Source organism: Equus caballus, chromosome 1 (assembly GCF_041296265.1).
Source record: "Equus caballus isolate H_3958 breed thoroughbred chromosome 1, TB-T2T, whole genome shotgun sequence".
Taxonomy (NCBI): domain Eukaryota; kingdom Metazoa; phylum Chordata; class Mammalia; order Perissodactyla; family Equidae; genus Equus; species Equus caballus.
In genome coordinates, this window is record NC_091684.1 from 178,053,436 (window position 1) to 178,125,524 (window position 72,089).

A 72,089-nucleotide genomic window follows, 5' to 3' on the forward strand; every position below is an offset into this window, starting at 1 on the left:
CATGAATGTCCAATGCTCTTATTTTAGTCTCCTAACAAATCATAGTGAAGACCTTCTTTGGTATTTTTCCTTTCACCATATTCCACTCATGATTGAAAGCAAGTAATTTATAATGAATGATGCCTTCAAGGTAGAGTGAGATTGTTACCTGCTTTTGTAGCTAGTAATGGAAAAACTGCAGACATGGTAGGTAATAACTTACCTCATTAATTTTCTCAGCCATGTTTTAAGCAATAAACACCTGATTTAAAAATCTGGGTGTACAGAAACACCCTGGCCTTCAGTGGAATATATCTGCTCCCATAATACCCCAACTTTTGACACGTCCTATTTCTTATCTAGTGAATTAGGACACTCTGAGTATGGCTTTACCTTCTATGGCATAATATATATGTGCCACTTTGCCTTGCTCTTATCATGGAATCACATTTAATGAGAAAAATGCATCTGTGTGGTTTGTGAATGGAACACAAAGGTAATTTCAGAACATTTGTCTGTAATTGGTGGGCCCCTGCCTATGAAGCTACAAAGACTGTGTGACCCTGCAGGCTCCTGTTTTGAGAAAGTAACTAAAGTGCTTGTATTCAGGCACTGTCAATATGTGAAAGTTTGCTCTGATGGGTGATTCAGAGAATAGCAATAATGATGATAATGACAATGATGATCATAATGAAAGTGGGAGTATTTTTGGAAAACAATGTTCTGCTTCATTCAAAGCCAACAAAACAGGGACACCAGGGGAGCCTGATGGGCATAGAAATTGTCTACAAAGAGTTGCCGTTCCTGCTGCCCTTTGCAGCTGACCCAGCTCCTGTGACCGAGCTCCCTCAAACACCTTTCCAATATCCATGGTGCCCGAAATATTTATTTTTATCAAAAACAAAGCAAAACAAAGGAATCAAGAACTTCTTGCTGTTATCACCATCTTGACTGAAGAGAAAACCCATTGTCAGGGCTGCCCTCACCCAGTCACCTTCTAAGTTGCTCTCCTAGGAGAACAGCAGCTTCAGAAGGTTCCTTTCCTGGTTTCTCAAGGTACCGCAATCTGTCCTCTATCCTGGGGGCTATAACCCTCAGGGGTCTATTTACTGTTGAGAAGGCAAGTCTATATTCACAGCAGGTAATGGGAGGTATTCAGACACAATTAAGGGAGCTTAAGTCGACACTGAACACCAGACTAGAGAAGCAGGAAATCATTTGTACCATCTCAGATTTAGGTGGCAAAGTGGCTTTATGCCTTACACAAAGAACCGCAAATTGTCAAGTTAATCTTTTTTGGCCTTCTACATCCCTTGTTTCACCTTCGTCTGAAAAATTGTACTCTTCACCTGGCTTATCCTGCTCTCTGCTCTGCTGGGGTTATGCTCTCATTCAGGTTCCCTAAGAAAATACACACAGAACAGTGGCATGGTTAATATAGCTATGTTGACAAGGATTCAAACTACAAGGCTGGAAAGTACCTTCAACAAAGGCCTAGAACATTCTCATTATGGCAGAATCAGCAGTCCTCTGCTTTTTCTTTTTTTTTTTTTTTTTTAACTTGTTCTATTAAAAAACTACAACATCAAAAACAAATAAATCTAAAAACTCTGATTATCTCCCACACAATCTGGAAACTTATTTCTACTCTATCAGTCATTTACTCCTACAACAGCTACTCCCCATGAGCTATCAAATTATCACTAGGTGCTATGAAAGTGGGAGGCTCATGTTTTTGTACTCTTGGGATTTATTATTTAGGTGGGGAGTCAGGAGGTAAAGGCATAGATAGTTGCATGACAAAGCAAGCCACCAGCAAAGGACATGCACATGATTCTAATTAAGGGTAAAATGGGTTGGATGACATGGTTTCAGGAGATTGAAGAAGGCGTATATGAGACCGGAGCATGACAGACATGACCAAGGTGGAGTAGGTAATTCCGGAAAGAGCAAAGAGAGAGTTAGGGACTATTATGTGAGAAACAATACAAGCAAGTTAGAGAAGTAGGAAGACTGCCCCGGTGTAATTAGACGGTGCACTCAAGTTAAAGTTGAAGGTTTATATAAAGAAGTAGCTAGCATTAAGTTGGAAAGATATATTTGGACTAGATTGTTTAAGGACTCAAATTCCAAGTCATGAGTCATCCTAAATTTCACTTCCAGTGCTACTGACGAGAGGGAATGAAGAAAAGAAGAAAGGAAGGGAAAGAAAAATAAACATAGATAGATAGATATACATATATACACATATACAGATACAGGTATGCTTCTCTGCCTTTTATTGTAATTAAAGTTTAGTTATATGTTATGATATAAGCACAAAAGTGGTACAACACAGTCTGAATGAAATTATCTATCCTCCAATTTATGAAGTAAGATTCCTCTGACCTTATTTATATGTTTATTTAAATTTAACTTAATATTGTAAATTAAAACTGCATACGCTTCTGAACTTTTATTTACTGAAATGCTTAAAAGTTTTAAGAAGCACAAACATGGATGGAACCTATAGTTGTAAGACTGCTGCGAAAACATACAAAGCAAAATTTTAGAATATGATTACATAGATTATAAAACCAAATGGAAACTTTGCTGTAAAATCAATAGAGAATATTGAAAAAAGAAACAAAATGAAAAAAAAAAAAGAGAGAGAGAAAAAGAGGAAGAGTGAAATAGAGCACTGTAAAAGTAATTGAATGGATCTAGTCAATGCAAATAATCACCAAGCTGGAATATATATATGTAGAACAAACTAAAAATATATGTTTTAGTTGTAGGCACTGCCATATACATGTTATAGACAGTTGGATCATTGAATTATTTGCCTCATCTGGAAAGAAAATGTTTGTTTTTATAATGAAAAATGCAAATATATAATTGAATTAGTATTATACTGATAACGATTAAGATCTGCTAGAATGGTAGATATTATGCAAGCTATAACTGTTCAAATTTTTAGAAAACTATAGTATAGATTGTTGTCAATAAACTTTTTATATCAAGAGATTTAAATATGGTCATCAATTCTTAATGTGTCTGATAACATGGTGGTGCTATCCTGCAACACTAGAGTGTGTAAGCAATGGGGAAGGACAGGGAATTTTAAGCAAAAAGTAATATGGAGAAAACTGGACTTTAGGAAGATTAGCCTGACAGCAGAGTGTTGTATAAGTTGGAAAAAAGATTTGCTAGATGCTCCTTGGATGGGAAGTACCCTCATTAGCCAACTCTTAGCATTTTCTTATCACGCCTATCAGCATTCCAGTGACATTCCAATTTTTTGTTTTGTTCTACCTAAATTCATATTTGCCCCAGTCCTGTGGGGGAGCAGCAATTTGTATAGCTAGTTTTAAAGAACTTCAGGGAGACACTGTGCTGATTTTTTTTTTCACTCCTGCCCCTGACTTTTCCAGAAGATATATGAATGTGAAGTTGAAAGCTGCTCTCCAGCTCTCTCCGGCAGTAACTGCATTCCCTATTACTGACACTATCTCGGCATCAGTGGAGAATATACGAGGCTGCCAGCTCTTTCTTCTCTTCTGTCTTTGATCACTGCTCCTCTAAATAATATAAGAGATTTTCAGGATTGGGCTTTAGTGTCAGTTTATCACAAAGGAAGCACTGTTGCTTGTTATTGGTTCAAGCTGCATTCCTGTGGAGCCCTATTTTTGTATCAAAATTATTACCAACCTGGTAAATGATTCAGGCTTCAGTGTATTCAAATCATGTCGCATCATCAAGAAAAATCCAATTCAAAGAATACATTTAGGTATCAAGCCTTTGAAAGTTCTCTAGACTAAGAAATCTCCAATTTCCCACCTCCAAATTGAATGAGAGAAAATTCTTTTAATTTAAGCTTTAAAGTTTCTATTCAGTTCCCTAAGCAGAAGGTAGGGAGGAAAGAAAAATAGAAGCTTTCAGGGAGATCTGTAACTCTTGCATAAAATGAACCAAACAGTGGTATCAGTTTAAATTGTAGTAGCTTTACAAACTAGTTGATTTAAGACATTTGAACCTAACCTCAAATGACACCAAACTGAGTTTCCTGAAACTTTTAAATAACAGCCATTAACATGAAAATGAAACTGACTAAATAATGGAGACATCCATATGTTAATGACACAAGGTAGCAGTCCTTTTCTACCCAGGAGATGCTAAGAAGCAAACTATTAGGGTTTTTGTTATTATTTTAATGATTCCCTCCCTCCCTTCCTCCCCACTCCCTTCCACTCTTCCTTCCTTCTGTTAAAAGATTAACTGAGGTATGCTAAATATTTTAAGAGTTTATTTGAGCAAAAATCTATTTGAATTGGGCAGCACCAAACCAGAAGTCCTTAGGAGTTCTCCCCCTACAGGAGCTCAGGGAGAGATTTTATGGAGAAAAGGCGGAAGCAAAGTAAGGAAATTATTGATTGTCTATAGCTTAAAGCCTGCTTGGCTGTTTGTGGTTGGTTGTCCTTGTCATTTAGATTATGTAACCCTGATGCATTTACAGGCTTAGATTTTGGTTTGCTTACTTACATAGGTTGCCATGGCATTAGAACCATCTCAGTCTAATGGCCTCCTTGTTTAATTAACACTTCCTTTCTTTCTTTCGTTCTTAACATTAAGAATTGCAGATTTCCTGAGAGGATTCTCAGCCCAGGAGTGGAGAAACAAGTCAGGACACAGACTGGGGGATGTGTCCTTACATACACAAAAAACAATTGCTCTGTTCATCATGCCACCTAAGGAAATGGACTCCTCACTCAGACTAAGCTCCATCTGGTCTAAAGAGCATCTCAGCTGGTGTTGCTTTCTGTCTAATGAGAAAGAAACTCAAGGTATATGACTATAGATTTCCCCATATTTCTGCCAGTTAATTAAAAGCTGAAAGTTTCCGACAATTCAATGAAAGAACTAAAGAGATTAACTCACCACTCTTCTATAGTCTTTATATTTCTAAAACTTTGTATTTACAAAATGCTTGAAAGCCATCTAATTTCTAATAACCCAACTACCATTTACTCATAATCACATTGTCTATAAAATGCATTTTAGATCTGGGCAGTCAGCAAGTGCATTATTTAAACCATCTAATGGTGTACTGTTTGTGAAAGGTCAAGGTTTATTAAAGCATTATTTTTCATTCACCACAAGGTTTGAGAGCTGCGAATTTGAAATATTCTTCTCAGCAAAAAAGAATGAAAAAAAAAAGGCTTTGTTTAAAAAAAAAGGACTTGGTGTTGGGTGGAATTTAAAACATAGTTTAAATTTGCTTGGTGACCTCAAGAAATAGAAAAAAATCTAGTGTTGGCTTCTAATCAGTAAGTAATTCACACTTCAGACACCTTCTTGGCTGATCCCTGGTGGACTGGACATCTTTGAACAAAGATTCCTAAGGGCTCATTAGAGCTTTATCTTCCTGAAAGTAAAATAGTTTCCAAGATATGAGAGAAGGCACAGAAGGAGCTCTGGGGAATATGTGGTTGGCAAGTAAGTCATCCAATTGATCAAAGACTTTAAATGGAGTTGATTGGTATATGGAAAAATGTACTACATTCATAAATAAATCTGAAACATTAGATACAATTGAAGTCAACACACGTGGTATAGAATACACTGGCATGATAGAGGTTTTCCAGTATATCCTCAGATAACAATACTAAGAAATCTAATAGGAAAAAGTAGATTTCTGATTGTCTTTGAATACATGCCAACCCATAGACTAGGTAGCAAAGTCAACTTGAAATTTTGAACAAGGAAGCAAATTTTATCTTCTATCCTCTGAAACTTGGTGACATGAAATTCATGTTTATAATGGGACATCATCTCTCCTAAAGATACAGTTTTGGTAGAGGCATGTTATTAAGAGTAGCAGAACCCAATACCTCTGCAGCCGTGGTCACATGAGAAACAAGCCATTTGGTCAAAGAATCTAAGAAGATTTTTTTGCCTACTGATATTTTCCATGGCCCTGATTAGGTAATATCCCATATCAATGCTGATGCAGAGAGAGGATTTCACAAAAATTTTATTACTATCTAAATGACAGTAAATTCCTGAGTCTCTTCTCATTGTTACTTCCATCAGTAGTACCTTTTCACTGTATATATACTAGGAGTCAAGGGAAAACCTCACTGTTTTCTTGAAAAATCACCTTTAATATTCTAAATAGTCCATGGCAAGTCTCTTTTGTTCTCCAAACTAAGTCTCAAAAATTCTAAATATATTTAGTGCGTGAGGCAAAAGGTACCTCTGTCTTTCTCTCCTGTAGCCTTGTTTACTGAGTGTGTGTGGGAGGAGGCAGTGGGGGCAATTGTGGGAAGTGGATTTGACAAGTCATGTTTTTAAGAAGAAGCATTCTAATTCAATCAAGTGAAAAGTAAAGGAAAAAGAACAGTCAGTTGAATTTAGTAATATCTTATGTTTTCTAAAAAAATGAAAGAGCTAATAAAAATCGAGAACTTAAGGATAGCATTTGCCATAGCAGACATTCAACGAATGATACCTTCCTATCTCCTTACTTTTCCTTTCCAAAGACAGGTTCCAAACTTGAACAGATGCAAGAAGTTTCAACTCTACTGGAAAAATACACCAAAAGAAATGGTGAAATTTATAAGTTTTGACAGTTATAATCTCACAGAAGACAAAAGAAATAAAGTAAAAAAACCACAAAACACCTATGTGGTATATTATTTTACATAATAAGGAAAATAAAATCAGGTTTTAATTTAAAGGTACAGGAACCTGGGTAAGAGTGACAAGGTTAACTAGGAGTTTATGGTAATGAGCAAAGATAACATTAGATGTGGTTGGACATGTAAATAGTTGACAAGTAAAGATGTCAAGCAATAGGATATATTGGAGTATATGAGGAAGACCTTTGGTGTAAACCTAATTTGCTCTGACTTTGTTTTTCCAAAAGGGCCTGACATAGCTGTTAAGCATGCATTCTATATCTGCTTTAAGCATTTCCTATGTCCCAAAGGCAAGAACAAATGCTCTTAAGATAAAGGTGCAACTTCCCCTACGTTGGCATTTCCTTAAGAATAAGCATCTTTCCCTAGGCTAGGAACTGACTGCTGTGCTCACCTGTGACCACCTAGCTCAAGACGATAGACCTGCCACTCTGCTGTGTCCACTGAAACTGCAGACCTGCTACCTGCTGTGTCCATCAGTTGCTGTGCTGATAGAGCAGTCTCGTGATTATTGTAAAAGGGACATTTCAATCATATGTGAAACACGCTCTTTGAGGGTATATAACCACTCTGTATACCCCACTTCTTTGGTGCCCTTTCTTCCTTGGGGAAGGAAGGCCCTGGGCTAGATGGTCCTCACATTTAGCTCAAAATAAACTCACGCGAAATTTTCATTTACAGATTGGTTATTGATTACTTTCATCAACTTAGTATAATAGAGTGAACATACATGACTTTGGAGTTAGAAAGACATAGATAGTTTACTTAATCTCTCTGAGTTTTAGTTTCTTCATCAATAAATAAGAATGTCAACTTTTAAGGTCACTATAGGGATTAAATGAGATACTGTTGGTAAAAGCTAAATAATATCTAGTAAATATGAACAATTCAATTCATTCAACATTCCCTTCAGGCTAGGAACATGCACTTCAAATAGTTTAAAGAAAAGATTAGTATGGTACTGTAAGGGAGGAAGACAATTCCTCTACCCTTTCTAGGTCCTTCTGACAGGCCTAAGAATTAAGTTGATATGAGACAGAATAACAGGAGAATATAAAACAAAGCTTTATAACATGTATATGTGGGAAAAACCCAGGAAAACTGATCACCTGCCAGAATGGCTGAGATTGCCACCTGAAATACCATTTTTAGCTTAAGACCAAGGTGGGTGTTGTGGGTAGTGGTTTGGAACTTGAAGGGGGAGGAAGGCAATTTACATGGAGATGGAAATGCAAATGGGCTGACTATAGACAATGTGACCTGGGAGACACATTTTACATTACATTACAAGTATCTTATGGTATTGGTTCCTTCCTGAACCAGGCCCTTCTATTTTAAATTCTTTTAGGCAGGTGAGGGGAGGTCAAATTTTTTTTCAGAGTCTTTTGTTTTTAAAAATAATCAAGCCAAAGAGACACACTTTTGGGTAGCCAATTCTGATCCCCCACAGCACCATGATAAGAGACTTTGGGAAAAAAATGTGGCTTATACAAGAGATTCTAGAAAATGGCATTGAGACTCCACAATTGCATATGATCCATGAGAAACAAAAAAGCGTTCAAAGAAATCTTGCAGTTGTTCAGAGGGCTATCTGATTAGTTGAAATGTTGTACTGACATGTGAATAATTTTGAAGAGGGATACAAAACCAAGAACACACACAAAAGTTTGGCATTAACCTAAGAATTATTTAAAAAGATGAACTCTCAAAATGATCTAACAGTTGGTGACGGAAGAATTTAAAGAGAAGAGAAAAGAAGACTTTTGAATCTACATTGTCAGCAGGATGATTAACAAGAAAGAGAGGGGTGTGCCTGATGCTTAGGGGAAAGGTTATCAGGACATCAGGTGTCTGAGAGGAGGCAAACCAATAATCACCTTCTGGAATGTGAATGGCCTTCAAACTAGGCATGGAAGAATAGGATAAAGAGGAATTCTACCTTAGGATAAGAGAGGAGAAACTTTAAGAGTAACATCCCATTTTAACTCGTTCTTGAATAGATATTTATCCCCTACCAGGCATGTAGAAATGTGCTGGTAATGAAATGGAAATAAAGCAGACATAGTTGCTGTTTTTGTGGAGCTTATAAAGAAATAAACTGATAAATGAAACAGAGAGATGATAAGCATTTTATTTATTTATTTATTTTAAGTTTCAAACATACACAGACTCAAACTAACTAGACGTGTACTGGACGTTCCATGAATGTCTACAGCATCTGTTTGATGAGGGTCTCCTGGAAAGGGCAATATCAGTGCAAAGGGGAGCAGAACATGTCAGCCCCAGATACACCACTTTGGCATAGGAGTATTTTGAGCGGAAGGTAATTGAGAAGAAGGAGATATAAGAAAAACCTCTGTCCTCTATTTGCCTAAAAGTAGACACAAATTAGTAAAGATGTCCTCCCCCCTCTCTCTACCAGGAAGGGCAAAAGCTATGCTTGTCAGTCCAGAGATGGCACCAAAAGAATCTACCTAACAAGCTTTACTAAGTAGCCTTTATCTTTGATTAGTTCCCCCACATGTTTACCTTCCCCAAATTTGTCACCTTAGAAATTCAAAGGCCTTTTCTTTTGTCATGTCACTTCTCTAAAAATTTATGTTCTTTTGTTAAGATGGTAGATAAGCCTGAGTTCTAACCACCTCTTTGAGTTATTCATCTCTGTGTAACTAAGCAGTGATCATTCAGTCTGAAACGCGCAAATGGTGAGAGGAGGGATAGATTAGACTGCAAAATGGAGCAATGGTTTGCAGGAGGTGGGAAATTTACAAGCATAAAGTTTCCATGTCCAGAAAATGATGGAAGCAAAATAGTGGGCAAAGGGGTAAAGGAAGAGGATGGTTAGCTACAGTGTAGACACAGTGAAGAGAGGCTTCAGTTTGGAAGATGCGTCTGAAACAGCCTCAGGGGCAAATCAATTGCTCCAGCATCTGCTTAGACATGGACCTGTTGATCCTCCGAAGACTGAGAGTGCGGCCAACAGCAGACACTTAAAATTCTGTTCTGTAACTTCTGTCTGCAATATACTTTCCCTCCTGTTGGAGACTGGGACTTTTGCCCATTTCTGGTCCTAATTGTCATCTTTTAACATCTATAATTTTTCAAATACTCTAAACACTAACATAGACTACATTGCAAATTATTTCGGCCCCTGAGATATAGCTCATTTGTATCAAGACATTTAAACAATTTGGTTAAAAGATTCCACAGTATCCCAGATGGCAAAAACCTAAAAGGCTTTGAAGCACTGAAGTTTTTCCTTCCTCTTTTAACCTGAACTCATGTAAGCCACTAGTTTTATCTTTACCCACGTGCCTCTGTTGAGAATTAATATTTTGCGGCTTTTTTTTTTTTTTTGCTATTTTGTGACTTTGGGTGTAATTGCGTTAAGAAATGACAGAGGGATAACATGCCACCAGTGCTTAACAGTGGGAGTAAGAAAGGGAAGCCTCTTGCAGATGTCAACAGCACAGAGAGTAGAGTTACTGTAGATGCTTCAGCATGATATATCTATGAAGCATGTTACCGAAGGGTAGGGTGCTGGAATCACTGCCATGTAAGACTTAAAAATAGAGAAAGACAAGTTGTTGAAAGTTTTCAGTGACCCTGATGAATTAAAAAAAAAAAAAATAGACAAAAATGCATAGAGCAAAAACTGAATATCTTAATGATTTATTGATCAAGTGAGTTTAATATTCGGAAGAGAATATAAGTACTGATTGATATGTTGGTCATGAACAAGCTGGGAAACACCAAGCAAAACAGAAAACTGAAGATGAATGGGATATTTAGAAAATTGTATATACAGAATTTAAGGAGTATCTTGGTGTAAAGTTTCAGAAAATCTGTTGGAAAGGGGTTTATAGAGATGAGGGTGCAGCTGAAAATCACATTGATGGATTTGACAGGATAATATCTTTAGAAAACTCTGCATCCTGAGCAAGTTTATAATACTGATGTACTGGTGCTGTGTTCCTACAAAAACCTTACACATAGCCTGTGAGAGAACACCAACAGACTAAGAGATAAGGGGTCCATTTCTTAGAAGCCAAAGCTGTGGGCACACGCCAACTGAAGATGTCAAGGATTAAGAAAGTCTAAAGAACATTTAGTGAGGATAAATATTAATGTTATTTGGTTCCAAAAATTTTTATAAACTCATTAATATGAAAAAATAGTTTAGCCCGGTCACCGATCAGACAAGTTAATGCCATTCACAGTAACTTCCATCAGTAATTTTTCACTTTTTAAACCATGAATGACAGGTTGCTCACTCTTGCCCAAAACAACCTATGCCACTTTTGAAAAAGTCCAATAGTAAGACAGTTCTTCCTAATATTGGGTTCAAATTTGCCTTATTTTAACATATCTCAATTAGTTTAACTTCTACCTTTGAATAGCAGCTGTTCAGACATTTGAAGTAGGGCTCTTGAAAGAAATAGCTGTCACATCATTTCTTCTTTATGCCGCGTTCCCAGTTCCTTCGACAGCTCCTCAGAGGACATTTCTCTAAATCCCCAAAACTGTTCTTGTCCTTCACCTCAGAAATACTACAGGATATCAATATGCCTCAAAGTGCGAGAAGCAGAAATTCACACAACGTTGGAGGAGGTCATCGAGAGGACATGACTGCCAGTTGACCCTCAAGCTGGACTTGGGTAATCAGAGGCTCCTTACCCCTTCTCCTGTTCCTGAAATGTGTGTTCTACCCACTGTTTCCATAGCTGGAGCTGTTTCAACAACACAGCCTTGAGTGAGTAAGGTGTTGTTGAGACCATTGAACTGTGTATGTGACAGCCAGTTAAAGCTGGTATGTAAACTTTTAAGATTCTGGCAGGGCGTGCAGAGATCAACTTGTCTTGTGAACACCCAAGGCAAGCCTTGTATGTAAGTTTTCTTGCTTATTAAACCTGCCACCTACCATTCTGAAGTGGTCTGCCTCTTTCTTCTGTCTCTCTTGCCCTCTGCGTAGGGGACCAGTTTCAGATTTCACCAGGGAATCTCCCAAGGTTACAAACCAATGCACGTACTTTCAGTGAGAACTTACAAGCACACAATAGAATGGTTATTTCATCTCCCTTTTCCTGAACACTTCCTCTATTAGTATAATCTTATGATACATAAAGGCAAAAAGAAATAGCTGGGCAATATATATATATATATATATATGAAAATGTCTGACTTTTTAACTGACTTTAAGCTTGCTATGAGCCAATTCTGTGACACAGCTGATCATTTAAGCAAATTCAAATGGCATTAGTTAAGGTATGATATCTAGACCTTAGAAATCAATATCCCTATTACGCACTGCATTGATTGCACCATATCTGCAATATTGTTTCCATTCTTAGAAAATATTTACTGTCGGGAGCTTAACAAAATATCGTGCATTCGGAAACAGTAGCCAGAAGTTGAGGCCCGCCTTACAACCATGTGACCTGAAGAACTGCTGATGTAACATGTCATCTCAGGTCAGGAAAAGGGGAAGTCACCAGGAGAGGCTGCCATCAAAACTCTGGAGCATGGCACCTGGAAGAGAGTCATTCATTGCGGTCATTCTGTATGGCAGACTAGACAAATGGGTGAAAGTTATAGGGAGGCAGAATTTGGAATAGCGACTTTGAGAGGTGGTAAATTCACTGTCACTGCAAGTATTCATGTAGAGGTGGGTTTCTATTTAGTAAGAATACTGTGTTATGGATTCAGGCATTAGGTGCCAGGTTGTGTAAATCTCTAATTTCTTTTCAAAAGCTAAACTACTGTGATTACTAATACCAAAGTTCCTCACCGGTTCAAGACAAAACTGGGTATGTTGGTAGTAAGATAACATAGAGGCAGAAAAAGAAAGCTATATAGGCATCATGCACCACTCCTGTGAGTCCCAGAAGATGGTGTCCTGGGCCTGGCTGAGGCGTTGGCCCATCCTTTCCCCATCCACTTTGATGCTAACCTCTGGCGGGTCATTTTCTATGAATCTCTTCTGAGACTTCCCCCAACGCTGTCCTGTACCTCCTGGTGTCTGATGTTCCCAGAAGCTTCAACGGAGGGAAGCAACAGGGTGGAGCCATTTAATTCCCTCAGTTAATTATCTTACATTCTAACCTCTGGAGGCCCTATAGATAGTGTTTCTCTATGTTGTTATAATTTTTTGATAAAATATGATATGTCATTTAAATCACTAAGAAAAGTTATGAATGTTAATATACATCCATACATGCATTTAATCAAGCATATACAAAGATTTATTTCTAATGTCACTCTGAAGCCATTTCTCAAAGTAAGCAAAAGGTAAGATTTTTTCATTTCTCTTATCTTATTTAGTAAGTTAGAAATTAAATTAGTAAAAGTGGAAGTTACATGTGAAATAATAAAAATGTAAGATCTAAACAGATGATACACTGGGTAGGCCGGTGAAGAAGAAAAGTTCTGGGAAGCACTTGTGTACCCAACAGACACTGTGATTTATAGTAATTTTTAAATATTGGCTGTTAAAGAAGAATCAGAGTTAGCATTTGACGTACTTATCCTTTTTTTTTTTTAATAAATAATGGTTTGCCTAGTGGGAAACAAATATTTTAGGTTTATTCTTTCCAGGAAAAAAAAAATATGCTATACTAAATAGTTGGTAGATTTAGCACTAGATAATGATTTAAGAGTTTCTATAAAATAAGAAAAGCTGAAATCATTTTTTTTTGAGGAAGACTAGCCCTGAGCTAACATCTGCCAATCTTCCTCTTTTTGCTGAGGAAGACTGGCCCTGAGCTAACATCTGTGCCCATCTTCTTCCACTTTATACGTGGGACGCCTACCAAGTGGTGCCGTGTCCACACCTGGGATCAGAACCCGTGAACCCTAGGCTGCCAAAGTGGAACGTGAGCACTTAACCACTGCGCCACCAGGCCGGCCCCTGAAATCATTATTACCAGTGGCCTTTCTCTCTCTTACCATCTTAACCATGTCTTTGTTATATAATTAATAAGGACACTATAAAGATATAAACCTGTAAACAACACATATAGAGAAAAGTACTTGTGGATGCAGGTCTTTGGTTACTTGACCATCTATCCCCTAAAAGTCTGCATTGGTGAGAAATACTAGAGAGATGACTTGTGGGAGCAAAGGACTCAGGTATGATTTTGCACTCTGCCAGCTCTGCTTCTGTTATTTAAGCCAACAACAAAGAAAAATGTCATTGTCCTGCTACAAGCATCTCAAGTAACAGGTGCTCTCTAGATGAACAATAATGGCGCCCCCAGGAATTAAATAATGACGACACCATGGGATGGCAAATAAGACAATAGAACATGTGACTGGGGATAGCTATGACTTGGCTATTGTGAAATCTGTGTGCTAATATTTTGTTTCTAAGGTTGTGCATCAGTAGTTCACTCTCAGTTGAATTAGTAAATTTGAATGAATTGTATAGGAATGTTAACTCACCAAGCTAATTTTATGCAATGTCATAGATTGCAAGCTTTTGATATATTTGATAAAACAGTGGAACTAAACGATCATGCGGTTCCACTAAGCAGAAATATTTCCGGAACAAACACGGCAAAGAGAAATAAGTATGTCTCTCTGAGAAAGGACCTGTGACAAATTTGAAGATTGAGATGCATCAAAGAGAAACTCATCATTTCGGCTACAGGTATGGCCGTGCATGCACTAGTTAAACATCTTAAAATACTGGGGATTTGTTATGCACAGGCTGCCTTTGTTAAGAATAGAGTCGTCCTGGATACTTGCAGCAAAAATTTAGAGATTTTTTTAATACCAGTGATAGATAATTGTAAATATTTATAAGTGAACATTATTATTTTTTGTTTTGAATAAGAAAACAGGATAAATAAAGGACTATCTACTAACATTCTGCTCAAAATTAGCAAGGTCAAAGCCTGCAGCCTTATTTCCTACATAGCATCAGCAAGGTAAGATTTGGGGCTGAATTATGTTGTAAGCACACTACAGAATAGTATAGAATGTCCAGAACATTAGTCTCCTCTACTGTACTTTCCACTTTACCTCTGCTCCTTCTCTTGTCTTCTCCAAGTCCTGAATGCTTCTGATGTGTGGCAGGATCTGTTCCTAGGGTATTGCAAAGCCAGAAGCACATATCTGTTCAGTGAAGCACGTTACAGTGTCCTCAGAGTCCTTTATTGCCTTTCGGTTCCCTTCTGAAACCATTATCAAATATTCTTTCTATTTCTTGACTCTTCAGCTCCAATTTTGCTTCTGCTAATTTCATCCCAAGACAAAGGCAGCCCATGATCTAGTGGTTAGAGCACGAGGTGTGGCAGGAGCTCATTTGGAGTCTCCGGTGCCCACGTAGGGATTGATTCACTGCGTGGTCCTGGGCGAGTTACTTAGCCTCCATTGCCCCACATGAACCTGAGTCTTAATAATACCCACCTCACCAGGGGTTATGAAAACTCATTAATAAACTATCATTATCAGTCTTCATTACGCACCTGTGTGCAACCCAAAACAATCCCTCTTGCTCTAATTGAGCAGTGTAGTGTGTGTTTTTTCCTGTGGTTTGATTTTTTATGTGTGGGGAGGGACCATTGTGTGTTCTCGCCACTCCTGCTCGAGACAGCTATTAGGACCAGACCACTTTATCTGGGTAATTAGGCTTAGTGGAATTTTTTGAGTCATACAGCAACCTAGATGTTGACACTGAGAAATTAAAATGATGATTATTAGGCTGGGATCCCATCCATTGCAAAGTGACGGGCTCATTTTTCTCTCTTCAAAACTGCCAGCTAGCTGGCCCCCTTGCTTCTCAAAGCAGCAAAGTTTTAAAGAACCGAGGAACATTACCCAAGCCACAGTGCAATAACTCTAATAAACTGCACCTGTGGATGACTCTCTGGTTTATTTATATACTGTATCACAGGTCATTAACAGAAAATAACCCACTGAGATACAACATTCTTGTTTACAGTGAGGTTCTGGTGGTGACAGCAGGAATATAAAACACAAAATCAACAGGGAACACTGAACTAATAAAAAGACAAGGGTCTATAAAGCATAGAAAAAAACAAAGCCAACTGTGCAGGCAAAAATAAAATAAAATAAACTTCCATCATAAAACAATCAAAAGCTACGGTATATTTATAGAGACCGGGGAACCCAAAGACCCACGAAGCTGGAATATTTATGGGTGTCAGATTGAAAGTCAGGAAATCTGTGTGCTGTTGGGAGTGAAAGCTTGATCAGTTGGCTATATCCTTAGAAAAACAGAATTGTTTCTCCTTCTTTTGGTTGTCCTTATCAAACTTTCTAGCCAAAAATCTTTCAGATATATTGGTTATTAGGTTTTGGAATTAACCTTTCAAAAAATTAGTGTATATTGAGTTTAGAAAACGCTTGCTAAGAAATGCTTATGCTAAAATATAAAATCTTGACCACATTACCACTGTTACCTCACTTGTCTACCTTTATTGCTGAGAACGATGGCACCTTTCTTTACAAGCGGTTGATCACAGATTGGTAGCATAATTTTCAGTTTCATTGAGACCGTTTGCCTCCATAAAACTTCCCTATTTCTGAAGCACAGTATCTGAAATTCTATATTTTAATTTTATGTATAATGCTCCACCCCTCTACCACTCATCTCTTAAATGCTAGTGCTTTAAAGATGAAGAATGCAAAATTTTTTTTTGTATTACAGCAAATGCTATTATACAAAATAACAACAAATGTTATTATAATAAATATTCAGGTGATTCTGGAAGAAAAGAAGAGTAAGGGAAAGAAGGAAGGAAGAGTGGGAGGGAAGCAGGTAGGGAGGCAGGTGAGGTGAACTCTGAAAAGCACAAATTTTACTTCTCAGTCCTTCCTAAGAGGAGCTTAAACCACAGCCCTTTCAGTGTGAATATAATGCCAGTGATGCAAACAGTACTGGATTTTAATCCAATTATCTATAGAGTTTCTGCGTGACAATTCTTAATCACCTCCATAACACCCCTGAAGTTAGTCTTATTGCTTCCAGGTTTCTACATTTTTCCCTCTTCAACATAAGCACCTAGTTTTGTTTTTTTAAACTAACATTTATTTTCTACTGCATGTAAAACAAAACAAAGAATAAGATGGGCCCATTTTCTAGGAACTTGTCATCTATTTAGAAACTGAACTCCATGAAGGCGGAGACTGTTTTGCTCACTACTGTATCTCTAGCCTTTAGACTAACTCCAGGCACATGGCAAATGGGCAAAACATAAATGTAAATGAAGCAATAAATGAAGGAAGGAAGGAAATAGAGATGAGAAATGACACGAGGGCTATAGAAATGCAAGGACAAAGAGAATGTGGTATGTGAAGCCCGTCACATATAATTGCTCAATAAACAGTAGTTGTTTGCTTTTTATAATGGAAGCTAATATTAGTGGACAAATATTTGTGCAGGAAGTAGCAAATTTCCTGGCTCAACAAGAGAAGGTTGGTTTAAGATGGATAAAGATTAGTAAGGGAAAGCAATCTAAGTGGAGAAAAATTGTACTATCTGGGCAAACAAGGGGTCAAAAATGCATAATACTCCATGCAAGTAAGTTTTGCTATCATCTATAAAATGAACACGGATCAGCCCACCTCCAATGCTGGAAGCTTGTATAAAATGCCATCTTTAAGATGATACCAAATTTTAGCTAATAAAAGCTACAGATACCAGAAATAGGCCGATTCCTATAAATTCATTAATTATCCACATGTACCTTTGGATCCTATTGAAGCAAGGTTGGCCCCAGCTTTGTAAGATGAGAAGGGGTAGTTTGTGTTGACTTGTGGTAATCTTTTCTTCACAGTCAGTTTTGAGAGTAATAAGCCAAAATGGTTTCAATTTAAACAAAAAAACCCCAGAAAACCTACTTCAGTGTACCAGGGTTCAGATTCCATGAAGTGACTCACCAGTGGGAACCCCAGTAGCTATCACAATTACTGTAAAATTGCAAGCACCCAAAATATTTGAATAAATGGAAGAACAGCCAGTTCAAACTGCTTTCCTTTACACAGGTAGAAATTGAAGCCCAGAGAACTTATGTAATTTGCTCAGAGTCACAGAGCTTGTTAGCAGCAATGTTAGATCTACACTTCTGATTCTTGGCCCAGTGTTGGGCCTGCTTTCCTCTGTTTGTTTTAGTTTACAGTGATTCCATTAAAGGAATTGGACCTGCTAGCAGCTGCTCTCTAGATATTTTCCTGATTTGAGTCTTTAGCCACGAGACATACATCTCTATTCTTGTTTCTAGTGAGAGATGAACTGGCATCCATGTGCTTGTTTCTGAGGAGGAAATCATTTTGAGTTGAAACACAGCCAGACTGAGGAAGTCCTGCTGAGTCTGAAGGAAGTTCACTCATCCTTTGCAAATGCTCTGGAAGGAAGAAAAAATAATTCTTGTCTTTGCAGTTTTAGCTGGCAAATATTGGGCGACAACCTATTGGATTATTTCCTATGCACCTGTATGTAAATAATCCGAAGGAAACTGATTAACATTTAAATTCTAAGTTACTGAAGTATCCAAGGGGAAATTGATTAGATTGACTTGATTTGGTGCCAATATGGTAAATGCCTTAATGTTTTAAACAAATCGAGGCAGCAATCTGTGATGATTTTGAAACATCACACTTTTTAAAATCCTCATTTTGAAATCTAGATGAAACTATTTTATCACAGTTTGTTTTCCTTCTTCTTAGTATCGAATAAATTTTTATGTTTATTTTTATAGCCATGAAGGTACTGGCAACAGGTCACTGTTGTGTTCCTCTAGTGGATTATTTCTAACCCAAATGGCTTTTTTTGTTGTTTGAAGAAACCAAATGACTTTGGGGCTCAATGTGCTTGGAAAATATGTAAATGATGGCCTTCCCCTGTCAATCTGGGAGTGACAATTCAGTAAGCCCTTCATTCACATCATCTGTAGCATAATAGCATTTTAATTTAGAGTGAACCTTTTTGCTTAGCTCGTATGTATCTCGTGCTTTTTAAGAGAAACTATTTACAGAGAAGTACAAATGTCCCTAGAGATGCAACATCTCATTTTCAATTCCGTTGGCAGGAATATTAATTACATTATCACATATTCAGCAGCATTCAGCAAAGTTATTTATTCATTCATCCTTAAGACCTGGGATGCCCACCAGGTCAGTTTCAATAAGCAGTGCCTTCAGAATCTCTGCTGATGAGACACACAGATAATTAGATGTAGAGTTGTGAGAAAAATCTCACCCCAAAAAGCTCAGCCTTGGAGATTTGCCTGATTCCCCATTCTCTGAGTGAAAGAGAAAATCCAATAGTTGATAGAAATGAGGAAACACTTATCATCAACCTCTCTCATCTCCATAGGCTCTGGTTGCTTAATTGAAGTTTGATTTTGGTTCTTAGAATAGCAAGTAAAGTTGCTGACACTTAATATTGAAACCAGGGTGAATGATCTTCTAAGACGATTGCTGTCAATGTGATAAAAATATTCAGAATTTACATTTGGGACAATTCTGCACCTCAGATGACTTTAAAAGTGAATATTCCTTGTTTAATACTGAATACCTTTCAAATCTTTGATAATAATGATTTACACTGCGTACCATCTTTTAGTAACCTTGCTCCATTGAGATGTTAAAGGAACTAGAAAAATATAAATAAGCATATTTTATTATATATGTCAGATTGCTCTCAGTAACTCAAAAGTGTAGAGAAAATGAGTACCTGACAATGACCTGACCTTAGAATAAGGTAGTTCTGTAACAAAGAAACATCGTGATCCAGAAACTGCCCAATGTCACAAACTAATGGTAGCTTTGTTATAACGCCAGACCTCCATCAGCGAAAACTGCCTTCTTGGCCAACACACTCAAAAGGTGTAGAAAAAGTAAGGTTCTTACAGACCACAGAGCAAATTCCTGGTGGGATCATTAGAACTTGTTTGTGTACCAGGTTTGGATTTTCTACCTTTTTGTCTCAAAGGATTTGGGAATGACCTTGGACTAGATGCAACATCTAGGCTAGATCCCACCCCATCCTGTGTCCAAGCATCCCTTCCCTTCAATACAGGAAAATGCTATCCTCCTTCTCTACCACAGGGCCTGGCGGAGCAGATGCAGGAGAGAAGTTTCACACTCAAGGCGCTGCTACATCTTCAATGTCAAAAACCCACCGGAAGCCCAGTTAGAAATCTGACTTTCTGCACATCTTTAATGTCACTTCCCCCAGGAATAGAAGATAAAAATGGGTAGGCAGAACAAACCCACTGGGAAATACTTCTGGGACCTAAATGCTACAGAAAATTGTAATGTTACATATATGTTCCTTAGAGATTTAAGATTCTTAATAAAATTCCAGAATGCCGAAGTTTTCTTGTTAACAGCAGATGACAATGGAGGAAATTTTCCATTTTCTTAGTTCCTTTTCTTAATGATTATTTTCTTTACTGCAGATAATAGTGATTTGGGGTTCAAAATTTCAGCCTTCTTCTTAATATTATAAGTAAAAGGCCAAAGAGAATTTGACTTGGGCAAAGAATGTATTCAATTTCTCCTTAGAAATATTCCTAACGTTTATAATGGTTTATTTTTTCTGGCTTCCTTTGGTTCATTCCTCTGTTGTGAGTATAACAACAGCTCACACAACACTAGCTATGAGATGAGTAAGCTGTGCTCTTTCAAGCTGCCGAAAATGGGGGGACATTTATGTAGTTGTACAGTTCAGATTTCATCAGGAGGTTTCCCTTCTGGTCAGTAGGTGGAATATAATCTCTTCCCAACCCCGCAGTGGGGGCAAAAACATAGCCACAGAAACAAAAAAGCATGAAACTTTGTTAAAGAGAGAATGGTACAGGGCCAAGCAAACAAGCGTGCCATTCACGGGAGAGTAGGCATTGACTAGATTTGAGAGTTTATTTAGAAGAAGCAAAACTTTTCTCTGGCAAAACAATCAATAAATGCTTGAGATATGAGTGAACTTTCAGTGACTACAAATGAATGTTAAAAATATGCAAATAGAAAAAAAGGTCCTGGCAGGCAAAAGTGGTACCCAAGCACAGACTCGCATGGGATAAGGAACAGTGTCAAGATGGACAAAAGAAGATGAGTAGAACTTAAATACTGCAAAAACAGGAGGCATCCAGACTGAACTCACACTGACATCATTCTTCTGTACAAAACTACCTAAGGGTTTTCCCCAACTTTTTAGTGAGGAATGATATAAAAATAAATCTATCTCTTCTAATCTGTTGTATATGGTTATGCTTGAGTAAGCAAAGAAATGTTTATAGTGCTCCTTCTATAGTATGGATTAAGCTATTCCAAGGAATCATTTCACTGTTTGCATGAAATCCTATAACTATCTGAATGGGTAGGAGCCCTGATTATTGCAGTGAAGGTCCTGATGCTAGAATTATGCAAATATGGAAACAGCTCTCCTTCCACAGGGCCACACATTGCATGTTTCTGCTAACGTTATGCTACCAGCCAGAAAGACTCACGGGAGCTACACAAGATTGACGCTTTGGCTAATAACTCTCTTTACAGGAGTCGTGAACTTTCCAGTAATAATTCTTTTGAGTGTACGTTTGTCTTTTGAATTATTTAATTAATTTTTAACATATTTTCTAAGTTTATTTCGGCCACAACTATTTAGTTGAGATATGATGTGTGTGTTTATGTGTGTCAGTGAATATGTGCTTGAGAGAGAAAGAGGGATCCTATTAATATCAAGCAAATGAGCTCTGTAGATATCAGTCCAGGAGAAGTTGAAGTAAGAAGATAGTACCTACATTTTGGATTTTCTTTTTTTAATATCTTGCTTTGGAAGTACATAAATAGAAAGATGGGCTATGTTTAACTTGACCTGTGAATTAAGTATTTCTCAATGGCATTGACTTGTGCCTGCTTTAATAACGAATTTCTAATTTTATTTATTTACTTATTTATTTTGAGGAAGATCAGCCCTGAGCTAACTACTGCCAATCTTCCTCTTTTTGCTGAGGAAGACTGGCCCTGAGCTAACATCCGTGCCCATCTTCCTCGATTTATACATGGGACACCTACCACAGCATGGCTTGCCAAGTGGTGCCATGTCCACACCCAGGATCTGAACCAGCGGACCCTGGGTCGCAGAGAAACAGAACGTGCAAACAACCGCTGCGCCATCAGGCCAGCCCCAAACAATGAATTTCTAAACGTCATGGTTAAGTATGTGGAGTGGAGCCTCATCAGAGTGAACCAATAGCTTAGATGCAATTTAGATTCCAAAAGTCAAAATTATCTTTCAAAATCTCTTCAATCACCTACAAAGTGTCAGTATTATACCCTCCTTCAGTAAGTCCAACACAATGAATTTTTCTTTCACTGTAACAATAGACTGCTATTTCTTTGGCTGGACATCAGATGAAATAATTTACCTGCACTTTTCAGTCGTGTTGAATAGGAACCACGCAGACATTGCCCAATGTTTATTCAAACATATCACGCCTGAGAATATTCTTTATCCTTCTTCTTATGGTGCCTCCACTGTTCCACCTGCTGAGACTCAAACAAACACCAGTGTGTCTTACGAATGTTTCTGTTGCTGCTGCAGTTAGATGCTTCCTCGGGGACCCTAGGAATAGCAACAACCCAGGAAACTCCATCAACGTTATAGCTACCTGCCTGAGCTTTGGTTAATCTTCTAGAACTTGATGCTGAGGTAGAGGGAGTGGGTGGTAACACACCTGAAAGTTTAATTTGGACGAGATCAGAACATTCTTCTCTGTCTTACCAGCAAGGCTCCCAGCTTGCTGTACCCTTTCAGACATCTGCAGTCCTGTTCAAAAGTAAGATCATGACATGGCACTATCTTTATAGAATTCTTTCTGTTTCAGAGGTTCTCACTGAAAAAAAAAAAAAATGCTACCAGGCTTGAATCCACTTGAATTGTCTAAAAAACAATTACAGGAGCTTTTATCTAAGCAATTTTTTTTAAGTGTCCATTAAATCTTATCATTAGTGGCCTTGATGGTAATGTAGTCTAAGCTAGAGCTTCTAAATAGGAAAGGGTTCATTTTCTAAACAAGCCCTTGTGGGGAAATTGTTCCTTCATAACTGATGACTGATAGAATTCAGTGAACTAGAGCTTAATATGAGCATTCTGGCCTCTTTGTGGTCTAATCTGATAGTGTGTACTGCAGGGCTTCTGACAGTTATGGTAAGAGATGCCACTCATTTATATTAAAAAATAAAAATGGTAATTTTTCATTTTTACCCTTTATGGGTGATTGCTAAACTAACAATCACATTTGCATTTGACCTGAACAATGATTAGGTAAAGAACAATCTGTAAGACTCAATAACCTTTAGAAGTTAATAGATATTAAATGATGTGCAAATAAAGAATGAAGACTGCATATACATTCTAGAAGGAATGGTGCCGGAAGTAAGCGTGAAACGGACAAGTTAATCTTTAGGAAGTCTTATTCCCCTAGTATTAAAAGAAGGAGGAGGAAGTGGAGGAAGAAGAGGAAGGACGACAGGAAAGAATAAGAGAGGAGGAGACTTGAGAAAACCTGTGTTTAAACTTGAGTGAAATTGCACGAAAATTTTTGTGAAAAAAATATGGACATATTCATACTTTTTAACTTTAGAAAAGAACGGGTTAAAAATGGAAATGCATTAATCTAAGGGAAACTTTTATCAGTGAGCAAGCTTGGTTTTCATACAAGCAGAGTACAACTTGGTGAGAAGGGCACAGAGCTTGGAATCAGTGGAAGCGGATAACAATTCCCGCTTTGCCTGACATCAGGCAAGCTGCTTTGCTGCTGGCTGTTTGTTCCCTCGCATGTCAAATGTACCACCATCTTTCTCGCAGTTTGATTATGCTCAAAGTAGAGAGTGTATCTCAAAGTATTCCACAAATTATTCTTTTTTCAGTAAATCGTATTTGATGGAATAGAAATGAGTTCTACTTTCTACTCTGCCACTGGCAAAAGTATGATCCGAGACAATGTCTTAACCTCTCTAGAGGAGAGAGAGTGTCGGAAAGAGAGCCCATATGGTCCCTTCCAGCTCAGAGGCCTGATTATATAAGACAGAAACTATAGGCCAGTAGCTGTTTCAACTAAATCTCCCAGCAACAGGTAAATTTCTGGGGGGAAAAAAAATTCTAAAGAGGCTCTTGGTGGCCTGAAAGAGTTAATGTAGATTTCTAAACAGCCTTGTGACAGTCTGAGAGCAGTGATATTTGGTTGACTACGACAGAGAATCTGATCTCTCCTTATTTGTAGTTCCAAAGTGGCATTGCATAAGCTGTCAAGCCCCAAGTACCAGAAGCCTATCGGCGAATATTAATTTACCTGTTGTGTGCATCTAATAACTGACAGCTCTGAATCCCACATTAGTTTTGGTGGCCTTCCCACTGACATGTTCTTTGATTAAGAAAATAGTCAGCCAGAAAGCCAGTGTGTCCCTAATGTGGCCACCTCGGTTTAGCCTCCTTATTATGCTGGAATATTTTCCTCCAAATTAGATTTCCTTTCTTCAGAGTGGCAGTTTACATGAATTTAATACGTTACAAAATGTGCAGTCCCCTTGAGATTCTGTGATAGATTGTGGTATTTGAAACTCATATTTCCATGGGAAATAAAAGCCTAGGCCATGGCCAAATATTTTATCAGCTTAACATTATCTTGAGATAATGGCACTATTAATGCTTGTCACCTCTGTCTGCTGCCTAGGGCTTGTATTGGCTGTTTTCTTGCTTCCGAACAAAGTACTGAAAGTTTTAAAGCTTTGAACTCTACTAGCAATAACCAACCCAGATAGGTACTTTTTATTCTTTGTTGGCTGGCATATAATCATGCACAGGATCTCCTCTATTATTTTCCCCTCACTGATACTGAATCTGATTACCCATCATGCTACACGGGATGGTATTGCTATGTATTACAGCTTGGTTATGATGGGCTGGTGATGCAGTGTCAAGGGAGGGCAGGACAGCTGTGAGCTCTTACTGTAGGATGGCTAGACAAAGGGAAAAAGTGTGAGAAAAAAGGTAGAATTCATAACCCAAAGACGTAGCAAAATGAAGCCTAAAGCCCTGGAATTATCAAATTACCAGCTAGGAAATATCAGAAGCTCCTAGATTACACAGAAATGGACAACTGTAGGTAAATTTTTCATTGGTTTATTCAGCACCCTTTAACTACATGGAGAACACATCAAACCTTCTTCTCTATCCATCTTCCTCTTTGCCTTATTTCCTATCCATCTTCACTACATTCTAGTTATTTATCCAGGAGTTGCATGCCCACAGGTGAAAGGTTGTGTTTGACTTTCAAATTATATCAGTCCTTTTTTTTTGTCTCAGGTTTTCCCAAGATAGAGTTTGTGTCTGTGCAAGGAGAACATTGCTCCCTAAGGAATCAGAAAGTGATATCTCAGGACACATTTCTGTTTTGCCCACCTGTTTAAATTCTGGTGACTTAATAATCATCAGTTAATTTCTATCAGTAGGCTGTGCTCTACACAGTGACTGAAAACCAAAAAATGGCTTTTCTGTTTTTAGTAATATCCCAACCACGGTCCAAACAGTAGCCACATAAGCATGGCAGTATTCAGGTGCAATGGGAGTGTTCTTTAACTCTGATTTAACAAAAGCATGAAAGGGCTGAAACCAAAGCATTGGTAGATTCACAAACGCTGACTTAGAGATTGTTTTTATAATTTGCATGTGAAAGGCAAAAGTTCACACTTAGTCATGTGCCAATATACAACTTAAAAAATGTGGAATCTGGTTTTAATCAAATGTCACCAGGATTGAGAAAGGACCAGTATAAGTGTATCTTATAACTGCAATGAATCAAAATAACTCCCTTATGTGTTCTTGGTAGTCTCAAATAATTCAGACTAGAATCATACTTCCCTTTTCTGAAAAAAATTGCTCACAGGCATTGTCAACCATGATAGTTGTACAATTTGCATGACTTTAAGGAAGTTACTTTATGGGAGGAGGACAACAAAGTCTATGCTTCCCTGATCATCATAGGAACTTTTTTTCTTGGAATTGGAAACAAGGAGGGAGGAAAACACTGTAGTAGTAACACCTTACAGCAAGCTTTAGCACTTACGGTATGTATTAGAAGTCTTTCTGGAAGAATTTTTGGTTTGCTTCATGACTAACAGATATGAACATATCACACTCTTCTGATAACCATCCAGTTTGAGACATGACACAGGTTGCAGGTCAGTTCTTTGGGAAGCAGAGATTTGCATGGAAGAAGTTTATTGAGGGGTGCTGCAGTGATAATCATAGGAGTGTCATAGGGAAGAAAGCAGGATTGGATAGAAGAAAAGGTTGACCTGTAATGTAGTCCCAGCCTTAGTCAATCCTGATGAGAGCCCTGGAGCTGGGATGCCACTCAGAGCAGTTCCAACATGGACCAGTCACTGGATGTGAACTGCCCCTGGGAAGGGGACATCGTCTTAGGCAAGGCTGCTTTCTTTAGCTGAGGGCAAGATCCAGAGAGGGACACAGCTAACGCTTTCAACCATCAACACTCCCAGCTGTTGGAAGAATGAGTGCCTCAGTCCTGGAGGGGGCTCTAGATAGTGCAGCACAAAGAGGTGTGTGATAAGGAGGTAGTATGGTGGATTTGGGAACACATGGGTTTTGAATTCAGACAGTTGTAGGTTCAAAGATTGTATCAGATAGTGAGAAATTATTGTAATCACGGCCAAATTATTTAACCTCTAGAAGTCCCTGCCTCCTCCTCTGAAAACTGGGAAATAAGAATATCTCCCTCACTTTGCTTTTATGATGATTAAATTATGTAATATATATAACGTACTGGCACTGTGCCCACAATATATTAGATGTGCAATAAATATTTGTTCTATACTTCTCCACGTTCCTTCCAAAATAAAATTTAATCAACCAGTAAGTGTTTGTTGAGCACCCACTACCCCCTAACCACTATGTTAGTAATGTTAGAGGATAAAAATAAATATAAGACATGGTCCTCGTCCTAAAGAGTACTTATCACTTAGTTATAACAAACAAGACAAACACACATAAAACATTTGCAAATAATATCATAAGAAAGTCATTGACTATCAAATTAAGTGTATGGCCAGAGGAGAAGATCGCTGACAACCAGACTAATCAGAAAACAAACAACAAACAAAAAGGTTTCACAGAAGTAATTCATGAGTTGGACCTTAAAGGACAGGTTAAACTTAAATGTTTGGCAGGAGAAGTAAAGGATTCTAAATGAGGGAATGCTTACTGAAGACACACAAGAAAAGGCAGGGCTTTCTCTGACTTGAGTGTCATTTTGTATATGGAGCTACACAATTTTGAATAGCCATTCATAAACTGTCACCCCTACGGTTCAACTTAGTCTCTCTAGAGCTTCTGCAAAGCTGACTCTCTTTAACCTATTAAAGCAACATTGAGCTAGCAAGAACTGAGATTTTGTGTGTGAGAGAAGCCAAGGTTTATTTCTACGGTCACCCATCGATTCCTGGATTCTATTGACTTTCATATTATACCCTACTCCCCCATCAGGTAATTCAATTGCCCGATAAAACTGTTTTATACAACTAGTAAAATACTTAGTCATCGGCTGACTTGTATTCGCATGAGTCGTGTGTAAGTAAGTTCATCTATTTCTCGCACGTCTGGTACTGATCTGCTACTGTCAGTATATGAAGGGCAAGGACTATATCTTGTATTTTTCATTTCTGTATTCCCAGCATCCAGCACAAAATGATTAGGTTGGATTGGATTCATTTGGATTAGATAAAATGAATTTCATGGCAGTAAAAAGATTTTCCTAATCAGAGAATGTTGTAAAGTAAAAGGGTAAAAGATCAGATAGTTGACAGCATTTTGAAAGGCTTTGGTAGGTAGGTAGAGCAGCTCATACTTGAAGTAATAGTGATTGTGATTTTGGACCATAAGAGCTATATAATCAAAATTGTTTAGTGTGGAAGAGTCTAATAGCAGATTAAAAGACAAGAGGACACAACCAGAAGCCATGGGGAAAAACTGGCATAACTTTATTAGAAATTGGATGAAGTGTAATAGTACAAAGACACCTCCTAGATGAGAAGTCAAAATATAAGAAAATCCAGAAGTCATGAACACAAACCTAACAGTTGAAACAGATATAATAAATGTTTTCTCCAAGAATGAGAATTAGAAAGGGAGGAGCCAAAACTAAGAACTAAGGCTTGGGGAATGCTCACAGCTGGTCAAATAAGCAAGAAGAAAGAAGATGTGACATTGTGTAGAAATCAAAAGGAAAACTGTGGTTCCGTGAGGGTCGAGGTGGCCAAACTCACCAAATGTTACCAAAAGGTCCAGGGTAGTTAAAAAGCCATTGGACTTACCAATAAGGAAATCCTTTACATCCTTTGAGAAAGCTGCGTTTCAGGTTAGTGATGGGATTGGAAGGTATGTGGCTAACAGTTGAGTGAAGGAGAAAGCGGAGAAGATATGGAGGTTGTGTACATTCATTATGATGGTTAATTTTATGTGTCAAGTCAGCTAGGCTATAGCACACAGTTGTTTGGTCAAATACCAGTCTAAACTTTGCTGTGAAGGTATTTTTTAGATGCAATTAATGTTTAAATAAGTAGACTTTGAGTAAAGCAGATTACCCTCCTTAATGTGGATAAGCCTCATCCAATCAGTTGAAGAGTTTCAGAGAAAAGATCGAGGTTCCCGGAAGAAGAAGGAATTCTGTCTCCAGTATGCCTTCAGACTCATAACTGAAACATCATTTCTTCCCTGGAGCTCCAGCCTGCCAGTCTACCCTACAGATTTAGGATTTGCCAGCCACCCCCACTTCAACCCAATCACATGAGCCAATTCCTTAAAATAAGAATGTATATCTCCATTCTGTTGGTTCTATTTCTCTGGAGAACCCTGACTAATACAGGCACTGACCATTAATTTGAGAAGTTTTAAAGCAAAAAAGAGAGAAACAATAGTAGAGGAGTGGGAGATCAAAATATTCTTATTTCTGAGATATGGGAGATAAATTTGAGAGCAAGATGACTTCTAGTTGTACTTTGCAACTACCCATTCTTGCCCAGACTCCCTCCAATAATTAAGGTCCAAAGTTGACTTCATCCAATGAGGTCAGATTTATCCTCAAATCCACTTAAGACTACGACCACATCCAGATCTGTTCAGATTAATGGACCACTGTCACCATAGCGCTTCTGTAACTACTTCTTTAGACAAAATGTGTACAGCTAGATCTACCATGTTTCACTCCCTGTCATCCATTGTCATTCTCAAAGTGTTGTACCATCTTGCTATGAATTAAATTTCTGTATTCTCATTTCCATTGTGCTTAAAGCTTTCTTTTTCACTGAGCCAACCTCACAGTGCATACCTGTTATCCAATCATATCCAGGTCAGATGTCTTTGCTATGTAGTCCTAAGCACCTCAAACTTCCTCTATTTTAACACCTATTATACTGTGGTGTTATTGCTATTTATTTGTATATATCTCACACCAGACTAAACTCCGTGAGGCCAGAGACAGTGTTTAGCAGCACCCTAATAAGCACTCAACAGATATTTATGACAGAATAAATGAATGAATTAATAAACTCTTTAATACAGCAGCTAATACTTATCACTGAAGTTCTAACAGGAAACAAGATACTCGAATCAGGAAAACTCTAGGAAAGTTTATTTATAAAAGAATGAATCACAGTGGTGTAGACAGGACATGGGAAACTACAAAGGGACAATGCAGGAACCTGTGACTCTCAAGGGAAGATTTGTTGCCATCCTTAGGCTCAAAGCAACAAGGTAAGAGAGAGGTTACTAGAATCTGGAAAGAAAGAGACTCAGAGGTAGAACAGGTCACTTTATGGGCAGTAGTGCTCATTAGTCAATGGACACAGCCAGTCTGAGACTACCTTCCAGGTAAGAAATCAGAGAAAAAATATCTTGATCTCTCTTCCTACTCCCTCTGGTATTTTCTCATGTTTCCCATTGGCTAGACTCAACTGGAAGCCACAAGGTGTAAGTTGCAGTCCATACAAATCAGCTCATGAGGCAGAAAGAAAGAGAAAATGGAGCTAGAAGGAAACCAGATATCCATTTGGCCTAACATCGTTTACAACTGAGATCTGGATCTTCCTAACCATGTCTTTGAGCTTTCAGTTTAGTGAATGAAATCTCCCACATATGTTTTCTCATGTTTTTTGTGAGAAATACCTTTGCCTTCCTCCATACAAAGAAACTGATTGATCCTTCAAGACCTGGGTCAGAAATATTCTTCCCAGTATCTTCTCCAATCTCATGCAAGATGATCTTAATTATAATATATGCAAATGATGCCATAGAATTTTTCTTTTACTCACTGCATAGTTATAGTAGTAGTAACAGTGGAGGTAGTCATAGTATTAATCACTCATTAAGAATATGTTATGCTCTGGACACTTTTTTTGGTTTACATATGTACATATATTGTATTAGTCAGCTTGGGTTGCTGTAACAAAATGTCACAGACTGGGCGGCTTAAACAACAGGCACATTTATTTTCTCACAGTTACAGAGACTAGAAGTTCAAGAGCAAAGTGCCAGTAGGGTTGATTTCTGGTGAGACTTCTCTTCCTGGCTTATAGATGGCCATCTTCTCCCTGTGTCCTCACGTGAGCTTTCCTCTGTGGGCATGCAGAGAGAGAGAGCTCTGGTGTCTCTTCCTCTTCAAATAAGGACATCAGTCCTATTGAATTAGGGCCCCATCCTTAAGACTTCATTTAACCTTAATTATCCCCTTAAAGGCTTAATCTCCAAATACAGCCACATTAGAAGTTGTAGTGTGAACATACAAATTTTGAGACGACTCAATGCCGTCCATAACATACATAATCTCATTTAATTTTCACAAAAACCCATCAAACATATCCACATTTTACAGATAAAGGAACTGAAGATTAGAATTTATTTTACTTAACTTAGTCCTTATTGTTGTGAGACTATCCACTAGGCTCCCGTATAGACAGAGGCAATGTCCTACACATTTTTAAACTCCAGCTCCTTCTATAGTGTCTGCTCCTTAACAGACGTTCCATAAATGTTCCTGGAATTAAATATGAATGATATAGAGAAAACAAACAAGAAGAGCTTATAGTTTTAAAGTCCATTTATCCACCATAAATAATAGAAAAATACAAAATATGAAACAAAGGAAAAGCAGGCAAAAGCTAAGAAGAAGAAACAGTCATTTCTTCTCCTAGACACGCAACAGATTTACTTTGATCCACTTCTCTCAGCTGGATTCAAGTTAATATTCCTTTTCTACTCACTATTTTGCTAAGAGCGATAAGATCTGCTTCTTTTTTATGAGTTTGAAACAGCCAGTCTCCTTTTCCTGGAACAGTCTTCTCCTGAAGCAAAAACCTCTCTTTTGGAGCAAAGGCTTCCTCCTGGGGTTCTGCCAGTGCTGAGTCCCTTTGAGCTTCTCTCTGGAGCAGGTCTGGAACCAGTACCTTTCCCTGCTTTTGAACAGCTGAGCAAGTTGTGTCTCGTCTTGGTTGCTCTTGCTGTGCTAAAGGCATCACATGCAGTCACATCGCTCTGTCTCAGCTCCTTTCAATAAAACTTCTCCAGCAAAAGCTGGTTGAATACCTAAGCAGGTTGACTTTTTTTTTTTTTAAAGATAACATTATTTTGATGTAGGACTAATATTTTATATAAAAAGTGAATCACTTTACTATAAGCAAGTTGACTTCTTCACAAGCAATACAGACATAAGACTCAACTTCAGTGATGAGTAGAGAATGAATCCAATGATTGTAAACTGTTAGGATTCAGAAAGGGTTTTAGACATCCTCAGACTAACTGCCTATCTAATGAAGAGATTCTACTGTAATTAACTAGAAGGTAGTTGTCCAGAATGAAATTCTTTCATACTTTGAAAGAAACACTTGGTTCTGTGTTGGACAGCTCTGTTAAAAGAGCTGCCTTAAATTAAACCAAAATTTACTTCCCTTGAAATTTTATTATTCATTATTTTAGATAACTCTTACTGACTCTGTGCTCAATTCACAGGCACTGTCTTAGGTGCTAGAATTTCTACTCATTCCTCTAAAACAGTATGCAATAACTCTACCTAATTGTCTGTGTTTTCAGTCGAGAGGTCTGAAAATGGACTTGGAGTGGGAAAAGATGGAGAGTCTATTGGTGAGAAAGTGGGATAATTTTCACATGAAGGAAATAGAAAGCCATAAAAACATCAAAAAGGGTTAGGAATGGAGAAGACACTTGAGTATGGTGGCCATGGCATGGATTGAGTGTGAATTGGATGGTGAGAGGTAGATACAATAAGCAAAATAAATTTTCCCAAAAGTTATGGATACACTATTAAAGTAGAATATATGCTGAAATGGAAAGCAAAATAAATCTCTAATACATATAGATTTTGAAATCGAAACATTTCATAACTTTTCTTGACCACTCTTTTCCATAAGATAACCACGTCCCATTTGTTTTGTAGGCCTGACCTACAAAATGTCCCTTGTCACTCCCTCATGCCTTCACTCTCTCGACCAGCACATACTGTGGGTAAAGGCGGAATCTGAAAGCAGCCAGAACAGCAGGGTGGAGATAATGCACCCAGACTATCGGCCCCATCAGGATTGCCGTGTCCCATGATCATGCAGCTTTGTTTAATCGACTCAATTATCCTCCTGGCTACCTTTCGTTATAGAAATAGATACAGATAAAGTGTTCTTATTGCCACCAAGTAGAAGTGGCCTTAATAGATAGCAATACTTTTATCTAACTATTATCAGAAAAAACAAAGAGAGAAATCCAAAACAATATCATCAAAACAATATCATCATTTTTTGGTAAAATTTAAATCCTAGATACTAGATGATCCCCAACAATGTGAAACATATCGGAGTATTATCTACCTTTAGCTATATCTATGTTTATCTTGTTGTCTGTCTTTATCTATTATCTATCTTAAAAAATATCTCCAACTCTATTGACCTCATTTATAACCTCAAGCACAGATAAACTATTAAAAATGTCTATGTTTCTATAATTACTTTTTATTGTCCTTTCTCCAATTTCTCACCTTTCATTTTCTTCCCAACCTACCCTATTCAAACCATTCCAATGAACCATTTTCATTGAGGTTATTAAAGACTCAGTTGAATACTTCTTGTTTTTCTTTAGTTTAACTTTAATTCATTTTAAAAGTAATGAATACAAATGCTACAACATTCAAAAGTGTGCAAAAACAGTCTAAAATAAAGTTCCCTCCCTCCCTGTAACCCTGGCACCCAGTTCTCCTCCATGAAGTAAATTGCTACACAGTTTTTAGGTATGCATCTAGAGATATTTTATACACATAGGCAATTTTTTTAATATATATTTTTTCTTCACATGCTAGCATGCGCTCTTCTGTTTATTTCTTTTTTCACTTACTATATCTTGGACAACATTCTGTATCAGTACATAACGCAAAATTTCCTATTCTTCTTTCCCCCTTCCATTGGGTGCTTCTACATTATTTATTTAATTGGTCCCCTATTTATGGACGTTTTGGTGTTTTTAATCTTTTGCTATTACAAATGATTCTACAATAAAAAGCTATACATACATCATTTCACACATGTTGGAGTTTGCAAGATAAATTTTTTAAACGGAATTGCTAAGTCAAGGGATGTATGTATTTTTAATCTTTGCTATATATTGCTAAATTGCCCTTCATATATGTCATACTCAGTTGTATTGTTTCTCAAAACATTTATCAATGCAGTGTGTCGTCAATCTGTTTTGAAATTTACCAGTCTGAAAAATGGTATTCCACTGCAGTTATAATTTGCATTTCTTTTATTGCGATTGAGTTTGTGCAACTCTTCACATATTTAAGAGTCATTTCATATCCTTTTCTGTGAACAGTATATGCATTCTCTTTTCTCATTTTCTTATTGATCTGTTGGGCCATTTTATTAATAGTTTACAAGCATTCTTTGTACAGTAGCAAAACTAGTCCTTTATCTGTGATATGAGTTGCAAAAATGTTTCCCCAATCTAACCTTTGTCTATTTACTTTGTTTATGAAATTATTTTCCCATGATTGTTTTTATTTTTACAGAGGCTGATGTATTAATCATTTTTAAATGATTTCTCTGTGTCATACTAAGAAATTCCTTCCTTGATATAAAATTATTAAAGAAAATTCTCTACTGGTTTGCCTTTTACCTTTATGGTTTCATTTATACCTTTAAATTTTTATCCTTCTAGAATTTGGCTTGCTGCAAGGTAGGGCAGCCTTTTAGTTGCAAAGTCATTTATTAAATAATCCATCTTTTTATCTTTCCTCCACTAAATTGAAATGGCACTTGTAACATGTATAAAATACACATATGAACCTATTTCTGGATTTATTCTTTTCAATTAACCATCTATTGATATAGCATAATCACACTGTTTTAATTATGAAAATTTACAAAATATTTTGTCTAAAGTGGTTAGACTTTTCTCATTACTTTTCATTTTTGGAATATTCTTGACAATTGTCGCTTGCTTATTTTTCACATAAAACTTAGAATCATGTTGTCTAATCCCAAATTAACCTTGTTATTTTCATTTAGATCATGGAAATTTGTAGATTAATTTGGGAAAATTTGAGGTCATTATGATGTTGGATCATCTCATGTAAGATCATGGAATGCATTTCCATTTGCTCAAGTCTTCTTTGTCAGTAGCATTTTAAAGGTTTTTTTAAAAAAATATAAAACTGCTCATTTCCTATTAATTGTATGCCTAAATATTTTATTAAATTTATTTCTATCATAAAAAGAGTTTTGCTTTCTTTACATTTTCTAATCTTATTTGAATGCATGGAGGCTATTAATTTTTTTATATATTAATTTTATACACAGCCATATAACTGAATTGTTTTATTAATTGTAGTTGTATTTGAGTCAGATTCTCTTCGGCGTTGAAAGTATAAAAGCATATCATCAGTTTACAATGATAATTTTATCTCCCTTCCAATTTGTATACCTCTGTTTTCTTCTTAGCTAATTGCTTTGCCTACTGTTTCTAGGACAACACTAAATAACAGTCGCGATAGTACCCATTCTTGTCACATTCATAATTCTAATGCAGTTCTTCCTAATGTTTTCACATTAAGCATAATATAAACTATTATTGGTTCAAATTGGTATATTTTATCATGTTTGGAAGGTATCATATATTCTTATGTTACTAAGTTTTTATCAAGAATGGATATGGAATTTTATCCAATGACATTTTGACATTGACCGTTATGATTCCATGATTTTTTTGCACTTTTAATGTATTAATATACTAAAACATATTAGCAGAGTCCTAAAATGGAACCTTCCTACAATCCTGGTTTATCTCCATCCAAACGTGTTATGTCTCTGTTCAGGACTTTTATATTAATATTCAAAAGTGGTATCAGTGTGGATTCTCCCCCACCTAAGTTTTTATATCAATGCCCATATTTCTATTTCCAAAAATATTCAGAATTATCCTTAAAAAAATCAAAAACCAGTACAAAACATGTAAAAAATACCAGATAATTATTAAAATAGTTTCAATATTGTTAAACGTAAAATTGAACTGGAAATAAATTAATGGAAATCCTCATTGGCCAAAAGTTATGATAAAGTATGAATCTAGAGAAGAAAGTAGTAATGGCACTGTTCATATATATATGTGTGTTTAGTGTGTTTATGTGTTTCTTCTGATAATTTGTAAGGTTCTTTTTTTCTGGTATTAAAACAAAGAGGGATCTTCAAGTCGTTATTGCTGTCATCATGATTTAATAAAAGAACTATAAGTTTTATCAGAATTCTATACTTAATTATTTGCCCATCCAATTCCTATTCACATGCTATATGAACAGTGATTAAGTTAATACGTATGATTTTTTTCTTTCCAATATCCCTCTCTCCTTCATCATCAATTTTATCAGATTATATTATCTCTCTTAGGACGTAGCTTTTTACTGTTAAATGGCTTTATACTTCAATTACTAGATTTATCAGTTCTAAGTATATATTTTGATCCATGGTTATAAAAGATAAAGAAATCACCACACTTACTCTTTCTTTCTTGTACGGTCTTCCCCTTTCTTCCCAACTTTTCTTAGTTACATAATTTATTCATCGTCAAGATTTATGACAATTGCACTCTATTCCATAACTATAACTCCCACTCTTGTTTGACTATTAGTCTTGCAATCCTAAAACTTAGTCTTCCAATCGTAGCCCTACAATTATAGCCTCAGCTCTACTGTCTTAGTCCTACATTCCTGATGCTTTTGAACACAACCTTCTCTACAGCTTTCTATTCATCTCTTGATTGCCTGAGTATCAACTTCTAGTAGTGTCTTCAAGAAGGCCTCTAGGTAACTACATTATCTGAGCTCCTGCATGTTCAAAAATATTTATTACCATTTATCTTGGAAAATAGATGCTGCTCTGCTATTTTCTAGTGTTGAATATTCTCACGGAGAAGTCTGATTATGATCTCAACCGTCAAAAACTACAGAATGACTTAGGCCAGATTGCAAATAAAAATAGCTATTGACATTCCCATGTATTTGGGAATACAAACTCTCTATGGGACTATTTTTGTTGTTGTTGCTGCTGTTGTTGAAATATTTACTCTTATATCATGCTTCCATGAAAATTGACATACATGCAATATATCATTCAATGCCAAACAGCAAATGTTAAGCAAGGAGTACTCAAGCATTATGCATTTAACATTAAAAAAAAAGAAACCAAAAAATTCCATTCCCTCCGGAATTCTTGCTGTTAAATATAGTGATGTATAGCTTGGGATTCCTGCTGACAAAGATTTCAGGAGCAGCCTGTCTTGCGTAGTGAGTCTGTGCTGAGCCAGGCTCTGCCTCTGCCTTAGATAAGGCAAAGTTTTCCTCCCCTGAAAATCTGAGAATGTTAAATATCTCTAACAACGATCAACTTTATTTCCTTCCTTAAGTCATATGCTGCACTATGTCGTTTTAGTGAGTCAATAGAGATCTTTCCTTCAATCACTAAGGAGGTTGTTTTGTATTCTAGTATCCTTAAAACACATGCGTGAAAAATGTACCTTCAATGCCAGCGGACTCACTGTTCTTCTGGACGTAATTCTTGGACACCTAACTAACATTCTCTGATGAGATGTCAGTCAGTTGTAAAATCTTTAGTGAAACTGCTTAATGATGTTACCTAATTTTACTGAGGACTAAGTGTCTGACATTGTATTAAGCCCTTTAACACACTTTATAGTTGAGCGGCTTAGCATATTTAATCCCAATAGCAAAACTGGGGTAGATAACTCTCAATACTAACACTTTACAGAGAAGGAAATTGAGTCCCAGAAAGTTTAAGTAACTCACCTAGGATCACACAGCTAGAGAGGGGTAGAGCCATAATTTGAAGTCAGGCATTCGGATTCCAGAACCCAAGCACTTTACTACTATTGTTAACGCAGCCACCCAGCTGATGTCTGGGATGACAGTGTTGCTGATAGACCTTTCATAGTGTCTACATTTGATATCAGTAAGAGAGGGATGTTTTGGCTTATCATTAGGCCCGCAGATTTCCTTATTCTAGCTCATATTAGCAACATTAAAACAATGGTTAGGGGCCAGTCCCGTGGCCAAGTGGTTAACTTCGCACGCTCCACTGCGGTGATCCCGGGTTTCTCTGGTTCGGATCCTGGGTGCGGACATGGCACCGCTCATCAGGCCACGTTGAGGCGGCGTCCCACATCCCACAACTAGAAGGATCTGCAACTAAGATATATGGGGGGATTTGAGGGGATAAAGCAGAAAAAAAAAAAAGAGAAGATTGGCAACAGTTGTTAGCTCAGGTGACAAAAAACAAACAAAAATCAATGGTTAATCCAGTAAAATGGGTGTACTGAAGTCAAAACAGTTATTTAGTGCTTACAGTTGTTTGAATTTTTCACTTTTAATTCCATTGTTTAGGCATAATATTCATATCTCTAGAGAGACTGTTAAGGAATAAAAGGTGGGCTCACACACCTTCCACACTCACACCCCCGCTATACACGCAGAGTTTTGAGAATGGCAGGACTTAAACTCCAGATCTGTGCAAGGCTCTTGTTGGGCTTCAGATTCTACAGAAGCAGGACTGGGAGCATGACCTGGCTGCTTACATGCTTTGCCTCACCCCTGTGCTCTTTGGGAAATAATCATAACAGTATCGTTATCACATCTTCCTGCCTTTCAGCTTAGGGCATGACACAGTTATAGCGAGGGCAATTTCTTCCAGGGAAATAAACCTTTTGCCTCTTCTCTACTAATCTGCAAAACTGAATAAAAGCAAAACAAAGCAGAAAAAAAAATGTGAGTTAGTTGCTTTGAAAAATATGTTCCAATAGAGGAAAAAAAAAACCATTCTGATCAGACAAAAAATAACGCACTTAAATAAATATTTGTGTATGTTTTCATAGTTTTCTGGCATATGCTCCTTCATGTACCTTGCAGATAGTTAAAGAAACAACTATAAATCATAAATAAGGAATAAAATGAACTCCATGAAAGTCTCTGATTACTCCATTACTGAAATCTAGCTTAGCAATCATTTCCTTTCCTTCCCAGTGTATTTCTATAAACAATCCAAATCAAACCTGTAGGATTTATAGAATGCATTTAATGTAAATGAAATTAGGACCATGCACAGAACTGGCAAGAAATTAATTCATATTTCCCTCTAGTGCAAAAAAAAAAGTATATTGGGAAAACAGCATATTCTTAAGAAGAAACACCATGAAAGAATTTCAAATAACTTGATATAAATGACATAGGGTGACTCTCTAAGCAATGAACCAAACAGGAAGCTCAGGGACTGAATATTTTAATATTTTTTCTGCCACTGGCTCTTGTGTGAACTTGAGGACATTGTTTTACTTTGGTTTATTTAATGACAAGAGTGATCAAATGAGCACAAGCCAGCTTAGTTGAAGGAATGACAAAAACTAATATACTAGAAACCAAAATGTGTGGTTTTGGCGGAGAAGTGCATTTTGAAAATAATCTATTAGAGTTAACAGAGTTTTAATACAGTAATTGGAATCCCCGAAGATCATACGATAGAACCCAATTCTTTTCTTCATCCATATATTTGGTCAAAACCATGATTTTATTATCCATGTTCTTCCTAGGAAATCTGGACCCCCTCATTCCCTTTTGTTGGAGAATCTTCTAGACACTTTTACCTCTATACAAATTTCCTGTGACTAACTCTACACATATTTCACCTATTACGGATAGTCACTCTCCAAATTTAATACAAAAAAAAAAAAAATCAAGTGATTTGTAAATCGTAACTCTGGATTATAACTTTATAAAGACTTGATCTAGTATTAATTAAAGATTGTATATGATTTTAAGTATATTCAAAATGCATAAGAACACCTGATAATGTGAGGCGATCCTCATGCTTCTTATTGCAGAAATATAATTTCAAATAAATTCCCATTATTGCCAAAAATCTATTTTTTAAGTAACTGGATATTGGCTCTATTTTTGAGAAAGAAGTTCCCAACTGAGTTCACAGCAAGGTGGAAACTAATATCTGTTTTATCTGTTTTTCTCAAATGCGTTAGACAAGGCCACCAGAAACTATGTTAGGGGCTAAAATTAGCCATTGTAATAAAGCATAAGACAATACTGTTATGTGCTGTCCACAGCACTCCAATATATAATATGTTTTGATGGAATTCAGTAGTTTTGTAAGTTGGAGTCATTCAAAAAATTCTTTTTTTCTTTGTCTATATGTGTGATGCTAAACAATCAGTTTCATAGGCTTTGTACTTTTTAATTGAGCGTTTGGTATAATTCAGGCACAGTTTTGTGTAATTAGTAGAGACAGTCAAACATAGGGTATAAAGCATATATTATTGTATACTTAATATGCCATGTGCTTTTCAACTGAATTTTTCAGCTTTGTACATAGAGTTATGAATATCCCTTCAATTAAAAGCAATTTTAAGGCATGATCAATTAGTCAAAACAAGTACACCAACCCAGAAAATTTCAAATCAAAGTGGCAAGCTTAATTTATTGCACAATAGAGGCAAAGAAGTACACACGGTAAGGAATAATTCCAAAATCCTACATCGAACCAACTGAAATTAAGGTCATCACTGGAGTGACTATGGAAGAAAATATTACCATTAACGTTCTCTCTGGAGAATTTTTAAAACAATAAATATATTCATCTGTTGAATTTAATGTTGGTTTTATCTGAAAACTGAATAGTCATGAGTTCCATGTGTCTAGTTCTCTGCTAGCTAAAATTACAATATTATTTGATTAATGATGGACACTATGAACCCGTCTTATCCAAAAAGCCCCTCATAGAGTTATTGCAAGAGGCTTATGAATTCCTGTGTCCACCAAGTTTTGTAGCCTCAACAAATCACATCCATATAGTTATTGCTATTTTTCAAATAGAGCTAGTGTCGGCAGTTTAGCTAAACTAATCCATAGTATTGCTGCCTTGGCATCCATTTTGTTTGGCCAAGCGGCCTGCAGGGACCTTAAACTAACACTAGACCGCTCTTGCAAGCACATGCCCAGGATAACGGCTCACAGAGTCACAGCTATATTTTCCCAATATAACTTCCCCAGCAGTCCTTGTGATGGACAGTCTCCCCTGCCTCCTAGGGTCTGAATGCCTTATGTGCTCCTCAGAGAAGACCCCCCGAGACTTACCAAAACCCACACCTTTTGGTTTGAATTGACCTATCCGGCTCTAGCTGAGAACCCCAAAGCACTCTACTCACAGACTCTAATAAAGTCATGTACCCCAGGCCTTGCCTTTCTCTCTCTGCACTCTGCCTTGACCTCCCCGTGTGGCCCCTCAAAGTGTGCCCTATACTTCCTCCAGGACCTGTGAGTAAGAAACTTCTCTATTTCACTTTCTCTTGTGATTCCTTGTTGAACTGCAACGCACCATCCAGCACCCTGTGCTCCATTTCACAAATGTTAATTTAGCAAAGTCATAACAGCTAGTCACTGTTGTGTTTAATAAAACACAATCTCGTTAAACGTGTCTCACAAAGTCAGTTCCCCCCCAAAGTCCATGGGCTGCCTTGCATTTCCCAGCCTCCACTGCAGATGGGTTAGTGCTATGTAACTAGGCTTGGCCAATGGACCATGAGAAGGAGTGGCATGGGTCACTTCAGGGCCAGCCAGGGCAGTTAAGAGCCTTGATACCTACTCCATTCCTCACTTCCCCTCCTGCAATGACCTTAGAGTCTGTGTCTTCTAAAAGGCATAACCATAGAGGTAGGAGGGTCACCTGATTTCTGCTGGTCTCTATATGAATGAGAAGGTAACCACCTGGTGCCAAACAGTGAAGGTTTCAGCTTTGTCTGCTGCAACAGCTCGTGTTAATCATGCTGACCAATGCGAAGTGAAATAAGCCAGTCCCAAGACAAATACTGTATGACTCCACTTGTGCAAGGTACCTAGAGTAGTCAGATTCATAGAGACAGAAAGAATGGTGGTTGCCAGGGGCCAGGGCAGGAGGAAATGGGGAGATGTTGCTAACTGGGTAGAGGGTTTCATTTTTGCAAGATAAAAAGAGTTCTGGAGATTGGTGGCACAACAATGTGAATACACTTAATACTACTGAGTTGTGCATTTAAAAATGGTTAAGATGGTAAATTTTATGTTAGACATATTTTACCACAGCTAAAAATAAAAAAGGAAAAAATTAAGATGGGGTGAAAATTTATTTTGTTTTTGGTAAAAAAAAAAAAAAGAACTTACAAAAATTAAGCCTCTGTTGCACAGAGCCACAAGGTGATTCCCTTAAGAGGCTTCCAAAAGAGTTCTGAACCCTAGCCATGTAACTGGAACAAGAATAGAACAGCTGTACCTAAAATGACTGTCTGCTCAATCAGATGTCTGAAAAACAGAAGTGCTTCCTGGCTGAAGATTCCATCTTTGGAAATCACAACGTCCTTTAGCAAGTTAAAAACTCTGAGAAATCCTGTAGAGAAAAAAAAAAAAAAAAAAAAAAAGCTCTTAATTTGTGTAAGCCAGCCTTTCTTAATCATTTAGCTAATGATTTTTTTTATTTTTGCGTAATAGCTATTACTATCTGAAATGCCTCTATTTCTCCACAATGTTCTTTTCAAAATGCTGGATACTACCTCCAAAGTGACAGGTTAGACTGTTATGTTTGTTTACAAACTGTCTCATTTTCTTTACACATATTTGTAATTATGCCTTGAAGAGCAAACTGCTGTCTGTCATGATCAGGTCTAATCCAGCATCACAGGGGTAGAGCTGAAAGTTGTGCCTGGCAGATAAACACACATAAACACATACATACACACACATTATACAAACAGCCAACAATTAACTGAACACTTACTATGAACCAGACACTATCACACATACATTACCTCGTTAATCATCACAACAGCCCTGCGACAGTGTTATCATTAGCAGGATTTTGAGGATAAGGAAACCAAGGATCAAGAGGTTAAGGAAGTATCCAAGGTCACATGATTAGTGAAGAGATATGGCCTGACTTTAAACTGGAGCTCTGAGACTCCAGCACGAAGCCCCAAGCCATTATTTTATGTTATAGAGTGCTTTTCTGTAAGTGTGCTTTATTCCATAGGAAAAAAGCTGCTCATCACGAGGAAAAGAGAAACATACAACAAAAACAAACCCCACAACACGAGGAGAAACACGTGGACTTCCAAGATTCCTAAAACTACCATGTTTATTTGAAAATTCCTAAAAGTTAGTTAATAGCCTCTGTGGACCTAAAAGTCAAAGCGAAATAATAGAGTTTAAAAAAAATAGAGACCTGTTTATCATACAACATGAAACGGCAGAGCATTGGGTTACAGGCTAAGCTAAGAATTGGGAGACTTAGATTCTAGTCCTGGCTCTGCCCTTAGCTAACTAGCCCTTATCTTGGCAACATCCATCAACCTTTTCATGCCTCAATTTCCTCATTTGAAAAGTGTGGAGAGAGCCAAACTAGCTGATCTCTATTGTCTTTTCCAAAGACCTAAACTTAGTGCCTAGTGGAAGCACGAAACAGGGGAGTGTCCACAACATGATGGAAAAGATGAGTTCAGAGGAAGTCCACTCTTCTGTCACCTCTTTTTTGCTATTGATACCTAAGATTCAGCTTGAAAAGGAGGCCTCTCTCCACGCAGATTCCTATCTTCTCTATGACTAGCATCTAGGATGTTGATATATTTTCCCACCCTTGAAGAAGAAAGAAAAGAGAAGGAATGGCATTGGATGTGGAAGACAGAATATAGGACTCAGCAAGAAACACAACCACGTAGCCGGCCTCTTTAGTTCTAAGTTTCAACTAGAATCATTAAGAATAGTAGAAAAGTAATAGAAAGGAGGTATATATTTCCCCTGTCACCTCTGTAGTTGTCCTGACATTAAAAAGGGAAAAAACGAACTGCTGTGATAGATGATATCCCTGTGCCATCACAAGGGTTTCTATCGAGGCAATAGGTTCAAAGACAGACACACAAAAACAAAGATAACAGGACGCCTATGAGACGTTATGTATCACACAAAGTAACTGGCATGGATAAGAGTGTAAGTAACCAACTTAATAAGCTTTGGGGCCCAGATCACCTTTGTATATTAAAAAAAAGTACCAATCTAAGTAGTATTTGGATGGAAAAAATATCATTACTGCATATAAGCACCTGTCATGGGGTAGATGAATGTTTCCATAGTCTCCTTTAGTCTCAAAATGTCACTGCAAATATTAGTACTGTTTATTGTGAGTCCCTTACCCCCCACCCCCGCGGACCTTTCCCACACTTTCCATAGCTCTGCATTAAAAATTCAACTGGTAACTATTCTCTCCCAAGTTTCTGCTGGCTGGCGTTTGGTGCTTTCACACTTCTAAGTGGAAACACAGCCTTAATACTGTGTGGGGGGCTGTGGGGATTTCTTTCTTGAGTTGCTAGTCCCTATATCATTCTCTCTCTCCATCCCTCCTCCTCCAGTCAACCGCTTCAACTTGAACTCTTCCTAGTCCTAGTTTTGTTACTGAGGCCTCGTTGCTACCTCAGAATGGGTACCTGAGCCTTCATGTTCTCATAATTATAAATCATGTCGTGTCAGACCATCTTTGTTTTCCTACGGTTGCTCAGCAACTGCTTTCCACTTATCTAAATGAGGTTGTCTTTGCTCACTGTTCAACTCTCTGAGGCTCGTGTCATCATCACTTTAATCAGTCGGAGGGTAAGCATTTCCAAGGCAAGAAGCCAATGGAGTCAGCTAGAATTTCTGTTTTTGTTTTTTTCATTTTCTCCTCCACTTCTTCACATTAGACATGGGAATTTACACTAGAAAAAGAAGCTTTTCAAACAGGTAGGAGGCATTCCTAATTGGTAGCTCCAAGTCATCTTTCTTGTCAACTTTTATAGTGCACTCTCTCCTTTTCTCCTTTCACTCGACGTGGTCTTTAAATAATTTCACACTGTTGCTTTCCCATTAACCAGCCATGGAAGACAGGCTCAGGGCTTAAAGCACCCCTCACACAGCAAGAGAGGTATATGTTCTGGTATAAAGGAAAGTTCCAGGGACCCGGTGGACACTAATAAGTCATTTCTAAAGTACAAGTCTTTAGACTGTCCAAGACATTCAGAATCTTTCTTCAAAGCCAGCCTCGTTTCTTTTATGAAGCTGTTCTCAAGAACTAGCTTCTCAAGTCTTAGACAAGAACAACTCGAGAGTGACATATCAAACTCGCCAATAAAGAAGGAGCCAGCACGTAATATGATCTCCCTCTAGGTCAAGTCAGGAAGATTTGAATGAGGCTGAACCAACATGACAATTACTGTGGCTCTTCTTTCTTGGGTGTTATGATCATGGGTCATTTGGTAAATTGTTCTGGCCTCCATGGCTTTACCTGTTTTATGAAGTTTATAGTTCCAAAGTGTCATATGCTGGGAGAGTTTATAATCCCAGGGACAGAAATAGGACCATCACCAACGTTATAGACTAGGTACACTACATCAAGTGTTCTTTATATGTAATTATGCTTCAGGGCATATGTCTATGTCTTGCAGTGTGCAGAGTTACTATGATTGGAATTGCACTAAATGCCTATATAGGTTAATTGAAGCATGGGTATTGACAAAAGAAAATAAATTTTCTCACCTACATGCCATTCAAGGACACCTTTCTTTGATGGCACAGTGGAGGACACTGAGGAAGTTAAGTCAAAAGCAGAAATGAGACTCATCCATTGTAATTGCTTTGTATAAATACATCCTCTCCCAGATAATTACATCACAAATGCCTTGAAATAAATTAACCAGAAAATAGAATGAGGTTAATAAATAAATGGAAGAAAAAGACAAGGTAAGAATAGAAGATCAAGAGAATATAAAAGATAGGGAAAAAAAGTAAAAGGGAAAGAAAAGAAGGATGAAGAAGAGGGAAGGAAGGAGAAAGGGGAAGAAGAAAAATTCTCTCTGGAAGTCTTTCTGTGTACCACAAGCTAATTAATAATTTTATGAATTTAAAAATGTGGCATCATGCTTTATAAAGGCAAACATGTCTGTGAAAACAAGAATCAGCTTTGTTTCTTTCAACCTGAATGAGTCCTGTTCCTTGGGGATTACAATCCTAGCACTTTTTTTATTATTATAACTTTTTTTGGTAAGAAGATTGTCCCTAAGCTAACATCTGTGTCAATCTTCCTCGATTTTGTATGTAGGATGCCGCCACAGCATGGCTTGATGAGTGGTGCATAGGTCTGTGCTGGGGATCCAAACCCACGAACCCTGGGCCACTGAAGCAGAGCACTCAAACTTAACCACTATGCCACTGGGCTGGCTCCAGTCCTAATGTTTTTAGAGTCTGGAATTTTCTCTTTCTTGTCTCTTTTGCCCATTGAGCCAGCAATTCCAATCCCATGAAAAGGTCACTGAAGCTAAGAAGCTACTGTGCCAGGCTTTATACAGAATGTTAGAATATTTCTTTAGAGGGTTCTAATCCTTCTGCAGTCACACTCAGTATACACATGCTATTTGTAGAATCTGTGACAAAGAAAAAGAAAAAGTGGGAAAGAAATGGATTGTTGGAGAGACTTAGATGAACTTTAAGAATAACATGGAGCTACCATAGTCAAATTCTGCTACAGATAGAATGGCTACCTTTAATTTTGTTCATTTCAAGATATCCTGAGATTATCTAATCTTTACATAGTCAGTTCAGTCATAAAACACCTAATTTTAAAATGCTGAAAAGTCAAAAGGAAAATTATTTTAACTGAAAATTTCATAATCTCAAGTATTCGCAAATTTACTACTATTTCTACAGATAATATGTGTATACTGTGTGTGACTGCAGAGGGATTACAACTCTAAATTGCTACTGTTTACCCATGCTCTGCCTTGCCCAGCATGCAATAAATTCTCCATAAATGCTACTTATTACTGTACCATATTATGCCCAGCTCCAAACACTGGAACAATCAGAAGGATTTTTTAAATGCACACACTTAATAATTGATACATATAACTAGAAAATAAAGAAAAACATACAAGAACTAATTTAATATCTGGGTCACATTTATGGTTTGTAAATTTTTACAGTAGGTCCTTTCTAGTGTTGCACAATGATTAAGAATACAAACAATGTCAGACATAGCTAGATGTGAAAACAGCCCTGCCACTAATTATTCACCATAAGTATGCCCTGTAAGAGGGCAGGCTGTTGCCAGTCTCTGAGTCTTCCTTTGACTATCCCCTGGGCAGAAGCTCTGTGCTAAGGAGCATAAGCTGGGGCAGATGAGGAGCTCCCTCTTCACTGGCTGCCCCACCTAGATTTGCCCTGTGGCATAGGAGCTGTGCATAGCTAAAGGAAACTGGTGTCCCACTGGCTGCTGCCACCATGCAGCATGGATCTTCTGCAGCCCAGAGCCAGGGAGGATAGGGTGGGCTGGTGTTCACAGTTGCCAAAACTATGCACAATAGGTCTTCTGCCCTAAAACGCTGGGGGAAATGGGAGCCGCCACTGACTTGCTGAGCCCACTGGAGCAGCTTCCTTCAACATAGATCAGCAGAAAAGTGGGACTGCTTTCCCCACCAACTTCCCTGCCTGTATCTTCCTGACTGGTTAGAGTTCTGGTGGAGGAACAGGGATGGCCTGGCTGCCTCCAGTTACTCAATATAGATCTCTTACAGGACATAGCTATTGAAAATGGGACTTGCCAATGTTCATTGGCTGCTAACAACCACCCAGAAGAGCGACTTTGCCCTAGGAAGCTGTGGGAGATGGCAACTTCCACGTGGCTGTTGAGCCACTCTAACATTTTTCTGTAAGACAGAGCTGTTGGAGAGGGGTGCAGTTGTGTTGAATGCTATAGTCTTTCATTGTTCTTACTGAGTTTCTGTACATTTTGTTGAATAAATTTTTCCAAATTTTCTGTGAGCCCTTTGATCAAGCTCCAGGAGATTTTAAATGATTGCCTTTGCTGATTTTGACAAGTTTAAAAGCTGTTTGTTCGGGAGAGAGCTTTCCCTGAGCACCTCTACCACTACTCTGGAACTTAGCCTCCAATTCTGTCCATTTTTGTGTTACATATTTTGATGCTATGTTGATAGGCACATTGAGGTTAATGATAGCTATATTTCCTTGTCAAGTTGTTCCTTTAAATATTGTATACAATACTACTTCACTCTTATATTGTTTTCCATTTAAAGCCTATTTTGTTAAAATATAAATATTGTCACATCACTATTTTGGTTAATACATGAATGATAATTCCTTTTCTATCACTTTGTGTTAGACTTTTTCATAGTTTCTGTTTTTAATTTCCTTTCCTTTAAACTCTTTGATCTTTTGAATGTATGAATTTTTATTAAATTATTTTCCTCTTGTTTTGGAGATTAGATCATCTATATTCTTTTAGATTGTCCTTTAAAAAAGTATACACAGAAGTCCAGCCCCATGGCCGAGTGGTTAAGTATGCATGCTTTGCTTTGGGGTCTCAGGGTTTGCCGGTTCAGCTCCCGGGAGCAAGCCATGCTGTGGTGGCATCCCACATAGAACTAGAATGACTTACAACTAGGATATACAACTATGTACTGGGGCTTTGGTGGCGGAAGGGGGTGAAGAGGGAGATAAGCAGAAGATGTTAGCTCAGGGCCAATCTTCCTCACCAAAAAAAAAAAAAAAAGTGTGTATACAGTTAGCCCTGAATTAATCTAACATGTATCTATCCTTCTGAATGCAGTAAGAAAACTTACCAGGGTCTAATCTTTCATTGAACTTCTCATTCCTGATCTTGTTATTGTTGCTGGATTTTAGAGTTCTATTTAAGTGTTCATAACGTTTTGATTAGTATTCTTGTTTTACTGTATATGGTTAATTAATTTTACTATTTTTTATCAAATATCTTGGCTTCTTATCTTTCTTATAAGTCCTTGTGTTTAATAGCAATTTTATTATCCATAGCTGATAAAATCTTAGTTTTGTCTATGTTATGGATCTTTATTCAATCACTTTATATTGTATTTCATATGTACAGGTCCTAGAATGAAATGTGCACATTTTCAAAATTGAATTTAACTTGGAATAATCTAAGATTTTCTAAAAGATAGTCTGTCTCTGTTTAAATGTCAAAATTATAATATATGGCGTGGAAATCTAGAAATGGCCACAGAATTTTTTTTCCCTAGGATGCACTATTTATAGCTCATGATTCTCTGATTTGAACTCTAACTTGTCAATTGTTATTAAAATGTATGATTGTAGCAGCTTTTTGGTATCCACTCACCAAAAGATGGTTCATTGGATGCTTTAAATAAATCTAAAGGGTATAAGTACAAGTCTGAATGAAGTATGCTTTTTGCATCAAATATTTGAAAAGAAAAGTCCTTGTTTACCTGCAAAATAAAATAGTCATTTAACTGGGTATAAAAAATATCTTGACAGTTATTTCCCCTCAGCATGTTGAAGACTGGTTTCCATCACCTTCTGCTATCTCTTGAGGCTAATGTGAAGTCTGCAGTGTCCTAACTAACTTTTCTATTTTTTCTCTCTAGAACTGTGAAGTCCTGTAATCACTAGTCATGTAACTAGTTAAATTTAAATTATAATTAATTAAAAAATTTTCAAAAATAAAAACTTAGTTCCTCAGTAGTTGCACTAGCTACGTGTTAAGTACTCAACAACCGTATGTGGCTAGTGGCTATCACACTAGGCAGCAAAGATATACTATTTCTGTCATTGCAGAAAGTTCTATGAGACAGCATTACTCCACAAACAACTGAAATGTTTTCCTTTATCTTTGACATTCCTTAATCACTATTATATGTCTAGTGTGGATTTGTCTTTATCTTAGGTTACCATACAAAATTTTTAAAGGCTCTTTACATCTTGAAAATTCTGAAAGGTTATTTCTTTAAACAATGCACATAGAAAAATTTCTCCATTCTCATCTTTTGAAACCCCTATTGTGTATATATGAGAACTTCTCAATCAATATTTCTCATTTTATAAATAGCTTTTTTCCTCCTTTTCACTCTGTGCTAACATTGACTGAAACAATCGGTCAGTCTTCAAATCTATTTACTTTAGAGTTTATCCTTTATATTGATTTTTTAAAGTTTTGAATACTGTGCTTTTTGTTTCCAAGAGTTACAGTATTTAGTTAAACTCTATTATTTCATTTATTTCCATTTTTTAAAAAATGTCTTGTTTTAAATAGATATTATTAAATTATTTATTTTAACATCCTAAAATAATTATTTTAAAGGCTTTGTCAAACTATCATAATAAATTAATTTCATCAGAAGTAAATTAATTTTCTAATTTCTTACTTTCATTTGTGTCTTTATTAGGATTACATGTGTTTGTAGATTCTACACACATTTTAGATTTGGGGGTCACAGTCATTTTAAGTGGGATTTTTGGTTTTGGTTTTCCTTAGTGTATTTAGCTATTACCACAATAATGTTCAGTAATAGACTACCCAAAATCTCAGTGATTTAAAACAACAATCATTTATTCTCACTCATGGACCTACAGGTCAACAGCTGGACTTGGATCTAAGAAGTGTTTGACTGGGCTTGGCTCCATGTCTGCTTGACATTTCCTTTATCCCCATGTTCTCATGGTCATGATGGAAGCTCAAGGAGGATAGTCCAACCTTTACAAGCACAATTCATGCTTCTGCTTGCATCACATCTGCTGATGTCCAAGCTCCACATATGGAAGTGAGGAAATCGACTTCTTATATGGTGGGAGTTCATTTTGTTCTCATTTTTGTTTCTCTTTTCCTCTGGATCTGGAGTTTTGTGATGGCTTCTTTCTGATATGCTGGGCTTCTAATCTACATTCAAGTTTTACAGTGGCGTTTTGGGATTCTAGCTCCAAGCAATATTGGTAATATCAGCAGATTCAATCAGTGAGCCAGTGAATGGTTTGAATCAGTTTCTCATCCTGAGGCTCTGTCTTTCTGTTCTTGCCTCCCTAAGTCCAAAGCTTCCTATAAAGCCAAAACCCCAAGCAGTAAGTCAGCAATTTTTCAGCCTCCTTAATAAGCAGGAGCACATCCCAGGCTCCAGACTCTACTTACTGTGTCACATTTTGTCCCTGTTAAGCTTCCAGATAGTGCTGCAGACATCTGTCCTGAAGATCAGAAGGCCCAAATTTTATCCTAACTCACCATCTTATATAGCAGTTCTGCTTCATATGCAGTGAATTGTGTATAATATTTGAGACAAGCTACATCTTTCAGGTATGTCTTTAATATTTCATCTAGTATTACTGTATGTCTAAAGAACAGAGGAAGGGAATTATATTTAGGTGAACTACTATGTCATCATCAATGAAACTCTTCAACTTTTTAAAAATCCTAATCTTACTTGATTCTCCTCTCATAAGATCTCCCTAATACAGAGATGCTCAGTCTGAAGGGCATGCTCACTAAATAAGGAGAATATGACACCAAGAGAGCCAAGGGTTGGTGCAAGGGGCAAATCTGAGACGTTTATAAGGTGCTCATATGATTTGACTTCACTCCCAATACAGTGACAACCCTCCTCATAGGCTTACTCTCCTATTCTCAGTTGAAAAACATATTCTAGAGCCTAAAACAATATTTCTCAAAATGTAATCTTTAATAACATTTAGGATTCTGTGGCTTGATTTTAATAATAATCACGAAGTTAATATAAACATACTCTGAGTCATCCAAATACTGATTTTATAATTAAATACTGCCATGTAATGTAATTTCACTGCCAATGTTTGCATGTATGTATATAGTTCTATAAGTGTGCCCAAGGAAGTCCAGAGGAAGTTGAGGCATAGTGTATAAACTAAATTTTCTATGTAATTTCAATAGAAGTTGTAGAAGAATTGAGGCATCACAAGTCATTTAGTTTTATCAACGTCCCAAAGTCAAAAGGACCTTTTCATTGGAGAATTAATCTTGCTCTTGTAATTACCAATAGCTCATTAACAATCAGAATAAGAGAGATACTCAATGAATTCCTTTTCCACTTCTGTCTCTGATTCTAGCATTAAGCAAATTAGAAATTCATCCAATTTCATTTTTAATAATACCAAAAAGATAACCAAACCATATCTTAACATGAACAAGAATGCTTTGTAATGTTATCAAGTGAGACATCATTAAAACTACCATTGAAAAATCTCTCAATGATGGATTTGGGGGTAAGAAAGAGGTCTAATTATTCTAAACTATTAATCAAAAGTTTAACATTATTAATGTCACCTTGTCAAGCATGTTTATTCAAATAGTAATTCTCTGAATTAGAATGATCGTAGCCAAGATTAAAAAAAAAATTTTTAAAAAACACAGATTAAGAGTTTTCAGTCAAGATGCCAGACCAAGAAGATACAAAAATCCTCTGTTGCCTCACATTAAACACGTAGACATACTACTTAAAATTTTGGAAAAGTTATGAAAAATTTATAGTCATGTTTAAAAGCAAGAAAGAGAAAACTTCAGGTGACAGAAAAGAAGACCCGGATTTGATGCAGCACAGTGCACAGAATGATATAGAACAGGTACATTCTTTGACAGATGGAATCTCAATGCCTAAGAAGGGAGGGGCTCCAAGGCCATAGGCTCGGAGCATCTGGAGGAGGGGGAATTGGGTTGACTGCAGGTAGAAAAATGCTGCCATTTGTTGAAAAGTGATTAGAAAATATCTCCCCAAAAGACCAGCATATAATCGCTTCAAGAAAAATGCTTGTGCCAGGACATAAGGAGAAACAGAATCAGCTATAAAACTCTGAAATCACACTGCCCAATAGTTCAGATTCTGAAAATATACTGTCAACTTCAAATAATTGATAGCTGTAGAATATTTCATCAAGCACCAGAAGAAGACATATTCTTTTCAAATGCCCATGGGACACGTTTCAACATAAACAATATTCTAGGCCAGAAAGCAAGTCTCAGTAAGTATAAAAGGGTTTAAAATATATAAACTATATTTTCTGACCACAATGGGTAAAACCAGAAATCAATAACAGAAATATGTATGGAGCATTCTCAAATATTTGGAAACTAAATAACTCACTTTTAAATAGCAAATAGGTACAAGAAATCAAAATAAGAAATGAGTATTTTGAAGTAAACAAAAATAAAAAGATAAATCAAAATTGTGGGATGCTGGTATAAGTGGCATTGAGGATAGTTCTCAAACCAAGTATCTTAGCTTCTAACTTAAGAAATTAGAGGGAAAATGTAACCCGAGTAAACAAAACAAAGGAAATAATAAATATCAGGGTACAAATGAATGAAAGAGAAAACAGAAAAGCAATAGAGAACATCAATGAAACCAAAGCTGGTTCTTTGAGAAGATCAATAGAAGTGATAAACCTTTAACCACACTGATCAGGAAAAAAAGAGAGAAGACACAAATTGCCAATATCTGGAGTGAGATAAATGACATCACTACAGATTTTATAGATATTAAAATAATAATAAAAGTATATTATACACAACTTCCTGCCAATAAATTTTACAGCTTGGATGAAATGAGCATAGACCATGAAAGACACAAACTACCAAACCTCACTCAAGAAGAAATAGATAACATGAGTCATCCTATATCTATTAAAAGAAATTGAATTTGTAGTTTCAAACCTTCCCACAAAGAAAATTCCAGGCCCAGATAGCTTCGCTGGTGAATTTTATCAAGTATCTAGAGAAGAAATTCTATACAAACTCTTCTAGAAGAGTGAAAGGGAAAGAATATTTCCAAACTTATTCTTTTTATTTTTTTAAGAATAGTACAAATAACTATTTTCTTTTTAAAGATTGGCACCTGAGCTAACATCTGTTGCCAACCTTTGTTTCTTTTCTTCTTCTCCTCCCCAAAGCCCCCCAGTATACAGTTGTGTATTGTAATTGTGGTCCTTCTGGTTGTGCTATGTGGGACACCACCTCAGCATGGCTTGGATGAGCGGTGCTGTGTTTGCGCCCAGGATCGGAACTGGCAAAACCCTGGGCCACCAAAGCGGAACGCATGAATTTAACCACTCTGCCACAGGGCCGGCCCCCTCCAAACTTATCCTATGAGGCCAGCAATACCCAGATGCTAAAATCAGACAAAGACATCACAAGAAAAGAAAACTATATATCAATATCCCACTTAAACATAGAAAAAAAGTTCTTAGAAGTTTGACAAATCAAATCCAACAATATATGAAAAATATAATATATCATGACTGTTTTAGTTTTCTATTGCTGCAAAACAAATTTCCACAAACTTAGTAGCTTTAAAACAACACAAATTCTCTAAGCCAGGAGTCCAGACATCAGTTAGCCAGGTCCTCTGCTCAGGGTCTCACAAGGCAAACATCAAGGTGTCATCCAGGGCTGCAATCCCATCCGAGGTTCATGGGTCCCTTCCAAGTTCATTAGGGTTATTGGCAAAATTAATTTCCTGTCGTTGTAGAATTGATATCCCCCATTTTCTTGCTGGCTGTTGGCTGGGATCCTCTCAGCTCTTAGAGGCTGCCTTAATGTCCTAGCAGCATGACCCTCTTTCAGAATGGCAGCTTATTTCTTCAAAGCCAACAAGAGAATCTCTCTCTAGACAGCTACAATGATGGTTCATATAATCTAACATAATCTAGGGAGTGACTATCTCACCATGTTCACAAATCCCACCAATACTCAAGGAGAGGTTGTATACACCAGGAGGTAGGAAGCTCAGGGGCAATCTTAGAATTCCGCCTATCACAGTGAAAAAGTTGGGTTTATCCCAGAATTACGAGATGAGTTTAACATTCAAAAATCAATCAATGTAATGTACAACGTAAACATAGTTTAAAAAATAGAACATATGATCATCTCAATAGATGTGGAAAAAAATATTTAACAAAATGAAACATCCACTTCTGATTTTAAAGAAATACCAGAAAACTTGGCATAGAGGACACTGCTTCAATCTGACAAAGGACATTGACAAAAAACCTACAACTAACATCATACTCAATGGTGAAAGACTGAATGCTCTCTCTCTAGGTTCAGGTTACAAACAAGGATATCTGCTGTCATGCTCCTGTTCAGTATTTTACTAGAGGTTCTTGCCAGGTCAATAAGATTTTCAAAATAAATAAAAGACATACAGATTGAAAAGAAATAATTAAATTTACATATTTTCAGATGAAATGACTGTGTAAAATACTAAACAATCTTTTTTTTTAAAAGCTACTACAAGTAGTAAGTTTGTCTTACAAGATTGCAGGGCCCATGATCACCTACAACAGTCAATTATGTTTTTATATACTAAGAACAAATACTTTAAAATTGAAAAAAATACCATTTATAGTCATGTGTTACTTAACGACAGGAATATGTTCTGAGAAATGCATCATTAGGCAATTTCGTCACTGTGCAAACATCCTAGAGTGTACTTACACAAACCTAGAAGGTATAGCCTTCTACATAGTACCTAGACTATATGGTACTAATCTTATGGGACCGCCATCATATATATGGTCCACCATTGACTGAAACATCGTTGTGCAGCATATGACTATACAGTACCATCAAAATCTCAAATACTTAGTAACATATCTGACAATATATATGCGATATCTATTCACAGAAAACTACAAAATACTGCTGAGAGAAATAAAAGGAAACAGAAACAAAGGGAGACACACATTAGGTAAAGGGATTGGAAGGCTCAATGTCATTAAGATGTCAGTTCTCTCCAAACTGATCATGGACTCAACGCAATCCCAATTAAAATTCCAGCAGACATCTTGGAAAAATTGAGAAACTTATTCTAAAGTTCCCAAGGAAAAGTAAAGGACCTCTAATAACAAAAGCAACTTAAAAAAGAAAAACAATTGGAGGATTAACACTATCTGATTTCAAGATATAAAGTTATGTCAATCAAGACAGTGATGACATTGGTGTTAAGATGAATAAATATTTCTCTATGTAAATATCTGACTACATATCATCACTATTACTATATCATTATTATCTCATCATATATATATAACTGATTTTCAACAAATGTTCAAAGGCAATTCAATTGAGAGAGGACAATCTTTTCAATAAATTTGTACTGGAATAACTTTATGTCCCTATGCAAAAAAAAAAAAAATCACATCATAAAAAATAAATTGAAAAGACCTAACTGTAAAATGTAAAACTATGAAACTTCTAGAAGAAAACAGAAAGAAAAATTTTTATGAACGTAGGTTAGGCAAAGATTTCTTAGCTAGGTCATAAAAACTATCTATAAAATAAAATTGATAAATTGGACTTCAAAATTGAAAACATCTTCCCTTGGAAAGGCATTGTACAGGGACTGAAAACACAAGTCACAGATCTAGAGAAAACATTTGCAAATCATCCGTCTGTCAAAGGCCTTACATCCAGAATATATGAAGAATTCTCAAAACTAAATACAAAAAGGAACAACCCAATAAAAAAGGTCAAAAGTTCTGAGTAATCTCTTCAATAAAGATATATGAATGGCAAAAAGTACATGAAAAGATACTCAACATCATTTTTTGTTACGCAAATTCAAATTACAGCCACAGTTAGGTACCCCTACACAGCTATTAGAATGGCTGAAATTAAAAAGACTGATTACACATAATGCTAGTGACCACGTGGAGTAACTGAAGCTCTCCTACACTGCTGGCAGAAATGCAAAATTGTACAGCCACTTTCAGACGCAATTTTGCGACTTATTTAAGTTTAAGCATGCATCCACCATATGAACAGCCATTCTACTCCTAGGTATTTATCCAGAATAAATAAAATCATATATCATAAGAAGACTTGCAAATGAATATGAATATTCATAACAGTTGTATTTGTAATAGGTAAAAACTGTAAACAACCTGAATGTCTTTCAACAGGTAAATGGATAAACAAATTGTGGTATATTGATACATTGGAATACTACTTAACAATAAATAGGAATCGACTACTGATGCACAAAACAACATTGATGAATCTCAAAATAAATACGGTGAGTGAAAGAACTCAGACACCCATATCCTCTGCGAAAAAGAGTACATAATGTGTGATTCTTTTATATAAGATTATAAAAAGTGCGAACAAATACGTAGGGAAAGAAAACAGAGCAGTGGTTGCCTGAGTATTAAAGGCAGATAGAAGTGTGATGGATAAGCTAGTTATCTTGATTGTCGTGATACTTTCCTATATGTGTGCGTGTGGGTGAGTGTGTATGCCACAACTTATTAAAGTGTATACTCAAATATATTTTGTTTATTGTATGTCGGTTATACTTTGATAAAGACATACATCATAATAACCTCTTAAGTAATTAAAGCAGTACTGGAATATCTCTTTTGCCATCTCTTCCTCTCTGAAAGGCATTAAACTCAGATCTTAAAATTTTCTAGACAATATAATAGGAAACAATGTTACCAAAATTACTCATGATGCTGATATATCTTTGATATTAAAAGCCGAGAAGGAAGAATTGTACTGGGACAGAAAACAAAAGGCCAATCTTGTTTAGGAGTACAGGTGCAAAAGTCCCAAATAAATTATTAACAAAGTAACTCAAATAAGAGATTGAAAATGAATAATATTATATTGTGATCACCAGTAATATATCGAAAGAGAAAAACCACATCATTAACATTCAGTAAAATTCTATATTCTCTCATAAATAAATATATCAATATGTAAATGCACCTATTTGCATGTATATGTACATACATACATACATATACTTTACAATCTAAAAACAGTGAGACACATCCTTAACCTGAAAAAAGATATTTATCAAAACTTTAAAGCAACCTTCGTACACACTGATAAAGCATTGGAAGCCTTCCCATTAAAGTTGGATACAAGATAACCATGTCCATTTCCAATATTAATAGTCAAGAAACTGATAAAATTAAAACTACACATTAAGGTAATATTTTTCCTAAGTGTAACATCACTGCTTTATAGTCAATAAGAACAAAAATTTCCCATCTCTTTTAACGAATGTTGTTAATTTCTCTTTTGAACAATTTGTCGATTTTTGTCCTTATACCTGTTTATAAGGACTATACATATAAATATCTTTCCATTTATTTCGTTAATAATTATAAAAACCTAAGTCAACAGTGAGGATAAACAATTCTTCCCCTTAAAAAATTTGTTAGGGTAATAGTTGAGTTTTAAAAACACCATTCAAAAGTGCTATCTATAGTGATATTCCCCAAGTTCCTGTCTTTTTCATGTTCTACTTAATATATGTATCAGTATTTAATATTAGTGAATCATTTAGATGAAGACATGGAAATCATGTTGATGACATTTATGTATACGGTGGTCTCTCCTTACTCGCGGTTTTGCTTTCCTAGGTTTCAGTTACCCACAGTCAACCATGGTCCAAAAATATTAAATGAAAAATTCCAGAAATAAACAATTTATAAGCTTTAAAATGAGCGCAGGTCTGAGTAACATGAAATCTCGCACTGTCCTGCTCCATCCCACCTGGGATATGAATCGTCCCTTCGTCCAACATATCCATTCTGAATATGATCCCCACCCGTTAGTCACTTAGGAGCACGCTCGGTTAGCAGATGGACTGTGGTGCTATCTCAGTGTTTGTGTTCCAGGAACCCTTATTTTACTTAACAATGGCCCCAAAGCACAAAAGTAATGATGCTGCCAACTCGGATAGGCGAAAGAGAAGCCATGAAGTGCTTCCTTTAAGTGAGAAGGTGAAAGTTCTCAACTTAATAGGGAAAGAGAAAAATCATATGCTGAGGCTGCTAAGACCTGTAGTAACTTTTATTATAGTACATGGTTATAATTGTTCTATTTGATCACTAGTCATTGCTGTTAATCTCTTCCTATGCCTAATTTATAAATTAAACTTTATCATTGGTATGTATGTACAGGAAAAAGTATGGTATATATCGGGTTTGGTACTATCCATGGTTTCAGGCATCCACTAGGGGTCTTGGAACACATCCTTCTTGGATAAGGGGGGATTACTGTATCCTAAAGATGCTAGGAAGAGCTAGTGCGGAATGAAGTAACAAGAATTTTTAAAATCTCTTTTAGCGAGAATTCTAAGTTTCAACCTCAACAGTGAAAATAACTGATGTAACTTTGAAATCCTGTGTTAGGGTTTACAAAATAACTATCTGGCTAAAATAATCTAAGAAAATATAATACCTTGATTGAAAGAAGTTCATATGCAAAGGCTTTTAAATGAGCTGAGCATATGCTCAATAAGGTCCAATCAGAGTCTAGGGTTGATAGGAACCTGGAAATCGTGTCACAGATAGCAACAGATCACGTCTTAACCTGGGCAAGAAAAAAGTTAGAAGGAGATATGCAAGCTCACATCATATATTTGAAGAATCCTCTTAGGAAGCAGGTTTTTAAAAACAATATTATATATATTATTCACCAAAATAAATCATTGACTCATATGTCTTGAAGCTAGAAGAAATCATACTGAACCTCACACATGTCAACCAATGGTTTAGTGTTTCTTTTCTCTGCTCCACTGGAATGTGCCACAGATAGAAAGTAGATCTACTATTTTGACTGAATTGAAACATCAATTCATTTTTTTCACTTATAATGATTCAGCAGCTTTAATGAAACAATCCACCCCACCTTTGAAAGCTCATCTGATAAAGGTGTCTTATCATTAAAGGAGGGATATGTCCCTCAATACAACAGTCAGTTAATCCAGATAATCAAATTATGGAACAGGAATATATTAGTGCCTGATTTGGTGACTAGTCAGTTTGGTTCACGAGGTTAAATAGCTCATGGGAGAATTTGTGAGAAAATTCTCTGGACAGGCAACTGAGGGATTATGTTCCCTTAACGGAGACCCAGGCAGCACCAGGATAAGGAAGGGAAGACACTGGGAAGATCAGAGATTTGAACAAGAAGTCCTGAGGGATTAGTGTTGCCAAGTTCAAGGCAAATTTTGCAGCTGGAAAAAAATGTCACAAATTGCATAATGTAGCCAACTAGTCTCATAGCTGATGTCAATCAAAAGAAAGGAAAGGAGATATATTAGGGAAGGAGGGGGTGGAGTAGTCGTCTCCAATTGTCTTATTCTCCAGATTTTCGAGAGCAGAATAAGCATTCCCTCCCAAGAAACAAACCTCACAGGCTCCTGCATGATGTTGTCTCTCAGATTACTTAGTAAATAAAGGCCCAGGGTTCAGGAGCTGCACTTAGCGTCCTGTGGCCAGTTAATCCAGTCATTTCCATGTTCTATTTTCTTGGTAATGCAAGGTGGCTAAGAAGAAAGAATGTCACCAGGCCTAGAGCAAGCAATCCACCACCCCTAATTCCCATCCCATTAGCTGCATAATGGTGTTTCTGATGTTACTTTTATGATCTTATAAGCTTTATTGTTCCCATTTGGTCATATAAAATTGAGGGAATGTACTGTACTTACATTTGTTTACCTCATTTTTCTAGTTAGAAATTATAAATGTTCCTGTCTGAATAATAATCCGATTCTGAGGCCTGTAGGGCGATTTTGCCCTTTTTGGTGACCTAACTAGAAGATGGGAGATGAAAGGAAGTTGACTTGAAAGAGGAAAATGCACCTGGTATGTAGAAATGAGAGAACGAGGGAAACAAGCTCTTCTTATTTAAAAAAGAAAAAAAAAAAGAATCATTCTTTTCTTGTGCTTGCCTTTACTATCCAGCATGCTATGCACAGAAACTATTCAAAACACACAATCTCTTCAAACACCAGTCTCCATAGCCCACGTGATTCTTTAAGGTATAAAAAATATGGTAGTTCTGGAAAAAACTTAAAGACCTTAATGGAGAATAAAATACTCTACTTTGCAACGCACGACGTAGAGTGAAGAAGGACTGAGTAAAAATGTAATAAATCTATGTAATTTGTTGTGCCCTTGGAAGAATCAACCTCTATTGAAAGTAGAAGCTATTAGGTCCTTAAACTCAGAGTCATCACTATTTTTCATCACAACATATGTAAAGGACAAAGCAGGATGCTTATACCAAGAGCCAGACCATTTGTTCCTTGTTAATTGTATTGCTGATTCCATCTGCATCATTAGGCACCTTCAACAATACTGTGGCATTGAGCCTGCTTTGGCCTCACGAATGACTGAAAGGAAAATCAGGAGTAAAAACTAAAGGAGAAGGTAGACTGGCTGTGTTAAGCCGGAGAGAGACAATGACAATGATACCACAGTTCCAAGATACTGAACACTGACTATTTTTTAAATAATACAAGTCATTTGGAAACACTTTTCCAGCCCTAACAAGTGGCTGCTGCCAACTTCTGTCCACTATTTAGTAACTCTGCAAGGGGAAGCCCTCTTGAAGAGATGGCACGACTTTTAGCATATGAGACACCCCAAAGACCCTAACATCATATTACTGCTTGTACAGGAGCAGTCTGCTCCAAACAAAACACACTCCTAGAAGTTGCATGTAAATTTGCTTTTGGAAAAGTAGCTGTATTTTAAATAGCATAGGGAACTAGTTTTTGTTATTTTTAACGCAGTGAATCTTTTGATAATGAAGTTAACTTTCTTATGATCATAGTTTCATTATTTTTGTTTTGCTTAGAATTTTTTAAGCCAACATTTGTTTTTTAGAATTTTGTCCAAGTGGAAAATGTGGCAGCAGAGTGATAAGATACGGGTCCTGATTTCATTTCTCTCACCAACTACATTTGACTACTCATCTTACCTGTTGGGCCTCAGTTTTCCACCTGTCGAATTATCATAATGTCCCTTTCAGCTCCATAATTCTAACATCTGTAAGATGAGAAAAACAAAGCAAAAATGAAATCTCTAAGCTCTACTGAGCTGCCATGCATAGCTGTGCACTTGTTTACAACTAGGGGGCACCATTCCCATTGGAGACCATTTCCTAGCAGAGGGTTCTAAAGTGTCCTGGGTAGGATATCTCTTCCTCAAGTGCCATATGGGCTAGGAGGGAACCTGTCAATTTCCTTAGTTCTTCACCATTAAGAAACAGCAGGAAATATTTCATAAACATGTACAAAATGTCCACCATTTCACAGAAAATCAACCTTTAAAAAGATAATTTTGGGATACAGAATTCAGTTGCATGTGACATGTCCTCCATTTCCCTGGAAGAATTTACAATGCATGGATCATGAAGATTGGTAAGAGATATACTCCTAGTGACCAGTGTCAACTGAATACTCAAGACTTTTCCCAGAATGTTCTGGAATTCAAGAGACCATTGAGGTTCTTTTATGACCCTAACAAGAATGAAACTTTTCCCTAGAAATGATCAGAAGTTTGTTTCCTGCTAGCTAGGTATGTGGGGAGTCAGAGCAGATTAACTGACTCATAAAATAAGTGAATGCAATATTTCTTTTACCTGCATTTTGTGCAGTACAAAATCATACCTACTAAATACATGAATAGTTTATGAATAGTTCATAATAACACATGGACACTTTCATTTCTTTGTATATTCCTTGGTCACTGAGAGCCCTGAATAACAGAGTGTGGGGTGACGTGCACCAAAATCTCTTCATCATGGAGAACTTCCCTTCTCTTGGAGGTCGTCTCCTACTAATGAGAAAAAGTAAGATGTAAGCTCTGTGAAAAGTTGGTTTATGAGAAACCTTCCTACTTTTGGTAACAGTCATATGGGTCCCATGAAGAAGTGGAGGAAGGAAGTTTGTGCTGTCTGGGTGCCTTACAACTTCCTTTGAACTGATTTCCAAATGTCGGTTATGTAAATAAAGTCAAATTAATTAAGATGTCATCCAACAATGCATAAATCATAAACAGAAAGGGTACAGAAAAATATCCCTTTCTATGCCCTCTGCTCCCCATCTTGGAGGCCAAACTTTGCCCTTGAATCAGCACCAACAACTCATATCTAAATGACTCACTGTCAGACGCTGTCTCTAAGTCTATTAGATTATCATCATGTCGTCTTTGTTTTTGGCAGTGTTTGAAAGCACCTCTAGCAGCTTTATTTGAACACTGTTTTCATACCTAAAAGCTTGAATCTGTAAAACAAACACACAAACATTTATAGACATCTTTATATCACTTCAAATTGTTATGATTAGTGTACATGCTTTGAATATTATTACTTAAACAACCTCCAGCTGACGTTAAAAAAAGGAACACTTTGGAACAAGGCATTCTCCAAATGCTCTATTAAGGATGCTGTTTATTTATATCAGTGTATAGAAAAGTACAGCTGTACAAAACATAAATCAATGTCAAAAGTAAAAGGCATTAAAATTCATAAGGTTCATTTTCCGACATCCAGAGCAAACTGTAGCTGAGAGTTTGTCACAGACTTAACATCAGCAATAAAATTATATAACTGCTGATGTCACATTCTTTGAGGTACACTCAAAGGCATCTAAAATTTTATAGCTTAGTTTGGCTTATTTTAAAAATGAACATATATTACTCTTAATTTTGTTTCTTATGATACTTAGAAGACCTGAATATAAAAACAGCATCAGAGGGGAAATAACTTGCAGTCCACAGGGTTTTAACCAACATGAAAAAATATATACATACGCATCCTTTTTGCTATTGATCAGGAAACCACAGGAATTAGCGTTGGTTTAAAGCCTATTAAGGGAAACAGTGTTTTCTAAAGCAGAATGAAGAAGGGTTATTGCTAAGAAAGGAAGAACAAAAACAAGTCATGCGGATACTAATGTTCATGCACAGTTAGGCAATTTTCTGCTTTGGCTTTCACAGTTTTCAAGCTCTGGTACCATTTGTCTCCAGTGATTTGTGAGATTTTGATTCCTACTTAAATTTTCACCTGATATACGTTGGTCGTGTTATCTGGAAATCTTTTCTACCAAATTCCAATTTCCTTGAAGGCAAGGACCACATTGCCGGATCTGCATGTCCACAAAAATCTGGCATAAAATTGTTAGCTATTTTTTTCTTAGATGGTGGCATGGTGACACAGAGATCAGCTACTGTGAAAGTGGATGTTGAAGTGAATCAGCCCATTTTTCTGTTCTGAGAAGGACTAATAGTCGCCATTGCTTATACAGCCCTTACAATGGGCCAGCCAGTGTTCTAAGCAAGTCACTCATAGAAACTCATTTAACGCCCTCAGCAGTCTTGTGAGTTAGGAGCTGTCACGATCCCCAGTTTAAGGGAGAGGAAATTGGAGTGCAGGGAGGCTCTATGGCTCGCCCAAGTCACACAGCTGGTGTTTGAGCAGACGGTGTGGTTCAAGAGTTGATTCTTTTAAGCACCACTTTACGCTACCACTCTCAGAGGTTCACCAGTGCACAATGATGCTGTGGGGGGATGGTATTTTGATCCCCAATATCTTTCTCTGAGAAAATCTAGCCTACAGTCTGTAATCTATTAAAAGATATACGTCTTTGCCCTGAAAATAACTACAGAATAGTTTTTTTCCCTTGGAGGATGCATATGTCATACTCACTCCACTTCTCCTGGGACTTTGGGTAGGTTTATGAGAAATTTTATGCAAATACGTACATATACACACTCTCATATGTACAAAAACTACACTTATGTAGTAAAAACTTAGATTATTTGTGTGAAATCACCACTGCCACACACACAACCTGAATTCAAATGCCTTTCTTAAGAACGTAAGAGAGAAAATACAGTTTCTGAGGCAAGAGGGGCCATCCACCCAGTCATTATGTAATTAGCCAAAGCTAATTTCAATTGTTTTCCATTTGCCATGTACCATCCACGACATCCATTTCTGCATTTATTAATGCAGCCAAAATGCCTCATTTTGTATTTTCCATTGCTCACATCTTCATGGAGACGACAGGGGAGAGAGCCTGCACGAAGCACAATTCCCAGGTACTGAGGTGTGTCCTCCGGCTGCGTCAGGCGCAGGAGATGGATGCAAAGGGAGCTCAGCTCCACCAACAGCAGCCTGCAGGACCAGTCCTTGATGCGGGCATCAGAGACGCTAGATGCAGCGTGTGGAATGCAGCCTCGTCTGACTGAGAACAGCGCTGTGAATACAAATGTGTTTAAAATGGCTGGCTCTGTACAAGAGTAAATAAGAACCTTTCCAGCTTTTCATTTAGTCACACAATCAGGAGGTCTTGCCACCCCAAATAGAGAATTGAGGTAGTTTTCCAGCTGAGAGAGGCAAAGTAGGGAGATGGGGAAAGGTGACTTTAGCAGCAAGGACCTTGCCTTTTAATGTTCTTTTTAAAAGAATAAAGCTCAGACTGAACTAATCTCCCACATGAATATATGCCTTTGGAAATAATTTTTATTGATAACTGAATATTTTTACCTTCATCCACATGCACCCAAGTATTGGGTTTATGATGTTTAGTTGCATGCATATATCACTATGTCAAAGAAAAGAGGGAAATCTAGCCTTAATAAAAAATGATTTATTAACTTCTCCATGTCCTATAAATTTAATAAGCTATGGGTTCCTGCTCTCATTGCAGATTTCTTTTAGAAGTATATTTCTGAATACGAGCTCATAATATTTCTGAATAATGTATTGGTAAATACTAACAAAATGAAACATCTCTGATGCACGTAATCCACAGACACACGATTGGGGTGACCACATGTCAGTTAGCCATGCTATTTATTTTGCATCTCTTTACTCTTAACCAGTTCATTGCTTTCCTCAAGAGAAACAGCTGAAGCTGGTTTATATTGCTCCATAACATTAAGCGTTGACATATTCATTTTCTGAACATAAAATATCACAACAATGATTTTTTTGTCACTCTTCTCCTAAATCATAGTCCCTGTTCTTGGTAGTGTTATTATTATTATTAATTTTTGGTTAGGATGCAGACAAATTTCATTCATTTTTGGGGAGTCGTACTCATAATAATAACAGCAAAGTATGACCTCTGTATAAATATAATTTTTCTTCTCTGTAATTGCACATAAAATCCATTCTGCTTGGAAACTGCAGAGAGTAGAAGAAGCTCTGTAAATGCTGGCCTCGGGGAATCTATGCTTCCTACAAGCTTTAAGGGAGAAATATTCAGAGGCCATGTTACTCAAACAAGCCCCAACCAGTTTTTGTTGTTAGTTTCTTTCCTTTTCTTTTCTGCAGAATATTACCTAAAGGTAGCTCTAAGCACTAAGGCACTGAGGTTTCTATTTAGTCTACAAGTGAACGAACAGGTTTTTTTCTACCTGTGGGTATCAACTTGGGATTTCTGTTAGCTAAGCAGCTTTGGACCTAGAATAAAACACTTAAAGGACTAGGGAAAATGTAGGCAGCAAGAAATCTGCAGACTGCAGCCTTTCTTTCATTTTTTCTCTTTCTAATATGCTTTATTTTCCAGAACAGTTTAGATTTACAAAAAATTGAACAGATAGTATGGAGAGTTCCCCCACCCATTTTCCCCTCTGCCCTCTCTTATATGTGAATATAATAAAAGTTACGCATTATCATATTTCTCTGTTTTCCTATTGTGCTTGTGTCTATTCCTACTGTGCTTCAATAATTATTAGAGATAGAGAAATAGATATCTCATATTTTAAATTGGGGAGTAGAAACCTACAGTACTGGCCTAAAATGCCATCCTAATCTGGCTTAAGAGGCCAAGAAAGCCTGTGAGTGGGGACACAGCCCAAGGGAAGCTGGAAGTTGGCTAACCTCTGATGAAATTTGACCCTCTGGGGAGGACCACCGTTCAGGTAAAGGGTGGTACCTGTGCCACAAAAACCAACACCACAGCCTTTGTCAGTGTGTTAAATCTGGAGCTGTTTCTAAGGGTCAAGGATAGCAAGACATGTGGAGAGAGTTGTTTAATGTTGTCAAATGTTTAAACCTGCGATCATTGAAATGGAGGATGAGGACTAAATAATCTTTCACTTCCCTTCCAAGCCATAATATTGCATGAGGCAGAGGAAGCAGGAGTGCTTTATATGAAAGAAAAAAAAAATTCAGTCTGGATCCTTTGTCCTATGCATTATCAAAAAACAAACAAACAAAAAAGATTGAAAATATAGAATTTGTTCTAAGCCATATTTACTCCAAGATGATAAAAAAATGGAGAAGTTTGAAGCATCTTTGACGGCTTTTTGAAAAATGTCATGTCTTATATGCAGGAGACATCAATTTAAACTTTTCCTTGCCTTTTCTTCCACCTTGCTAACGACAAGAGCTCTGAGTAACATTAGCCTGAGGGTGCGATATTCCTCCCTTGCCATTTCTCTATCTTCTTCTCCTATTAGGCTAATAAACAAATTCTGAAACTTTTGGTTCTGCCTCCCAAGACCCTGATTATGCCACACGGAGCACGAGAAAAAGACCTGACTGACTAGCTTAGTTACCTCAGGGATGTCTGTCCACTTTGCTTTCATTTTGTCCTTAGATGGCTTTAGGAATCTGAGTCTGCGCTTCTACAATATACTTAGGGGCAGCAGAGGTGCTGTATGTAAGATTTGTACTTGTACCTATTTCCCAATTCCACGTGTTTTTAATATATTCTCTTGATAAAATTTTATCCCTTCTTTCCAGTCAGCTTTTGCCTGATTTGATAGAGAGTCCCTCTGGCTCATGTTGAAATTGAAATGTATGATATCTTATTGTTTGCCTATATACCCAGATGTCCAGACACTGAGTTTGCTTTTATAAATGAAATATTGAAAACAAACATAGAGAACTGGGGATGCAGTTGCAAGCGACAGGACCAACATAACTACATTAGAAAAGGTTAACGTAAGACTGGAAGCTTCTGTATCTCAGGTGGCAGATCCGCGGGCTTCCCTGAACATACCCCTAGTAACAAAGTTGTATGAACTTTGCGCAGGCTCTGGGCACCAAATCATGAGTGTCAGAAAGTAGCACAGCAGTGTTGCCCGAAAGAAAAGGCAGAGACTTTGGAGCTGGGTCTGGATTTCACTCAGGTTTTGCCATTTGCGAGCTTCTTGATTTTGGTAAGTCATCTAACCTACCTAAACCTAACTTTTATTACCTGAATTTTAATGCTTCCCTCATGGAAATATAGTAAAGATGAAACCAAACAACCACTGACAAGACTGAACAAGTAGACAATATCACAGGCCCCGGGGCGACAGTGGGCTCTGCCTTTCAACAGTTCACTGTCTATTGGAGTCAGTTCAACACATCAAACCCCAGAGACCATCGTACTTATTCTGGAATGGGTTAGATTCATCTATTGGGCCCATTAGAAAGAACCTGAAGAGATCCAAAATTTAAAGAGCCACTCACGGAACCACCAGTGCAGGAACATTTGACCTAATGCACTGACAACATAGATTTAGATCTATGCCTTTAAACGATTTCTTTTAATGAAAAAAGATATATATCAGAAGACTTAGAAATGGCAGTGCCCTAGACTTCATTGCTTTCTTGGCAAACACGAGTAATATTCAGCCATTTCTTGGAACCATACCCATTCTAGGGGAAGAGAAAGTAAAAAAAACAAAACCAGGGTGGTGAGTGACTTCTTTTATTATAGAGTCTGCTTTCATTTTGTACAGATATGGCTGTAAAGAGAAAGATTCTGCTTTTTTTCTTTTGGAGAAATATCTATTCTGATTTTCTAGGCATATTAATTTGCCGCAATTCATTGCAGAAGCTAATTTTTATTTTTTGAAATTAATTGAGCTGAAAGCTGGACCCATGACAGCCCATCCCTTCAGTGGCCAGCACAGAAGCTGAGGACAGACGGCCATTTCAACTTTACTAGCCTGACATCCTGCATAATCAATGCACGTCAGCCGCAAAGACTGACTGCCTGTGCTCGTGCCCATTTGCAAGTTGGCTGAGCGCCCACTCACAAATTGGGATGCCAGTTCCACTAGGGCACACAAGTGTCAACAAAAGATCACTTCAAACAAGAAGCCTGCTCAGTTTTGCAAGAGCCATCATTTTGTCAGGAAAAAAAAGGAAAAGGTTTAAGGTGGTTAATCTCATATTGCTGACAAATGGCTATTTACATCCCATCATACCTTCAGCCTCAAGGGACATTTTATTTAATGACTTAATGCAATCTTCTCTATCCTTTAAATTTGACTTTCAATCTCTGCATTTCAAATGAGGCAAAGAGGAGATGGTGTGTCAGTCCTGAGAGTCGCTGGAAGTGTCCATTTTCTTCATTCTCATTATATGCATCAGACATGGAAAGAGTAAGCGACGCCGTATCGTGTGCATAATGTCTCTAGACACTAATTAGAATGGTGAATAGTGCACCTAACAAAATGCAAATACATTCTTTAATATTCAATTAATTCAGCAAATATTGGTTAAGCGCCAGGCACCCAGTAGGGACTGGTGTCGCTGCCGGGAGCCTCTTCCCTTCCAATGGCGCCTGCACACTTGCTGTCACAGTCATCAATCCCACTAAAGCATGGTTACCACTTTATGAAGTCCATGCTCATTGCTCTGAAGGTTTTCCACTGACCACTGAATAATTTCAAACATTTACATGGAAGTGAAGACCTCTCAGATTCTGGCTAAAATCCATGTTTTTATTCTCATAGATTCTTATAGATTCTCATAAAGGCTAAGTGGATGATCCCAAAATGTTCTCTATCTATGCCTTGGACCTCGTTGCATCAATAATGTCTTTGTCTATTCCCACCATCTCTAAATGTTGAAATTCTTCTCATCTCAATAGAGACCAAATGTCCCCTCAGATCCAAATAACTTTTTTCAATTCTACTATGTGACAGCATGGATCAGATGCTTTTACAAAAATTACCTCATTTAATCCTCAATTCAAACTTGAGAAGAAGATATTATTATCCCGAATTTTCATATGTGTAACCAAATTGAGAGAAGCTAACGACTGGCAAGGCATTCAACTGGTCCTCGGCAACGCTGAAGCCTGAGCTCACACTGTCTGATTTCATTGGTCCTCCGCTCTGAGACCTCCATCTTCCTCACGGGACCTTTGCCGTCTTCATCGCCCCCGCAACATGTCCTTCCTCCGAAAGTTTATACCGTGTAATCCATGCCATTCTTGAGAGTTTTAATTGCTTTGTATGTGCATTATTCAAAACTTCATTAGAGATTTAGTGAGCAATTTGATAATTTTAATGGAAACTGAGGATGATAATAATGGAGAGAAAGAGGAGAAAGGGAAGGAAGAGAAGACCAGCCAGGCTTTTCTGATCCCAACACGTGTGTTAGAACTGTCCTGAGTCCCTTCACAAATGTCACCTTGGATCAGTACAACGAACCTCAAATGCAGGTATTATTATGTCTGAAATATAGACAAGGAAACTGACCCTCAACAAGGCTAAGTGATTTTCCCAGGGTTTTAAGTCAGTTAGTTATTAGGTGAAGGTTCAAACCTTCTTATCCTTTCATTCATTCAACAACATATTTGAGTGCTTGCTATGTGCCAGACGCTGCTTTAACTGCTCTGTATCCACAATTGAACAAAATAAAAAGAAATGAGGAACTTATATTCTAGTGAGGAGGGACAAGTAGAAACAATAAGCCTAATTAAAAACGGAATATACCACATGTTGGAAGATGAGATGGGGGTGAAAATTGAGCAAAGGAAGGGAAATCAAAACACCAGGGGTGGAGATTGGGTTTGCAATTCTAAACGCCATGGTCAACAGAGGAAGGTGAAGTTTGAGAAAAGCAATGAAGAACTGCCTGGATGAAGGGGAAGGCCATTCCAGGCGGAAGTTAGAGTCACCACAAAGTTCCAAGGTGGGAGCATCTTACCAAAAGTTGGCATGGATAAAAATGACACAACCTGGAAATTTTTTGATTTACAGAGGGAAAATTTGTTTCTTCCACAATCAAAAAAACCCAAAAAAGCAAAAAACAAAAAAAACTTCCTAAAGTGATAGGTAGGATTTGAGAGCTATGTGCCCAGTATTATAAGTGATTCACATGCACTTATATTTATTGCTCACAAGAAACAAGGTAGAAACTCATTATTCCCACCTTTGGGGTGAGGAGAATCTGCTAAGGAGCGGTTAGTATCTCGCTCCTGGTCACACAGGTTTTAAGAGCAGGAGCTACATATGAACCAAGGCAGCCTGGTTCAGAGCCCTGTTTTGAACTACAGTTGGAGTTCATTAATTCACTGCAAAAGAGTATTGCATTCTATGAGTACATCACAATATATTTATCTATTCTCTTGTGGATGGGCATTTTGAATGTTTCCAGCTTTGTTTTTATTATACATAATGGCATCGTGACATTTTTGTATATCGATCTGGCATTATATTTGAGGGTTTCTCTAGTTTATGTACTTTAGAGTAGAACTGCTGGGCCATGGAGTATGTGCCAAAGAAATTGTGTACAGCCTTTTCCCGTGTAAGACATGGGGACAAGCACATTTTCACTTCATCCTTCGCTCTTTCCCAGAATCCCTTACGATGATTTGGATTTTACTATTGTTTAAGATAACCCATGAATTCCCTATTTAATGTTTTGTCTTTTTCTAAAATTATTTTTCATCATTGCATTTTGTGTTTTACCACTGTTACAAAATTATTTAATGCTATTTTGAAGAGAATTTATTGCTCGTTGTTTTTTTTACTATAATGTATAATTAAAACAGAGTGAATGTTTCAAAAAATTGAATAAAATAAACAAAAGTGGCTCATATACATTTAAAAATAGTTTGTTCTTGTGCAGTTTATCTGCACAATTAGGTATTTTTCACCGCTAGAATAATATTTTCAAACATCATTTAATAAAATAAGGAATAGTTCTGGGAGAACATGAAATAAATTCAGAATATTAAGTTCTATAATCTTAGTTTATAAATTCTGTATATATTACTCATAACAATTATAATTATTATATTATATTTAATATGCATTACATATATAATTACATATTTATATTGTATTATAACTTATATACTGATTAATATATATAAAAACACATAGACACATAGACACATATCTCATATATAAAAATCTTTGTAACTTTACTATTAGATTTACATTTTAAAAGTACATCTGTACTGGGGTTGGCCAGGTGGCACAGCGGTTAAGTGCACATGTTGCAATTCGGCAGCCCAGGGTTTGCCGGTTCGGATTCCAGGTGCAGACATGGCATCGATCAGCAAGCCATGCTGTGGTAGGTGTCCCACATACAAAGCAGAGGAAGATGGGCACGGATCTTAGCTCAGGGCCAATCTTCCTCAAAAAAAATAAAGTAAATAAAATAAAAATACATCTGTATCTATATATAAATATCTACATCTATATTTATAAATTTAAAGGATTACAGCAGATTGATTGTAAAAAGAGCCTCAATTTTTTGCTGTTTGTAATGGGTCTTTGGAGCTTCTACCACAAAGAAGTAGCCTTTATTTTCCTACCCTTTGACATGCGTTTTGACCAACAGAATTCAGCAGGATTGACATTGTGCCAGTTACAAGCCTTGGCCTCAAGAGTCCTTGGACGTTTGTTCTTTCCCTTTGGAATGCTCCTTCTGCCAGAAGATCAACAAACCTGGGTGAGCCTGTTAGGGGATGAGAGACCACATGGAACAGAGACAAGCCATCCAGGCTGAGGCCGTCCTAGGCCAGCTACACTCTAGGAAGCCCTGAGCTCACCTGTGCTGGCCCATCAGCTAATGATAGTTGAAAAATGGGCCCAGCTGAGATCAGCCAAGCGCAAGCCAGATCAGAAGTACCGCCCGGCTGACCTGCAAACCCCGGAACAGTAATAAGTGATGACTTTGTTAAGTCATTGAGTTTCGAGGCTTTGCAAGAGCTAATTAACACAGGAATTTCTTTGAATGTTGGAATTAGGGTGATTTTTGTATCAGATACATTCTTTTTTGTTTATATTTTTATCAATGAGCGTTTATTATATTTTTGAGAAAAGCTTAATAAAATTCTGCAAAGATATGCCTTGGATGACCTATCTCTCTTTCTCCCAGATCTCGAAAAAAGAGGCAAAAGCATCAGCGACA